The following is a 72,089-nucleotide window of genomic DNA, read 5'->3' as shown; positions in this document are numbered from 1 at the left end:
ATCTACATCAGAAAGTGCTTTGAATGCACAAAGTAGGGGCAAAACAACTGAGAGAGGAAGTAACTCTGGAAATCATGGGAAATCAAGAGGAAAGTCAAAGGGGAAGAGGTCTCAATCAAGAGGACCAAACAACTACTGGTACTGTGGGAAACTAGGGCTCAAAAAGAAAGATTGCTAGAATTGCAAGAAAAATGAAGGAGATAAATCAGATGGAGACAAGGAGGCAAATGTGGTAAGTAAAAAATCTAAAGAGGATGCTTTTCTTTTGTCTTTAGAAAGTGTTGATGATTCATGGGTTTTAGATTCTGGTACTTCATTTCATGTTACACCTCATAGAGGTTATTTCATTGATTATGTCCAAGGAGATTTTGGGCTTGTTTATTTGGGGGATAATAAACCCTGTCAAATTGCTGGAAAGGGAAAAATTAAGATTAAGTTGCAGAATGGGAATCATTGGCTACTACATGAGGTAAGACATGTTCCAAGGCTAAGTAGGAATTTAATTTCAGTGAGGCAACTCAATGATGAGGGTTTTGTAGTTACTTTTAATGATAAAAATTGGAAGGTTTCAAAAGGTAGCAAAAGGTGTGAAAGTAGGCACCTTATATCTTTGTACAGGTCATGTTGTTCCTTCTACTTTGATTGTTTTAGAGAAAAATGAATGTTCAGGAACAGTTGTTGCAGTTGAGCAGGGATAACAAATAGCTGTTGTAGATTTTGATACAGCGTTGTGGCATAATAGACTTGGGCACATGAATGAGAAAGGTATGAAAGTACTTCATTCAAAAAAAGTTTTACCAAGTCTGAAATGTGTTAACATAGATTTTTGTGAAAGTTGTGTGTATGGAAAAAAAAAGAGAGTGAGTTTTGTAAAGACTGGGAAGGGAAAAAAAAAAAAAAGGAGAAATTAGAGCTTGTGCATACAAATGTATGGGGACTAGCTTAGGTATCTTCCTTTGGTGGCTCTCATTATTATGTTACATTGATTGATGACACAACTAGAAAAGTATGGGTTTATTTCCTTAGACAGAAATCTGATGTATTTCAAACTTTTAAGAAATGAAAATGATTGGTTGAAAATGAGACTGGTAAGAAATTAAAATGTCTTAGATCTGATAATGGTGGTGAGTATTGCAGTCATGAATTTGAAGACTATTTCTCCACTAATGGTATTTGTAGACAGAAAACTATTCCAAGGACTCCATAGGAAAATGGAGTGGTTGAACACATGAATAGGACTATAATGGAGTGCGCAAGGAGCATGAGGTTGCATGCTGGGTTGCCCTTACACATGTGGGTGGAGGCTGTCAATACTGCAATATATTTGATTAATAGAGGTCCCTCTACTCCTTTGGGTTGTGGTATTCTAGAGGAGGCATGGACTGGTAAGAAGGTGAGTTATTCTTTTCTCAAGACCTTCGGTTGTGAAGCTTTTGTTCATATAGACTCTGAAAATAGAACCAAGCTAGAAGCTAAATCAAAGAAATGTGTCTTTTTTGGATATGGCATTAATGAATTTGGTTATAGGCTTTGGGATTTTGAAAATCATAAAATTGTTAGAAGCCGGGATGTCATATTCAATGAGAAAGTGTTGTAAAAAGATCTATTGCAACAACATGAGAAGAAAGAAGATGATTATGTAGTGTTGGATGATACTCCAAAAGCTAATGTTCTAGCCATTCCTCATGATGTGCAACAATTGCAACAACAAATACCACACACACCAGTGAATGTTAGATGGTCAACAAGGAAAATTGGACCTCCACAAAGATTTTCTCCCTCTTTGTATTCTATTTTATTTACTGATGTTGGTGAACCTGAAAGTTATGATGAAGCTGTGCAGGTGGATACTTTGATCCAGTGGGAGCCCCATGTGGTAGTGGCATTGCTACAGGATCAGTCTCCAAGTGGGAGATATATTGTTGTTTAGTGTGGAGCCTAATCAGTCCCCAAGTGGGATTGTTGGATTATGGTGACTGATAAGGAAAGTATTGTACATACTTCATAATTAGTGGGGTTTGAGGTTTTGATACTATTCATAGATTTGCCATTCGTAGATTTGCCACTAAAGTTATGGATAATTTATGGCCAACATGTTATAACCCTAGAGTGGTTTAATATTTTTATAAAAGGGCTTAGGGTTAGGGATTGTAATACAGTGTGATGCGAAATTGGTTCTTGCGGCAGTATTGAGCTATAAGGGATTATGGATTGTAATCAAGTTGTAATTACTGGATTGTAATAAGATCGGACTTACTATTTGGTGGATGTAGCCCAAGAATTGGGTGAACCACATTAAATCTTAGTGCCTTGTGTTTATTTTGGTGTGATCTATTATTTTCTATTATTGGTTATATTTGCATGTAGTTTTTATTTATGTCTGTGTTTTTATCCTAACAGTTACTATTTTGAGCATGCAAATAATAAGTACAAAGATAATTGAGAGAAAGCCTCAACCAAGTGAAAAATTTTCTAGCAAAGGAAAATATAAGGAAGAAGACATTAATTTTGATGAGGATATAGTTATCCTAAATTGGGATATCTCTAATCTAAATCCTAATCAAATGCATACAGTAGGTGAGCTTTTGTAGAAAAAAGCTAAACAACAAAGGCTTAGAGAAGAAAAAAATAGAGAGCATCAACTTCTTGAAGATGCAAAGAACATTCTTGCAAAGGCACTTAGCACTGATGTTGACACTTCTCAACATATTTTGGCTCAATTAGAAAAATTGGTCCAAACATTTAATTAAAATTTGAATGGATAAGAGAAATTGTTGCAAAAAGCATAGAAAAAATTTGAAAATAAATTATTGGAGCTAGTTGTACAAAAGGTTGCAATATACCAAGTAAACCTGTCTACTATTCTTAGCTTAATGGAAACCTCTACTAAAAATGTCATTTCTCTATTTGGTAAATTATGTGATATATCTATATTCACATAGGAAATCAAAGGTAAACTCTCCAAGATAGACAAAGATCTAAAGGCAAGTGCACAATAGTTGTCACTTGACCTAAGCTACAATTTTGCTCACTACACATAGATCAAATTTCTAACTGATATGCAAGTAGAATTACTAAGGGAAGACACTAGGATAAGGGCTACACTTGTGAACATACAAGGCATGATTCTTCTAACCATGGATGCATTGTAAAAACATATTGCACATGCTAAAGCTCTCATCCATGATAACAACTTCTCCATAGCTTATCACATGATGGAATTATCAATAGAAGTTTAGATTGCATTGCTTACAAGAAAGGTGTTGCAAGAAAATTGGGACAAGATGATGTCACTAATCCTAAACTTACATTCGAACTTCTTGTCACATTTTGGCATTACCATATAAAATACACCTTTGGCATTTATGTCAAAAAGGGGGAGAGGATGTATATAACATGAAAAGTATATTAAAAAGGGGAGAAGATGTGATATAAAAGGGGAGAATATGAAAAGATGCAATAAAGGGGAGAAAATGAGAACATGTATATAATGTGTAAAGTATATTGAATATATATTTATGGGGGAGCATCATAATATTATACATATACATGTACAAATATTTAGATAAACATCTCTTACAAAATAAATTTTGAGAATTTCAAAAACAAAGTACATTACAAAGTTGAAGATGCAAAATGGAGACTAAAGATTGTTTTGAACTTTTTGAGAATTTAGTTTTGATTGATAAATGTTTTTGTCACTAATGCCAAAGGGGGAGATTGTTGACATTGTAGTCAAAGTTTTTTTATTAGTGACACATACACTTATTTAGATAGTAAGTAAATACCAAGCTTATTGTGTAGTTAATAGTGTTAACCAAGTAAGTCAAGCTCTACTGAGTTCTACAGTTGCTATCAAGTTCAAGGAACAATATTGAGTTCACATCAAGCAACATCTACCAAGTTGGTGATTATCAATGCAAACCAAGCTTCATAGTATCTATCAAGTTTCTTAGTGCAAACTGAGTTCTGCAATGCTTATGGAGGTCAAAGCTTTAGTAATGTGAATCTAGTGTTGACCAAGCTATATAGTGTCAACCAAGTGATTCATTTTATAGTAAGCTCACAGTGATAGTGTTGACTGAGCTATGTAGTGTGAATCAAGTGATTTAGTTTATATGATGAGTTTCATAGTATTCATTGAGTCACCAGTGCAAATCAAGTTTAGACTACTTGGAAGTGATTAGTATGAACCAAGTTTCTACGTCTATCGAGTGCATGATGATGCCAAGCATTGACAATAGTTTCTAAGTGTCAAAACCTCACCGAGTTTGTCTTCAGAACTTGAGTACCTATAATTAAGCTAACTTTGTGTATTTTGGTGAAACTTATATTGTAGCTAACTTTGTTGAATTGTAAATTGGATTGATATATATGTAATGTATTAAATCACATCCAAAGAGATATCATCAAAGTATAAAAGTATAGAAGTGTGAAATAAAAGGGCTAAAATAGTATAAGGAGTAGCAAAGATTTATCTATCACAATAAGGTGATCATTACACTCAAAGGAATCTCATTCAACAAATCAAGGTTGCAAATCAGAGATCAGCCATTAGTTCATCCTCATAGGTGGAATAGTTAAATCATTTCATAAGGTAGACTTAATAGTCTTTAATAAATTTCTTTACTGAGTGCATACTTCACTGTATGTTTGTAAATCCCTTTGCAAGGCGGACCTAGCAGTCCTTATTGCTCCTAATAGGGAAAATCATCACAAGTGATTTTGTAAGCCTTAACAGGTCAACTTTATACTATATTACTAAAGGTTGTGGGTGTCATCCCCACCCCAATTTTACTTTCTATTTGGAAGTTTTTTGTGTCACCATATTGTGTGTCAAATTTTTATGAACATTTTAATGTTTTCATTTTTTCATGCATGCAATTAGATCATAGTACATGTGAAAGATTAATTGATGAATTAACATTAGGTTTTATAGGTTACTAATTCACCCCTCCCCTCTCATTAACTTAGCCTATCTAATTTTTCTAATAGGTGCAATATAATACTTCATATATTTTGTGTGTGATACAATGCCCATGCTAGAAGTATAGTGTGATACTCTATCATTGCTACAAATTGCTCTTTTTTTGCTATGGCTATTTATCAAGAGCATATGCTTGACCTTTCCATTTGCTCTTAATCTATCTACTTGTTTTGCTCAATCTATTAGTAATCCTCTCTCTGTCTCTCTTTATCTGTGTGTGTGTGTGTGTGTGTGTGTGTGTGTGTGTGTGTGTGTGTGTGTGTGTGTGTGTGTGTGTGTGTCTATCCATCTATCTATATACATACATGATTAAAAAATAAATATGCTTTTTAATTTTCTATTGACACATAGTATGTGCTTAAGTATCTACATATATATGTAGTCTTATATAAAGGCCTATGCACATAACAACGATATTGGCTAAATAGCCAAAATGTACACCGCACCAGTGCCCTCTCTTTTAATGGTCATGCATGTCCATCCATGCCTATCTTGTACTACGTTGTCATCTCAAAACTGACACTATTGACATTTTTCTGTATCAATCAAACCCACAACAAATACTACTGATTTGGCTGCTAATTTAATTAAACTTCAAACTATTAGAAATGCCAAAGTAAACTGTATAATATAGTAGAGAGTATGGAAAGGAAAACTAAGTCTCCCCTACTAAAATATGTGTTGTAGCTTGTTGTTTAAACTTTGACAAAATAGAAAATTTCTATCATTTTTTTTTTGAAAATATTTTTTAGAATAGTGAGTAAATAAATTATTTTATATATTTTATTAGAAGAAACATATGAATATGGAGAAAAAATGATGTAATAAAAAAATTAGATAGTTAATATTTTAAAATTAAAATAGTAATTGTAATAATTTTAACAGTAATTATTTAAGTATTTAAATCATAATTTTAAAATAGCTATAATTTGATTTTGATTAAGATGGTCTGACATACACCTGCTTTTTTATTTTTGCCTTAAAAATTTTGTAGTACTGCATTAAAATCCTAAATTTTGACAAATCAAATGATTTTTTTCTCTAGATACGGCCTATTATTTTACAAACTAAATTCAATTTCCTATAGTTATTTTTTCATACAAATTTTTGATATATTGTTAATAACTACTTTAGAATAATGTGCCAAATTGACATAACCTTGACTTCACTTTTTCCTTGACCTTCTTGTGCATACACGATCATCCTTATGATTTAGGGCTTCAACCCTTATTAAATTGACAACTAGACAATGTTCTAGATCATGAACAATGTGTTGGAAATGAGTAGGAATAACTAAGAGGGGAGGGTTAAATCAATTACTACAAAACAAATCCAAGTCCCTTAAAATGTAAACATAACTTTAAACCAAATCCTTACTAATACTCAGTTAACACCAAATTTAGTACTATCACTTAGTTAGTATGGAGATAATTAGATCTTAAGATATTCAATGTGTTTAACCATAAATAACTTAGTTGTAGAAGAATAAAGGAAATAGCAAGAACACAAGAGACACCAATTTTTAACATGGAAAGCCAATTTGGGAAAACCACCAATTGCAACTAGTTACTATTTTTCACTCTTTTGGAGTGAGCCTTGGAACCAACCCTGTTAAATGTTACAAAACACATTATTAGGTGTGACCCTGTTAGAAGATTTAATTCACCTTGTTAGGAGTGGCCTTATTAGAGGTCTCCAAACACTTCAATCTAGAAATGTTGCCTTATTATAGGATTTGCTAAATACTTGCTAGGCTAACTCTATTAGGAGATTTGATTCACTCCAACAATTATTAGAGAGTAACAATGACTTAAATTGAAAGCTAATGCAACTGACTTTGTTGATTCAAAACTCAATTTTGGCTTGATTACTTGATCCTCCTTGATTAGAATGTTCTTTGTATGTTAGTTAACTTGGATAATTTGTCCTCTTACAAATATCCTTCCAAATTCGCTTCCTTGTTCATCTTATTCAATTCCACACTTCAATCCTCAAATTAACCTTTCATTTATATGATTCACCTTGTCAAGTCAGCTTGAATACTCTTTTAATAAAATAATTATCATCCCTTAAGTCATCTTGTATAACCAATAAATTTATCAGACTTCATATATTAACAGTCGGCTAATACAGAATTGAGTACTCAATTAACATAGAAGTTCTAATGTTAACTAACCCAACCTGCTCAATATTGATTTCATGTTGACTTTCCTTTGATAACCAACTAAACTCGGTCAATATAGACTTCACTTCATTAACTAACTGACCTCGGTCAATACTATCTCTGAACTTGGTTAGAATTGAATGCTTAGTATATATAGGAAATTGCCTTCAATGCTCGAGTGAGCTCGGCTATCACTGATTGCTCAATAAAGGCTTGACATTTTGTGTAACATCAAAGACAACATACAATTGAATAATTGGTTTCAACAATCTCCTTCTTTGGCATTGATGGAAATACAACATGTAATAATATTTTTTTAAAATTAAAGAAAAATAGATGTAAGGTTAATGTCCTTAGTTTCATTGTGATTCTCATCCATGAGAACTCCCTCTATCAATGATAATTCCCTCTAACATCAATCTCTCCCTCTGGAATGATTTAATATGACTCCAATATCTCCCTTTGACCTTTTGATCTCTGATATGAACTTGCTAATGCAAAATTTCTCTGATATGATAACAAACTATCCCTCTTTGCCATCTCATGCCAAAGACAACACCCAATGGATTTTCCATGTACTTGGTGTACTGATTCATATGCAATATGTTCTAACAATACTGCATCAACATGGGTGGTCTACAAATACTTGGTTTATGTATAACTAATCTTTTTTTAGTGATATTTAGATAAGGGGATGACTCCTAGCTTACCTCTTAGATACAAAAATGTATTCTTAGGTAATAGCTTGGTGAATATGTATACAATTTGTTCTTTTGTGTTCACATATTCCAATCTTAGCTCTTTTTCTTGCACTAATACTCTCAAAAAATGATATTTTGTTACAATGTACTTTGTCTTGGTATGCATCACTGGATTCTTGGATATATTAATTGCACTGGTGTTATCACAAAAGATAACTACTAGATCCTTGACTTCTACCTTCATACCTAACAATAGTTGTTTGAACCAAATGATGTTAGAACAAATGACTACTGCTACAACATATTTTTCTTCTATTGTAGACTGAAAAATGCAAAAAAAATTCTTCCTTGTCCAAGACACTAGCCTCTTTCCAAAAAAGAATGCTCCACCACTAGTGCTTTTCATTTCATTAATACTTCCTACCCAATCAACATCAATGAAGGCTTTTAATTAAAATTTGACTCCATTCTTATGCCATAAATCATAATCTTTAGTACATTTTAGACACCTCATAATTCTTTTTATTGTCATCATATGATTCTCTTTTGGATTAGCAGAAAATCTTGCCACCATACCAACTACTAATGCAATATTAGGTCTTGTGTGTACGACATACTAAAGTTTTCCATTCATTCATCTATATGTAGACTGATCTACTCATTTTTGGAAACCTTATGTCCAGTAGATATAGGTGTTCCAATTGCTCCAGAATCCTCCATTTCAAATTTCTTCAATATTGCCTTGATGTACTTTGATTGAGTAGTGTAGATGACATCCTTCTTCTGTTGAATTTGCTGGCCAACAAAGAATTTAATCTCTCCAAACATTGAAATTTCAAATCCTTTACTCATTTTTTCATAAAAATATTTGCATAAGTTATCATGTCAAGTGAATAATATATCATCTACAAAAATTTCTACCTACAATATCTTCTTTTATGGTCCTTCCTTGATGTATAGGTTGTTGTCATTTATCCTTTGAAAACTAATTCTTACCAAATCACTATGTAATCTTTCATACTAGGCTCAAGGGGCTTTTTTGAGACCATATAAAGCTTTGTGTAATTAGAAAACCATATCCATTTTGTTCAGATCTACAAAACCTTTAGGTTTCTCAATGTAGACTTCTTCTTCTAGGATTACATGCAAGAAAGCTTACTTTACATCCATTTGATATACTTTGAATTCTTCATGTGTAGCATAAGAAAGTAGTGTTCTAACACCTTCTATTCTTGCAATAGGAGAAAAATTTTCTCCATAATCAGTACCTTCTTCTTGAGCATAACCTTTGCATACTAACCTTGCCTTTTTCCTTTTTCATTCAACTTATTTCTGTATACCCATTTTGTGCCAATTTCATTTTTGTCCTTGGGTCTAGGAACAAGAGTCCAAGTTTTGATTCTTTCAATTTGTTCAATCTCTTCATTCATTCCCTTAATCAACATTTATTATCTAATGCATCATTAATGGTTCTAGGTTCAAACTCGGTAAGAAAACATGTATCTTTTAGTTTGTTCCTTATCACTCTTCCATTTGACTAATCTCTAATTATTTTCTTATGTGCATGATTCCTTTTGACATATACAACAAGTATAGGTTCCTTCTTTCTGGATTTTGGACTTCATTCATCAGTTCACCCTACTCAAAATGATCTTCTAAATCATGCTTGGGTCCTACTATATGTAACTTAGGTTCTTCAGACTATGACTTAGTTTGAACTAGATGACACTTGGGTTATTCTAACTAAGAATTGGGTACTTCAAGCTGTGATTCAGGTTGCACTAGATGCAACTAAGGTTGAACTAGAGATTTACGGGACTCGAGTGGTGAAGACTATTGATTTCTAATTACATTTCTTGAATTTTAGGTAAAGTATTTGGTTCAAAGTAGACAAATTTTTTGTAATTTTCAATTTCTAGATTATACTTTTTTCTTCACTCTTTTCTTCAAGCTCATCAATTTTTATATTTGCACTTTTTATAACCTTGTGAGTAGTAAAATTTAGACATTTATATGCTTATCTTTTGTTGGAGTATCTTAGGAATATGCCTTCATCACTTTTCATGTCAAATTTTTCTTTTTTTGTTTCTTTTAAGATATAATATTTTCTTCCAAATACTTTGAAATAATAGACATTAGGTTTATGGCCATAAAATAATTCATAAGGTGTTTTATCTATATCTTTCTTCACTTGAGCTCAATTTAAGGTATAAATTATTGAACTAATCACTTCCTTCCAGCATTTGATTGCAACATTTTTCTCTATCATTAGTATTCTTACACAATCTATGATGGATCTATTTATTCATTTTGCTATGCTATTCTACAGAGGTGTACCAGGTGCAAATACTGATAGTATGAATGTTGATGATACTACATTGGGAGAGCATCCTAAGCATTGGAGAATATTGACATGTTGCATTCATGACTATGTTTGTCATTGATGTCAACATAACAGTAAGTCTATAAAGACTAGCAGAGTAACAAAGCAAGACCATAATTGTATAGATAAGGTTTTTCTTGCCTTACAATGTGTGTTCATGGACATGTTTAGTGTAGTGTCCTGATGATGTGGTCCAATGTGTAGTATGTAATTCAAAGACATAGAAAGTTGTACCTAATTTGTAGAGAGAAGTTGAGAGATAGAGTACTTGGAAAGTAGTTTCTAATGTTTGTACTATATCTTTCATCTAAGATATAATGAGAAGATGCATGGTCAAATGGTAACAAAGGTTAATTAAATGATGATGTCAGTAGATGGACAAGCCCTAGCATTGCACATGTGAAGTTTTGTATAGATTGTGAGCCGACAATGCTATTGCAATTGTAATTAATTAATAATCTTATTGTAATTAATTGGGAAAGCCTCAAGGCCAACTCAAGGAATTATTTTGAAGATAAAGTATAAAGGAAATATGTTTTCCTTGTTTTTAAAATGTTGTGATCATGGTATGAAGTGTGGAATGTCAAAAGGAGCAGAGTGTTTACTGAATGTGAGTAAGCAATCCAAGGGATTATTAGATGTAGGTTTTGTGATTTGGTTACAAGATCAAAAGGAGCAGAGGTCCAGTTGACAGGACAAAGGAAGGAAGTACTATTCATTTCTATTTTTCTACAAGGAATAATACAAAGATCATTTGAACAGTAGGTTTATTGATCTTTCCTTTGAAGTTGTTTGGGTAGTGGGTCTAGATTTCTTCCACAACTCCTAATAGGGTTGGAATCTCCTAACATAGATTTAAAGTCTCTTAACAGGGACTAATATGTATTGAATATTGTTATAGACTCCTAACAAGTTCCATCCTCTAACAAGGAATATTTATATTAGTACATCATCTTGTGGGTACTATCCCCACTATGGTTTTCCCTCTGATCAAGCATTTGTTAGGATTAAACCATCGACATAAATAACGTAAGGCACCAAGATTTAACGTTATTCACCTAGTCAGTAGGCTATATCCACCAAATAACAAGTCCAATATCATTATGATCCAATGATTACAACCTAATTAAAATCTGTAACCCCTTAAAGCTCAATACAATCACAAGAAATAATTATCGCATAATACATAATGAGAATCCCTAACCCTAAGCACTTTTATACAAGCATCTTTGTCACTTTAGGGTTATAATTAATTACAACATGTCAACCCAAAATTACCAATAAAATAGGACCCAAAACCCCAAAGAATTATAAAGTATGTATAGTACTTCCCTAATCAGTCACCACAAACTAACAATCTCCCATTTAGAGACTAATCAGGCTCCACACTAAACAACAATCTCCCACTTGGAGACTAATTCTATAGAAATATCACTACCACATGGGACTCCTATTGAAATTCTTTAGAATAATTTGGGGGGGGGGGGGGTGGGGGGTGAATCAATTATCCAAGGTCCAGATGTACAAATAAAACTTTTCTCAACTTAATGAACCCATAAAACATTTATCATCATGCATGCATCCATAAGATTATGCAAACACTTAAAAACTTGTAGGTTATCATCAAATCAATTTGCAGAAATGTAAACATGAAACATAACAAATTCAACAACACACTTGACACAATGATTTATGTGGAAATCTAATTTGGGAAAAACCACCAGTAACATGCTACTCTTTCTCACTCTTCTAAAGTGATGCCATGTGAAAGGCCAACCCTATTAAAGGTTACAATGTACACTGTTAAATATGACTCGGTTAAAAGATTTCAATCACCCTATTAGGAGTGAGCCTTGTTAGAGGACTTTAGAACATTCACTTGGAATGTCACTCAGTTAAAGGATTTACAAATGATTGTTAGGTCAACCTTAATGCAAATTATTTACCCTAGACTAATACAATTATTAGATAGTAACATTAAGGCTTGACCTGATAACAATTTACAACTCCATTTTCAGATTAGAGATCTCTATTTTAGTCATCCATTCTACTTGACTTTCACACACTTTAGCTCAGGTAGCTTGTTCACCCTTTAAGCATCCATACTCTTAAGCCTTTTTGCTTAACTTTCCAATAAAGACTCTTCACTTAGGCCACTTAATGCAGCAATACCCTAGACTCCTTGTCTTCCTTAGGTTCTTACACATGACAACCTTTGCTTCTGATCACCTATCCCTATAAATAGAGAAATAAGATATTTTGTCATTTATTTGACATCATCTAATTTAGGGTTAGGATAGATTAGGTAGGACGTAATGAATCTACCCCTCAATCCATTTCATTTCTAAAAACTTCTCCTTCAATCCTCTTTATATTTTCCTCAAAATGGTTTACCATGAATTCTATGCCACCAACTCATCAATCTTTTCTTCCACCTAGTTCACACAATCTAAGAAAAAAAGCTCATCAACTCAGATCCATCAAATTCATGATCTTTCTAATAATATTGACACTCGGTATTAACTTGCTTTTGATGCTCAACACAAACTACTCAACATCCTCTAAAAAATCAGTCGACATGAACTAAAGTTTACTGGTGTTTGGCATCAACTAAACTTTACTCGACATCCTCTAAAAAATCACTCAGCACGAACTAAAGTTTACTGGTGTTTGGCATCAACTAAACTTTACTCGACATCCTCTATTTTACTTAGCATACACTAAAATTGACTTTTACTCAACTCCAACTAATTTTCTACTCGACTTGCACTAACTTTTCTCGACACCTACTATCCATTTAGTCAAGCTTGGTAGACAAACTTTTTTTAACTTGTTCCTCTGAACTTGCTTAGTGTAATCAACCTTTGCAACTTTAAGTAGATTATCAATGTACTATGATATCACTTTCTCAGTTGATTCTTGTACTTATTTTCATATCATAACTCAACCTTTCCTCTAGGTGCTATTATTACATCATTTGATCAAATCCTCTTCATCAATCAAATAAGTGATAGTACTCAAATCATATAAGTGTTTGTCTTACTAGAAAAATAGTAGGTTTGACATCAGTAACAAAACAATGATTGAAACACATGTATCATACTTTTATTAATTTGTTTTCAATTATCTCCCTCTTTGGCATTAATGGAAAACTAAACTGATTAACCAAACTGACTTGGTTTAAACAATAAGACCAACACAATACCAAAAAAAAAAAAATTCCTTGCATTGAAATCTCTCCCTCTATCAACACTTTCATCTTCTAAATAGGTTACAAAAGTATACTCTAATCTGATCAATAGACAATCAACTCATCCTTATGACTCCCTCTAAATTACTTTTTATATCTCCCTCTACATTATCTTCCTCTTACTAGGTAGATGTAATTAGTTGATACAATTTCTTTCTCAATAGTTATAATTTCTCCCTCATACTGTGTTGTAGGATTTCTTCCTCTTTGTTTGGTTCCTTTATGTCTATCTTTAATATCTCTTTTGATTAGTTCCAATCTCCCTTATCATATGTGTGTGTGTGTGTGTGTGTGTGTGTGTGTGTGTGTGTGTGTGTGTGTGTGTGTGTGTGTGTGTGTGTGTCTTATGATCGTTCTAATCTCCCTCTTACACAAAAATGTCAAAGACTTGTCATCTTAATATGAAAATATGATCTTCTTCAGTTTCTCCCTTTGTCACCTTCCTTGTGATTGATTTGTAGTTTCAACACTTTGATTACTTTAGGCAACTCCTAAAGTAAGATCCATTGCATCAATGTGTAACATATGTCAATCAACTTGTTTGATACATGGCACTCCATTTGTTTCTTAGATAGCCTTTGATAGGGGTATAACTCATAGTTTATCTCTTAGACACTCATGAGCATCCTTAGGTAATTCTTTTGTGAACATATCAACAATTTGTTCTTTTGTGTTAACATATTCCATCTTTACCTCTTTATCTTGAACTAATTCTCTCAAGTAACTATACTTGATTGCTAATGTGTTTTGTCTTTGTGTGCATCACATGATTCTTTGATATATTTATAGCACTTGTATTATCACAATAAAGTATCACCAGTTTAGTGATCTCTTCCTTCATACCTTTGAGTAGCTATTTGATCCAAACAATGTTTGTACAATTTATTGCAACACCAATATATTCAACTTTAGCAATAGATTGGGAAGTGTAGTATTATTTCTTGCTAGTCCATGTAACCAACCTCTTGCCTAAGAAAAATTCTCCTCCACTAGTGCTCTATCTATCATTAATGTTTCCAACCCAATTAGCATCAGTATAGGCTCTTAATTCAAATTTCTTATTTTTCTTGTAGTATAGACCATATTCCTCTGTTCCTTTTAGATATCTTATTATTCTCTTTACAGCCATCAAATGATTCTCCCTCAGATTAGCAGAGAATATTGCAACCATCCCTACAGATAATGCAATATCAGGTCTGCTATGTACTACATATTATAATTTTTCAATCATAGACCCATATAATGTTTGATTCACCTCAACTAAATCATCATTCTTTGACAATTTATGTCCTATCACCATAGGTTTACTTATGTAGTGCCTACCCTCGTTCACATCTTTTTTGTACATTGTTATTATCTTCAGACTATGATAGACTAGTTTTATGTTGATGGATTAGTGGTATTGTTTTGACACTATCAAACATTATGGATTCAGTGGTTATATGATGAGATCATTTAGATTTTACATTTCATGCATACATGATGATCATTATACTGTTTTCGATTATTATTGATGATTAGATGGATGGTTTATTATCTTATGTGTTTTATTATGGATACTTACCCCATACTTGCATGTGTATGGTGTGCGTGCTTTCTTATTGTATGGTGTTTTCAATGTGGTTAAGGAAGGGAGTCGTAGTCACCTGCTTAGTCAGGATCTACATGATGCACCACTTTCTGCCATTGTCTGTTTAGCTTAGCATTATATATATATTGTATGTACATGCATGGTTTTTTTGCAGGTTGTAGGTACCGAGTATCGACTTCCCTGAATTGCCAGGATGAGCGTACCCTATTATACTATCTCAATGATAAGAGAAGGGAGATAAATTCTCAAGTCCAAATCTCAAACCTTTAAACCAATTGTCATAGTGAGGTAGGACAAGTATTTGGATATTTTACCCATCGAATGTGTCGGATGACATGATTTGTGATTTTTAACCCCTTAGACTGATTTTGAGTGATTTTCTCTATGATGGGTTTTCATATTTTATCTTGGAGGTCTATGGTGAATTTTCTATTAATTAAGTCTTAATAAATGGATTTAATTAATAAATTAATTATTTGAAAAAATTAATATAAAATATCATGTTATTTGATATTTTGATTGTAATTAATTAAATGTGAATTATTGAGGAAAATGAATTAAATAAAAGAAAATTAGAAATTAAAATTATTAATAATAATAAAATAATAATAAAGTAATAAATAAATAATAATAATAAAGTTATAAAAGTTAAAATGGAAGTTATAAATATTTAAATAAAAATTATATAAAAAGTGAATTGGAGTTATAAGCTTGCATGGGAATTAACGCACTTCTTTATTTCTCAAGTGTCAACAACACGGGGATTAGTGCGTCAATTAAGCACATGGTGTCTACAACCCTAAGGCTCATCTTGAAGGTTGGAAAAGACCCATGCTTAGTTGGTGACACCTTCCAACTGTTTCTAGAAGCATTCTAGAAGTTTCCTGAAAGCTCTTTATATTCAGGCATTCATAGAAGCTTAGACATAGCGTTTGGAGTGCAATTCGAGCATTGGAAGACTCAAGAATTCTGAAGAAGGGAGGAGCTTGCTCTACGGATTTTCTGATGAAGAGCGATTTAGCATCAGAATCCGAGTAGATTCTTGTGATTTTACTTATGCTATTTTCGCATCATGCATTCCTTGTCTTCTTCGTGTCTTCCATATGTCTTCTGAGAAGTTTCATATTTATATGCATTCTTAATGTGGGTAGATTAATTTAATTGGAGAACTTTATATGCATTCTATATTGCAAATATCTTATTCTTAATTGTAGATATAATCTTTGTGGAAAAACAGAAAAAAAAATACATGGTTATATATTCAGATCTGCATACATATACATATATATTTATATATATGCATATGTATACATTTATATAAATATATATTTATATATATATATGCATATGTATACATTTATTATGGATCTATTATAAAATTTGAATATATATATATACATACATACATACATATATATATATATATATATATATATATACACACACATACATATATATATACTGATATATATATATACCTATGTATATTTATATATAATGCACCGAATTGAGCGATTAATAAAATCACAGTGGAAAATTTATTAATTTGTATCCTGATTCATATCGCATGGAACAAAGTTTATATATTATATGTCGTGGGCGCGTTTCGTACCCCGCGCCAGCGGAAGGCAGAGACCTGTCGTTGTAGGTCTGCGGCGACAGGGGTACTACGTACCCATTATCGACGCAGTGCCTGCGACCGCAGGTACTGCATACCACAGCAAGAGTTGGGGGGGGGGGGGGGGGGGGGGGTTTAATTGAAGTTTATGATATGCAAAAAAAAAAAAAAAATGTTTATGTTAAAACGTTTATATAATCGATTTCTCATATGGTGTCAATCGAAATTGTTAATTCGATTTTATGAAAATGTATTAATATATTTACATATGTATGTATATATATATATATATATATATATATATATATATATATATATATGTATATATGTATATATGTATATATGTAAATATGTTATTTATAAATTTTAAGTTACTTTTATTTGATAAATGATTTATATTGAAGGTTTATTTTCATAAGGTAACTCTTTAATAATTTTCAACTATTTCATAATTTAAATGTTTTTAAATTATTAATCGTTGGGTGGGGATGTATCAAACAAATGTTATAAATTGGAAAATGGATTTTTAGTTCTACTAAGGAAAACTTTTATTTATCCAAAAACAATATATGTGTTCCTCCATTCATTCTTCAAATTTGGAAACTTAAACTGAGATCTCTACATTTAAATTCAAGTTGTAAAACCAAAACATGTGTCTACATTGTGTATTCTTTATGCTATTGTTTTGGGTTTTGGGTTGACTAGTGTTGACCAGTATAGGACGTCTACCAGAGGCTTGGGGGTTATGTGATTATGGTGACATGATGATATTTTAATCTCGATCTTTATAAACCCAACCATGGTTATGTGATGGAATGTTCTATGTATTGGTTGTGATTACTGATTGTTATAGTTGAGATTCTTATGTATGAGACACTTGACTTAACCATTATTTTCGGTCATCGATTAGTTATCCTTGGTTATTTTTCTAGTCGCCTTGATGGGACTGTAATGTGGGTTAATTTTTTATGATTTCATGATGTGACATGTTTGACTCAACCATTTTTTGGAGTCTTCGATCAGTATGATTGAGATATATATATATTTTGGTTATTGAGAACCATTGGATATTTGATTATCAGTGATACTTCAGTTGCCAATAGAGAGTTGTTGTGTTCATGATTTTCTATGGATGTTAGCTCATGGAGATTTGATACTTTTATGCATATTTGATGATTTTATTATGGATTATCTTTTGTGATTTTGAGATTTATGAGTCCATGAGCAGGGTAGGATATCTGCATGTAGTGACGGGAAGTGGCTTGCAATGGGGGTCGGGGCCCTAAGAGGCTACCAGGGTAACTCATTGTAAGTTGGATTAATAAGTGATAACATTCACACCTAATACTAACTGAATGAACCTAAAAAGATAAGTGTTTTGTTCTTTCCCATGCCTTGAGTGCTTGTACAAGCTAGGATGGGAGTAGTGAAATGCATGGTTGCGACCTTGCATTCCGTAGTATGCCTGGTCAATATGAGACGATACTAGTGGCCGCATGAAATTAGAATGGACCCATGGAGTTTAGCTAACTGCCAGGATAACTTGTATGTGATAATTGCGATGACACCTTCTCGCTTGCATAGTAGGTTCCTACATGTCATTGTGTGCCTCTGGGATTAGATGTCAGATTTTGTGTTTGGAACCTTTGAGTTAGTATACTTTTAGGATTCCTAGACTTATAGAGATATGTGCTATGTGATTTTGATAGCCTACTTGGGACTTGAGATTATCTCCTTAGCACGGTGGGAGTGGACCACTTAGGTACCACGCGGTCAGGTGGTAGTGTATTTTCCACTCTTATCATTTTGAGATTCATTGAGACATCGTGGCTGATGCGTCCTTCATGATGGTGGATATGTATCCTTTTTCATTGATGATTAGAAAATGTTAGATGATGTTATCTTATGATTTTATTTGCATGTTAGATTACTTCTACATATGATGTTGTATTTATTAGGGGTGACATTCCTATTATGTAATATCGATGATCTCTTCGGTGAATTGGGATGTTACGCACGGAGGGATGGCTAGGATCCACAATGGTCTAATGATGCTATTAGCGGTTGGGAGGAACCATGCACTTAGTTTATTATGTTTGATCTTTATGATGGATGTATATGTTCTCTATGATGTTGTATCATGTGATTATCTCTACTCTGATGTATCATGGATTAGAATAGGATGATGTACCTTATTCTATGTATGTATATTTTTGAGCTTGTCATACCCTGTGACATGTACAGAGGATGAATGAGCATTTGAAATGTAATGTATAAACATTGGACTTATCATTTCATGAGGATATTGTACTAGATGGATTTATGTATGTAATTCTACGTTAAGGGATCTTAAAGAATGTAATTTGTTATTTATGTTATGTTTATTTTCAGATGGACAATGCTATTACTTTCGTTATTGTGCATAAGTTATATGTGATGTTTACTTTCATGTAAAAAAAAAAAATGCTACTAAACTTAGTGGAATTCTAGGTTAATTCTTTGGATCCCTTGGCGGGGCATTACAACTTACTTGTTTGGAATCCTCCAATCCAAAAGTTTTTAGTATCTCCTTAACATATTTTTACTAAGTGATGTATATACCATATTTCATTTGGTGTACTTGCAAACCCACGAAGAACTTGATCTCTCCAAACATAGACATCTCAAATTCTTGTTTCATGTCATTTGCAAAATCCTTACATAAAGCATCTTGACCTCTAAATATGATATCATCAAAAAAAATTTAGATAAAAAAATACTTTTTCCTTTCTCTATCTTCTAGTCTAGATTGTTGTTATCATCGGTCCTCTCAAATCCAATCTTCTCAAGATAATTATGGAGTCTCTCATATCATGCTCTTGGTGCTTAATTCAAACCATATAAAGATTTGTGTAATCTACATACCATGTTTTTATTAATAACATCAACAAATCCTTCTGGCTTCCTCTAACACACCATTCAAAAATATAGATTTAACATCCATTTGATAAAATTTGAAACCTTTTTATGAAGAATATAAGCAAGTAGAGTTCTTACTCCTTCCAATCTATCAATAGGGGTAAATGTTTCTCCATAGTCAATTCCTTCTTTTTGTGCATATCCTTTGAAGACTAATCTTTCCTTGTTCCTTGTGACTTCACCATTTTCATCTAGCTTGTTTCTATGTATCCACTCTATACCAACCACATTTTTGTCTTTTGGTCAAGGATCTAGAGTCCATGTTTTATTTTTCTTAATTTTTGAATTCACCATTTTCATCTAGCTTGTTTCTATATACCCACTCTGTGCTAACCACATTTTTTTCTTCTAGTTGAGAAACTAGAGTCCATGTTTTATTTTTCTCAATTTGTTCAATCTCTTCTTTCATGGCTTTACTCTAGGCCACATCTTCTATGGTATCTTTTACTATTTTGGGTTCTTTCATTCTCAGCAAACATGTATCATTTCTTAACTTGTTCCTTGTCATTGGTCTAGCATCTTTATCTCTAATGATTTGTGCAGTAGGATGATGTCTCTTGACATATTTGGGTAATCTTAGTTTAGCTCTAGTTTCTTCATTTGGTATTTCAACTTCTAAGTCACTACGTACATCTCTGTCAAGTAGTTCATCATCCCTCTCATGTATGCTAATCTCAGAATCAAAATGTGCCTCAACTTTATTCTGTAACTTGGTATCTAAATGTAGCCCAATTCCTCAATGCAACTTGGCATTCATAGTATGTGACTCGGTAGTCATTGAAACTTGTTGTTTGTTTGTAACTCAATTTGTAGCATCTTCTTCAGTAGTCATACCTTCATAAAAGTTTATAAATGATTTGTATTCTTTCGGTTCCTTCATAGATTCAGTATCATATACTTTTGTACATACATCAAATTTCACATTTGCACTTTCAAACTTTGTTAGTGTTAGTATTTAAAGACTTATATGTTTTATTTCTTGTGGAATAAGCTAGGAATATACCTTCTTCACTTTTTACATCTAGTTTACCATTTCTGAAATCTTTGATGATAAAGAATTTGCTTCCAAATACCTTAAAATATTTTACATTGGGTGAGTATCCATACCATAGTTCAAAAGGTGTTGAATGAGTATAGTTGTCTATCCAGTGATTACAACCTAATTACAATTTTTAATCCCTTGCAACTCAATATAGCCATAAGAAACAATTACCGCATTACACATAATGAAAATTCCTAACCCTAAGCACTTTTATACAAGTATTTTTGTCACTTTAGGAATTTAATTAATTACAAAATGTTGACCCAAAATTATTGATAAAATAGGGCCCAAAAGCCCAAAGATGAAGTATGTATAGTACTTCCATGATTAGTCACCACAAACTAACAATCTCCCCCTTGGGGACTAATCAAACTCCACACTAAACAATAATCTCCCACTTGGAGACTAATCCTATAGCAATATTACTACCACATGGGGTGTCCACTAGATCAAACCACTCTAGACTCTTCTATTTGTTGGAAATATTCTTAACTAGGCTAAGTTACTGAGAGGGGAGGGGTGAATTAGTAACTTCTATAACTTTTGCATTTTTAACTCTTAATCCAATAGTCCAATTAGCATTTAATCCTTCACATATAATCTGATCTAATTGTATGCATAAGAAATTAAAAACATGAAGGCATTCATAACACTTTGACATAGATATTTGGTGACCTAAAAACCTTCCAAATAGAAAGTAAAACTTGGGTGAGGATGATACCCACAAGCTTTAGTACTGCAGTCTAAATTTGGCCCATTAAGGATTGTGTTGATCACTTCTAATGATCTACCCTATTAGGAGAGATAAGGACTATTAGGTCCACCTTGTGAAAAGATTTACAAACATACAATGAAGTATGTATTCGGTAAAGAGATTTACAAAAGACTGTTAGGTCTACCTTGTTAAAGGATTTGATTGATCCACCTATTAGGATGAAGCAGTAGCTAATCTTTGATCTGCAACTTGGTTTGATGAATGAAATTCCTTTATGCACTAATCACCTTGCTGTGATAGATATGTCTTTGTTGCTCCTTATATTTTTGTAGCCTTTTTAATTTGCTCTTTTCTACTCTTCTCTTATTATATTCGATTACATTGCATTCATATTTACACTTAGATATGATACAATTAATTACATATATACCAATCCAATTATACAATTGCAAAGTTGGCCACAATACAAGTTTACACCAATATTACAAAGTCAGCTCAAATGTAGACACTCAGGCTCTAAAGACGAACTTGGTGAAGTTTTGATACACAACATCCATTGTCAATGCTCAGCACCATCATGCACTTAGTAGATGTAGAAGCTTGGTCAATATTGATCACTTTCAAGTAGTCTTGAACTCCATCTGCACTGATGACTCAGTAGATACTATGAAACTCATAATATAAATAGAATCACTTGTTTACCTCTACATAGCTCAGTAAACACTATCGCCTCAAGCTCGATATAAACTGAGTCACTTGGTTAACATTGAGTAGCTCAATTAACACTAGACTTACATCACATAAACTATGAACTTGGTAAGCACTGCATAGCTCAGTTTGCATTGGTAAACTAAGCATACACTGAGATGCACGATTTACACTGTTGATTTTCACTATAATTATAATTGCTCAGTAAACACTAGAATTTGTCAAAAGGACTCGGTAGTGTTGGAAATATAAGAGGAGTAATCGAGAGGGGAGGGGTGAATCAGTTACTACAAAAAAAAATCCTAGATCCCTTAGATGTTAGTACAAAATGCAAATAGATAACTAAATATTCTTGAAGCTCAGTAAATACATACAAAATGTTGTAACTTGGTAATAACTAGATTAGCATGGTAAATGATTGAGATATAAACCTTTAGATGTCATTTTTTATTATCATTAATCTAACTTAGTTGCAAATACATAAAAGAAAATAGCATGAACACATTTGACACTAGGATTTAATGTGGAAGCCAAATTTGGGAAAAACCACCAATTACAACTAGTTACTAATTTTCATTCTTCTGAAGTGAGCCCCATTAGGAGCCAACCCTGTTAAAGGTTACAAAACACATTGTTAGGTGTGATCCTATTAAAGGATTTAATCATCCTGTTAGGAGTGGCCTTGTTAGAGGTCTTGAGAACAATTCAATGGAATTGTCACCTTGTTAGAGGATTTGCAAATAGTTGTTAAGCCAACTCTATTAGGAGATTTAGATCACTACTACAATGGTTAGAGAGTAAAAATGAGATGACCTGATTTGAATGCAACTAATTTGATGATTATAGATCATTTTTTTGGCTTGAACTTGATCCTTCCTAATCAAATATATCTTTTTTTCTCCACAAGAATATTCTTCCTATCCTTCCAATTCACTTCCTCTACTCATCATTTAGATCTTCAATCACATCATCATCTCTTACACTTTTACACTTTGAAATCACAACTCGATCTTATACTTATATCTTCCATTTTATAAAGTCAACTCAAATACAACTTAGAATAATCAATATTCATCACCATATTAATCTAGAATCAATAAATCAAGCAATTAAGCTTAATACAACAAAATAAGAAAATCCTTCAATAGTCGACCCAGCTCGGTAGAAACTAACTCAAAAATAATTTCCTTTGTTAACCAACATAAGCTTGGTTAACACTACAAACTTATGAAAATCCTTTGGCAACCAAGTAAGATTGGTTAGCACTGGTTCCATCCAACTTTCCTTCATTACCTAAGTGAGCTTAGTTAACACTCGCTTTCTGCAACTTTTCCTTCAACACCTGAGTGAACTCGATAGACACTACCTTTTGAACTAGGCAAACATAGGAACTCTCAGTAGACACTGAGAACTATCTGCACTACCGAGTGAGCTCGGCATATACTAATTGATAATGATATGACATTTGTGTAACATCAAAGACAACACACAATTAATCAATTGTATCCAACAATCTCCCTCTTTGGCATTGATCGCAACACAACATGTCATAGCATAGTGAAATTTTGGATTTTAGACTTGAGAACTCCCTCTATCAATATGAGCTCTTCCTTTCACTGGATTGTATCTACAACAACTATTACCAAGTTCATTTAGAACATTCTCCCTCTTTCATTAGACTTCTTCTTTGAAAACTTCTCCATCTTTGGTTCTTTACTTTATTTTGGTTCAAAACATTTCTCAGAGATATGGTAGTAAACTTCTCCCTCTTTGACAACACATGCCAAAGACAATAATTCTATAAATACCAATATACTTTAAGTGTTGATTCATTTGCAATATGCCATTGCTAATTCTACACCAACTTATTGATCTTCAACAGGTTCTGGTTGATGCATTCACTAAACTTCAATTAGTGAATTTCTGATAGGAGAATGACCCCTAGCTTACCTCTTAGATATAGAAATGCATCCTTAGGTAATAGCTTGGAGAATATTTCTACAATCTATTCCTTTGTATTCACATATTCTAATCTGACTTCTTTATCTTGCACTAACTCTCTCAAGAAGTGATATTTTATAGCAATATGCTTTGTTTTGGAATGCATTACTGGATTCTTTGATATGTTGATTGCACTAGTGTTATCACAATATATGACAACTAGATCTTTGATCTCTACCTTCATTCCTTCCAACAATTGTTTGAACCAAACAATGTTAGAACAATTGACTGCTACTACTACATATTTTGCCTCTGTTGTGGATTGAGATGTACAATTTTGCTTCTTGCTTGTCCAAGATACTATTCTTTTTCCAAGAAAGAACACTCCACCACTAGTGCTTTTTTTGTCATCAAGAATTCCTACCCAATCATCATCAATAAATACTTTCAAATATAAATTGCCTCCAAGTTTGTACCATAAACCATAGTCTTAAGTACCTTTTAGATACCTCATGATCCTTTTGATTGCCATCATGTGATTTTCCTTGGGAATTGTTGAGAATCTTGCCACTATTCCAACAACTAGAACAATATTAGACCTTGTGTGTACTACATACTACAATTTTCTAATCATTGATCTAAATGTGTTCTTATCTACTACTTTGGAATCATCATTCTTAGAGAGCTTATGTCTAGTAGACATATGGGTTCCAATAGGTTTTGAATCTTTTATTCCAAATTTCTTCAATATCTCCTTGATATATTTGGATTGAGTGATGTAGATACCATCTTTGTTCTATTGTATCTGCAACACAACAAAGAATTTTATTTCACCAAACATGGACATCTCAAATTCTTTACTCATTTCTTCTAAAAATTCTTTGCACAAGTCATCATTTCTTATAAATAGAGTATCATCAACAAATATCTCTACCAACAATATCTTCTTGCCTAGTCCTTCCTTGATATACAGACTACTATTATCATTTGTTCTTTGAAAATCAATATGTACCAACTAATTATGAAGTCTTTCATACCAAGCTCTAGGAGCTTTCTTGAGACCATATAATACTTTGAGTAGTTTGCAAACCATGCCTCTTTTGCTAGGATCCACAAAACCTTCTTGTTGTTCAATGTAAACTTCTTCATCAAAAATTTCATTCAAGAATGCAGATTTGACATCCATTTGATACACTTTAAATCCTTTATGTGTTGCATATGCTAGTAAGGTTCTAACACCTTCTAGTATTGCCACAGGAGAAAAAATTTCACCATAGTCAATACCTTCTTCTTGAGAATAACCTTTGCACACCAATCTTGCTTTGTTTCTTGAACCTTTTCTATCTTCATTCAACTTATTTTTAATTACCCGCTTTGTACCAATTACATTTTTATCCTTGGGTCTAGGAACAAGATTCCAAGTTTTATTATTTCCTATCTGTTTTATTTCTTCATTCATTGCTTCAATCTAGCTTTCATTTTCTAGAGCATCTTTAACACTTCTAGGTTCAAATTCAGCAAGTAAACATGTACCTTTTAATTTGCTTCTTGTCATTGTTCCATCTGATTTGCCTCCAATTATCTGATCAGGTGCATGATGTCTTCTGACATATCTAGCTAACACTGGCTCTTTGGTCTTTGAATGAGTTCCACCATCTTCTTCTTGAATTTTAGTTTCAAGCTCAGGTCCTTCTATCTATGACTCGGGCCCATTAGGCTTGGTTTGAACTAGCTCAATAGCCTCTGATTGTGACTCAAGTCCTTGTAGCTTGAGTTGCATTTTCTAAAACTCAATAACTATAGGATTTTATGGGGAATTGAGAGATGAAGCTTCTTTTCTTTTAGATAGATTTGACAGGGTATCATGTTCACAGTAAACAAATCTTATGTAATCTTTAGGTTCCTTGTTGCTTTCTTCTTCACTCTTTTCTGCAAATTCATCAATTCTGACATGTGCACTTTCTATAATTTTGTGAGTAGACAAATTCAAACATCTATATATTTTACTTCTATAGGAGTATCCTAGAAATATACCTTCATCACCTTTTACATTAAATTTTCCTTTTCTAGATTCTTTCAATATGTAACATTTGCTACCAACTACTTTCAAGTAACTTACATTAGGTTTGTAGCTATACCATAGCTGATAAGGTGTTTTGTTTGAATCTTTCTTCAACTGAACTTTGTTCAAGGTATGAATTGCAGTGCTGATAGCTACCTTCTAGTATTTGAGAGCAACATTCTTTTTAATCATCAAGGTTCTTCCATAATCCATTATAGATCCATTTCTTCTTTTTGCTATACCATTCTGTTGTGGTGTACTAGGGGTTGATACTTGTCTTTTGATTCCTCTTTCAATGTAGAAATTATTGAATTCATGGGAGATGAATTTACCACCTCTATCTGATCTTAAGCATTTTAACCTTTTTCTAGTTTCCTTTTCTACTCTTGCCAAAAACCATCTGAATTTTTGAAAGGCTTCTGATTTATCTTTTAGATACAATAATATCATCATTCTAGAATAGTCATCAACAAAAAGAATGAAAATTTTTTCTCCACTATAGCTTTCTATTCCAATAGGTCCACAGAAAGCTATATGAATAATTTCCTAGACTTCTTCTGACTGATAGTCCTTGCTTTTGAAGCTAGTCTTTCCCATCTTACCAATTTGACAATTCTTGCATAGATCCATGTCAAGTTTCTTCAAACTAGGGATACCTCTTACTCTTCTATGTTTTCTTATCTTGACTAGATTGTCAAAGTTCATGTGACATAGCCATTTGTGCCATAACCATCTTTCCTCTACTTGAGCAATAAAACATGAATAATCACTAAGATCAAGATAAAATAGATTACCTTCTGTTTGCTTACCAGATCCAACCAAATTTCCTTTCCGATCCAGTAGTTTGGCCTATCCATTCATGAATTCTACCTTGAATCCAATGTTATTTAGCTATGCCACACTTAGTAAATTATGCTTTAGTCCTTCAACACAATAAGAATTATCACATACAAGTTCTTTAGTCAACATGATACATCCTTTTCCTTTTATGTTATAAGGTTCATTGTTTCCAAAGCTTACACTACCTCCATCATAATATTCCATATGTTCAAATTTTGTTTTTTCACCAGTCATATGATGTGATCAGCCACTATCAATAATACATATATCATTTTTTATAACATGAGAGATAAGTGTCATTTTATCTCCTTCATCATCATATTCATCTTTCATAGCAATACATACCATTTCATCTTCATTGTTATTAGAATCTTTAGCTATAAAACAAGATTTCTTACCTTTGCCTTTGAAGTTCTTATAGTTCTTGGAGTCCTCCTTGACTTTGTCTTTGTTTCTTTTCTTCTCATCCTTGTTTTCCTTGTTTGGACACCTAGCAGCAATGTGACCAATTCCTTCACAAGAAAAGTAGATCAGAGAAACTTTACCTTTGTACTTTTCTCTACTTTTGGAATACTTCCTTGCAAGAAGGGCCTCAACAACTTCAATATCACTATCTAAACTTTCTTCTAATGTTCCATATTCTTCACTTCTTAATTGACTAGATTTTAAATTTTTCCCTTTTTTTTAAGTGTGAGTTTGGCTTTTAATGTAGATTCAATATTCTTTGAAGTAGGAACATAGTTATCATAGTTATCTAATTCAAAAGTTATCAATCTTCCAACTAGAACATCCAAGCCTACTTTGTTATTTGGATCACATCTCACTTCTTGAATAGTAGATACTCTAATTACATAAATAGGAAGAAGAGTTCTAAATACTTTACTTACAATTGTTTCCTCCTTAATGTCTCCTCCAAATGCTTTGATTGCACTTATACTGGCCTTGATTCTCTCCACATATTTTGTAATGTTTTCATCTTCTCTCATTCTCATTTGATCAAATTGTCCTCTATGGCTTTCTGCTTTGGCTTTTTTTACATTGTCATCTCCTCCATAGATATCTTTTAGTTTGTTCTACATTTAAAAAGTAGTTTTTTAGTCCTTTACCTCATCAAATTTAGCATAATTGAAAGCAGATACAATATCAATCATCATGATATTAGGATTCTTCTTTTCAACAATGTCTTCAATAGATAAAGTTCCAGTGGGAGTTTTGTATTCAGCATCAAGACACTTGCAACTTGAATCACTGATGGTAGCCAACTGTAACCTCATTAATCCTTTCCATGCTACAAAATTATCTTTTTTTAGCTTGGAAATCTCTCTTTTATAAGACATCTTGATATTTAGCTTAGGTCCTTGAAACCTTCTCTGCAAGCACCACAAGCTGTGATACCAATTGTTGGAAATATAAGACGAGTAACTAAGAGGGAAGGGGTGAATCAATTACTACAAAAAAGTAAATCTCAAATCCCTTAGATGTTTGTACAAAATGCAAATAGAATACTACTGAAGCTCGATAAATACACATAGAATGTTGTAACTCGGTAATAACTAGATTAACTTGGTAAATGATTAAAAAATAAACCTTTAGATTTTATCTATGATTATCATTACTTTAACTTAGTTGCAAACACATAAAATAAAATAGCATGAACACATTTGACACCAAGATTTAACATGAAAACCCAATTTGGGAAAAACCACCAATTGCAACTAGTTACTAATTTTCACTCTTCTGAAGTGAGCCCTGTTAGGAGCCAACCTTGTTAAAGGTTACAAAACACACTATTAGGTGTGACCTTATTAAAGGATTGAATCACCCTAGTAGGAGGGGCCTTATTAGAGGTCTTGAGAACAATTCAATGGAATTGTCACCTTGTTAGAGGATTTGCAAATAGCTATTAAGCCAACTCTATTAGGAGAATTAGATCACTACTACAATGGTTAGAGAGTAACAATGAGATAACCTAATTTGAATGCAACTGATTTGCTGATTATAGATCTCTTTTCTAGCTTGAACTTGATCCTTCCTAATTGAATATATCTTTGCTACTCCACAAGGATATTCTTCTTATCCTTCAAATTTTCTTCCTTTGCTCATCATTTAGATCTTCAATCACATCATCATCTCTTAAACCTTTATAGTTTGAAATCACAACTTGATCTTATACTTATATCTTCCACTTTTTCAATTCAACTCAAATACAACTTAGAATAATCAATATTCATCACCATAGTTGACTAGAATCAATAGATAAATCAATTTAGCTTAATACAACTAAATAAGAATATCCTTCGATAGCCAACCCAACTTGTTAGAAACTAACTCAAAAATTATTTCTTTTGTTAAACAACAGAAGATTAGTTAACACTGCAAACTTACAAAAATCCTTTGGCAACCAAGTGAGCTTAGTTAGCACAGGTTACATCCAACTTTCCTTCATTACCTGAGTGAGCTCGGCTAACACTCGCTTTCTGCAACTTTTCCTTCGATGTCTGAGTGAACTCAATAGACATTGCCTTCTAAACTAGGCAAACATAAGAATGCTCAGTAGACATTGAGAACTATCTTTACTTCTCGAATGAGCTTGACATATACTAACTAATAATAATATGACATTTATGTAACATCAAAGATAACACACAATTAATCAATTATATCCAACAAGTAGCAACTATAGAACTCGATGACAATTGAAATGCTTGGGAAAAACTATTAAATGTACAATAATCTCAGTAGATACTTACAATCTAAATAAGTGTATGTCAATAATAATAAAACTGACTGATATTTCAACAATCTCCCCCTTTGGCATTAGTGACAAAAACACTTATCAGCCAAAACTAAATTCAAAAAGTTTCCTACATACCTTTATCCATCAGCTAGTGATTCTTAGCTTGGTAGAGTATACTATTTTTTTGAGATTTTTCAAAATTGGTTTTGTAAGATATATATTTGTACAGGGTAAGGTTCTTTTATATAGTATACTATACATCTTCTTGTTGTATACAACATATGCTTATTGTACATATCTTTCTCCCCCATTGCTTTTACAACTTAGTCCATCTATCTCCTCCTATACATCTTTCTCATATCTTCTTATTCATAGCATATACTCCCCTTATACATATATCTTTCTCCCCATTTTTGACATTAATGCCAAAGATTTATTCTATTTATTTACATATTAATTCCAAAATGAGATAAAAATTCCAAGTTTACCTTTAGTATGATTGCCAAGGTCTTGTCCCAGTCCTCTTAAAGGACCTTACTTTTATGTAGTGCAATTTACACTTCTGCAAACAACTCTATCATATAGTCTGTTATGGAGAAGTTGTTGTCATCGATGAGAGTTTTAGAATGTGCAATATATTTTTGCAGTGCATCCATGTTGGGAAGAATCATATGTTGTATATCTACTAATGTAGATCTAATCCTTGCTTCTTCTCCAAAGCAGTTTTGCTTGCATATCTATTAAAAACATTATCTTCTTGAAGTGTGCAGAACTTGAACTAGGGTCAAGTTGCAACTATTGAGCGCTTCACTTAAGATTTTCATCTATTTTGGACAATTTGTCCTTTATTTCTTTGGTAAAATTAGAAACATCACATAGCGTACCAAAAAGTGATGATACATTTGTACAAGATGTTTCTAGATGATACATTTGTACAAGATGTTTCTAGAGAGCCCAAAATTGTAGAAAGTTCTACTTGATAGATAGCTATTTGTTGAGCAATGTGCTCCAACACTTTATTATCAAACTTTTTGTTTGTCTCCTACACTAGCTTATCTCGCCCATTAATATCTTCATAGAACTTTTGAACTGCATCTGCTAGCTAATAAAAACTTGGTTGTGATGAACCAACCTCAATGCTTATGTCCTTTGCCAAAATTTTCTTTGCATCCTCAATAATTTTGAATTCTTTATCACTTTTCTCTCTTAATCTCTATTGTTTGGCTTTCTTCTAGAGGTGTTCACCAAATGTCTACATTTGGTCTGGAGTGAGCTTGGAAACATCCCAATTTGCGATTACAATTTCCTCATCTAGGTCTATTTCTTCCTCCATCTCTTTTCCTTTACACATAAATTTTGCACTTGATTGAGCCTTGGTCTCAACTATCCTTGCACTTATTGCTTGTGTACCTAAAATAGAAATAATAGTAGACATACTAGGACTAGCTGTAAAATTGATACTGCACTTATTGAAGGAATACTAATAGAAATACCTAAAGAATCCAAAATTAATGTAGCAATCATAGATGTGTTTAAAATTGATGTCGCCAACTTGATAGAAGAGGGAAGAGTCTGCAGCTCGGTAGATGAACTAGAAATCACTTTAGTCAATGATGTGTTGAGCTGAATTAGAGCAAAGAGTGATTGGACATTTGGGTTGTCACTGGTGGTCACAATCAATCCTATTGGGGATGTCTCTACACTTGATGTTGTTTCTAGTTTTCTTGGAGAGTGAGGAAGTGAGGCAATAACTGTTGTAGCTATCTTAACTAGATCAATTTCCTCTTCATCTTGTATTGCTTCCTTGGTAGCCTCTTGCTCTTGTTCCTCTTCATCTTCTATGTTATCAAAATGTGTTGGCTCTTCATCATTTCCTTCTTCATCCTTTTCCTTATCCTCATCACCATCATCATCTTTTACATCAATAGGAAAATCACTTGGTTTATGTTAAAGATAGACATTTTTCCAAGTTTTTGTTGCATTTCTTACAACATGTTTAATATCTTTCATCAAAACCAAGGAAATATTGAACTTTAGAGTCAATTTTTCTTCATTCTTCTTTAGTGACTCTTTTACCTCTTAATTTGATATGCTCAATATAAGTTACCTCAGATTTTTCCCATAGATGTCTTTAATAGTTTTCATGGAAAATTCCCATCTTGGCTTTATTTTCTCCATCAAAATATTAGGAATCTGAGAAGCAAGCTAATTAGGTGAGTACTTCCACTTACCCATTTTGGCCATCACAAGATCTTCTATTTACTTCTTCTCTTCATCAGTCCTAATCTCATATTTTAATGCCTTAAAATTTTTTATATTGGCTCTAGCTTCCAGATCTTTCAATCTATCTTGGAAATTGGGTGGAGGTTTTTTGAATATAATGTCTCCTCCTTCCTTGTCAGCTTTCTTCCTTGACCTCCTAGTAAACACCACAGTGGATGGCTTGATAGGCTTGGTAATAATCACCTTGCCCTTTTTCTTTAATGGTTCCTCTTCCTTTGATTCTTCTTCATCCTCTACCTCTTCATCCTCACCTTTTCCCTCGATCAACAAGAGAGTAGAACTTGTTTTCAGTTTAGCAATTCTTTTCTTTCCATTGTTAACTACCTAAGGGAGCTTTATTTCTACTTCTATCCTAGCTTTTCCTTCATCATATGTGCCAAAATATCCTACCTTAGGATCCACTAGCTCATTAACAAGTGCCTCAACGATATCTTTTGTTTCATCTATATTAACCTCATATCCAAGAGGTTTTACCCATGCTATTCTAGGACTAATTGCCTAAATGTATACTTTGTCATTATCCACTATGAAACATATATCATCTTTGTAATCTTCAACTAACTTCTTGGGAATCCTGAACCTATTGTTAATATTTTCATTGAATGCATCAAATTAGTTGTCCATGATACTATTATAATTCTCACCCATCTCAGCAATATACTCATTGATCTGATAAAGCACTGGCACATCTTTTCTCCACACAATAGTGCCTTTTGAAGGGAAAAATATTTGAACATAAAAAAATAAACAAGTTAACAGGGAGCCAAACTTATATGGGTTATTCTTTGATGTCCTGATGCTTTCCATGTTCTTGTTGAACTATTTCAATAGTAGCTTGGCAAGGTCATAATATAGGTTATTCTTAACTACCTTATATGCAAGGTCAACTGCTTTGCATGATACATTGTTTAATCTACTCGAGAAATAAATCTTATGTGCAATAATATGGATTCCAAATTTAAACTCCATGTTTGTGACACTACTAATCTTCATTCCTCTACCATCCCATTCTACTAGGGTTTTCTTTTCTAGTTTAGCCCAACCTAGGATTCTGGTCATTTTAGCATTGGCTAACATTGAGGAGACTAGTGATTTGATGAATCATCTTCTTTGTGATTAATACTAGTTTCTCTAACCACAACTACCCATTATGCACCCAACTAAGGATAAATCTAATCCATTTTACTTGAAATTCATGAGGCATGTGAGGGATGTGAGTCAACCTTTTAGTTTCTAGGTGTTGATGCTTGGGTTTCAAAACTCCATTTACACAATTTTTCTAGGGCATCATCCATTTCCAAAGTCCCAATCTCTTGTATAATGCATTTAAAATGAGTACGAATATCATTAATCAATAGTACCTTTGGAGGAATTTCATATTGCACTCCACTCGGATCTAAGGTTTTGGCAATTGTAGGAGTGAGCTTGAAGTCTGGTGCCTTCCATTCCACTCCACAAACCAACATATCTCATCCTCACTTTTCCTTGTTGTTGTTGGATGCCATCTTCACTTGGTAGGGTTTGAGAGAATTTGAAATATTTCACTAACAATTCACTCAAATTGCTAGGATTCTCTGAAGACTGCACTTCGCAATAGATCTCAAGAATTTCATGGTAAGAATGACTTCAATTCCATGCCTTTTATCAAAAGTTTTCCATAAATTCATTAGTACAAAAGGTAGATCAATTGACATCATGTTGATAGATTGTCATCCACTTCTTTGCATTGAACACTCAGCAAAGTCTTCATGACTTGGTAACCATATGCATCTTCATTACTCCTGACCTTGCTTGGAAGAGTCTGTGACCCAACCTCAATCAATAAGAAAAGTAACTCAGTAAACACTAGTACTATTTTACTCAATGATCCCTTTGTATCTTAAATTTGGATTTGGATCATTTTTTTCTTTCAATCTAGAACTATTTTGAATGTTTTCTTTGGTAGCATAGTCCCAGTTTCTCCTTTGAGAACTTAAGTAGAAATGGTAGAGTCACCCAATTCTTGAATGACTTGATCACCATTTCTTGGACTTGTATTCTCGGTAGACTTTGGAACCCATTGTTGTCTCATCTATATTCAGATGTTATTAGCCTTTTCCTTCTTTTCATCTTCTATTCTACTAGTATTCATACAGTTCTTGACAAGATGACCAAGTTCTATAGAAGTGAAACATCTTTTAGTGGTATCCCTTTTCCTCATATGATGTTTAACACAATTCATACGAATGTGTCCAAATTCTCCACAATAATGGCATTTGCACTAGGTGTTGTAGCCCCAACCAAATATTGCTTTCACAATTCATTCTACTGGATTCAATGTCTTGGATTTGCATTTTGATAACTTGTGTCCATGTTTCTTACATTTTTGACATTTTCCTTCAAATCTTGGTTTCTCTTTACATTCATTATCCTTATGACCATGTTGATTGCACTTGTAGCACTTTCCATTGAGTTTTGCTTTTCTATTGCTCCAACATTTGTTTAATATATGACCTATCTTACCATAATGATTGAAAGTAGGTTTTTGATTCTTTTGAGCTCCTTTCTTGAATGATTCTCCTTCTTATGTATATCCAATTCTTTCTTTTCCTTTCTGTCTATAGAGATTTTTCTCATTTAATTAATTCATTTCTGCTTGGGATTTCATCATTCTTTCTTTGATTTGTCTTTCAAAGTTTAGATCATTCTTCAATCTTTCACTTTCAAATCTTAGGCTCATGATTTCTTCATTTGCATTGGAGAGCTGACCAATGAAGTCTCCTTGTTGAAGGGATAGGTGTTGAATTTCATTGTTCTTTCCTTCTATCTGTTCTTTTATCTTGTTCTTCTCTTCCATGATGTCACTTAGCCTTAATGATTGAATTTCTTGCTCTCTTCTTAGCTTTCTCACTTCTTCTTTTAGTGAACCATTCTTTTCCAATAGTTCTTTGATTACATCATTTGCTTCATTTGAGCTACTTGAAGGATGAAAGTATTCAATTCTTTCTTCAATGTAGAGATGATCATTCATTTGAATTGCAAGATCTTTTCTTCTTTTCAGGGATTGGGAGAGTTGCTCTTTTGCTTTCTTGAGTTGGGAAATAGCTATTTCTAAATCTAGCTTTTCATTGTCAATGGCTTTGTCAAGTTTGAATATCTCCATGGCTTTGATATTTTCTCAAGCTATTAAACTTTCTTCTAAGAACTACAATGCTCTGATTCCAATTGTTGAAAACATTCTTAACTAGGCTAAGTTACTAAGAGGGGAGGTGTGAATCAATAACTTCCAAAAATTCTACAATTTTAACTCTTAATCCAATAGTCCAATTAGCATTTAATCCTTCACATATAATCTGATCTAATTGTATGCATAAGAAATTGAAAACATGAAAGCATTCATAACACTTTGACACAAAGATTTGGTAACTCGAAAACCTTCCAAATAGAAAGTAAAACTAGGGTGGGGATGATACCAACAAGCTTTAGTACCACAGTCTAAAGTTGGCCTGTTAAGTCTTACATTGATCACTTCTGATGATCTTCCCTATTAGGAGCAATAAGGACTACTAGGTCCACCTTGTGAAAGGATTTACAAACATAAAATGAAGTATGAACTCAATAAAGAGATTTAGAAAAGACTATTAGGTCTACCTTGTTAAAGGATTTGATTGATCCACCTGTTAGGATGAAGTAGTAGCTGATCTCTGATCTACAACTTGGTTTGTTGAATGAGATTCCTTTATGTACTAATCACCTTGCTATGATAGATATGTCTTTGCTACTCCTTATTGCTATAGCCTTTGTAATTCACTCGTTTCTACTCTTCTCTTATTATATTTGATTACATTACATTCATATTTACACTTGGATATGATACAATTCATTACATATATACCAATTCAATTATACAATTAAAAAGTTAGCCACAATACAAGTTTATACAAATATTACAAAGTCAACTCAAATGTAGACACTCGGGCTCTAAAGACTGACTTGGTGAAGTTCTAATACATGAAATCCACTGTCAATGCTTGGTATCATCATGCACTCAGTAGATGTAGAAGTTTAGTCCATATTGATCACTTTCGAGGAGTCTTGAACTCGGCTTGCATTGATGACTCAGTAGATATTGTGAAACTCATCATATAAATTGAATCACTTTTTTACCTCTACATAGCTTGGTAAACACTATCACCTTGAGCCCAGTACAAACTGAGTCACTTGGTTAACACTAAGTAGCTTAGTTAACACTGGACTTACATCACATAAACTATGAACTTGGTAAGCACTGCACATCTCAGTTTGCACTGGTAAACTTGGCATATACTGAGATGCACAGTTTACACTGTTGATTTTCACTATAATTGTAATGCTTGGTAAACACTAAAATTTGTCCAAAGGACTCAGTAGCAACTGTAGAACTTGGTAACTACTGAAATAATTGGCAAACACTATTAACTATACAATAAGCTTGGTAGATACAATCTAAATAAGTGTGTCACTAATAACAAACTTGACTGATATGTCAACACTATTCATTTATTATGTTTCGTCTAGAAGTCCAATTGAAGCTAAAGAGGAGTTCAACTTCTCCCTTGTCACTATCTTGGTAAACATATCTACTAGATTGTAATATGTATGAATCTTGTCCAGCTTTAATTGTCCAACATCCAAAATTGACCAAATGAAATGATACCACAACTGCATGTGTTTTATCTTTGAATGCAGAGCATATTTTTTTGCAAGATGAATGGCACTCTAGTTATTTATAAACAAATAATTATCCCTTTGTGGGTGTCCCAATTCTTCCATGAAGAACTAAAACCATATCATCTCCTTGGTTGCCTCTATAGCAACAACATACTCTACCCCTTTAGTGGATAAAGTACTAACCTTTTGTAATCGAGAAACTCAACTCGCTACTACCCCACCAATAGTAAATACATAACCTATAGTACTCTACCTAGTATCAATATCTCCTACCAAATCTAAGTCAACATAGCCCTATAAATTAGCAGTAGATCCCCCAAATTGTAAACAATTACTTGATGTTCCTCTCAAATATCTAAGAATCCATTTAACCACATTCCAATGCTCAATTCCTAAATGACTCATATACTTGCTAACAACTCCCACTGCATGTGTAATATTTGGCCTTTTATATACCATAAAATACATCAAGCTTCCTATAGCTAAAACATAAGGTACCTTGGAAATTTTATTCTCCTCTTCTTGTGTCTTTGGATAGATCTCCTTAGTCAACTTCAAATGACTAGGTAAAGTTGTGTTGATAGCTTTAGCATTCTCTATAGAGAAACATTACAATACCTTCACAATATAATCAACTTGAGTTAATGCCATTTTTTAATTTTTCCTATCTCTACAAATATTCATAACAAAGATTTTTTTTGCTTCCCCTTAGTCCTTCATAGCAAATGAACGTGCTAACTGTTCTTTTCACCCCTAAATATGATCCATGTTAGACCCAGCTACAAGTAAATTTGATCCATGCTAGACCTAGCTACAAGTATATCATCAACATATAAACATAAAACAATGTAGCTATCATCACCCAACCTCTTCAAATAAACACAATGATCTGAATGACACCTATTATTTCCATGATCATGCATAAAACTATCAAATTTCATATATTGTTGCCTAGACACTTGCTTCAAGCCATATAAACTTTTCTTCAATCTACACATTAAGTTCTCCTTGCCTTTGACCTCAAATCCCTATGTCTATTCCATATACATCTATTCATCCAAATTACCATGAAGGAAGGTTGTTTTAACATAAAGCTACTCCAAATGAAAATCTTCAGTAGTCATAATACTTAAAATAGTACGAATAGAAGTCATTTTAACAAGAGAGAATATCTCATCAAAATCAATGCCCTTTTCTGTGCAAATCCTTTTATAACTATCTTGGCTTTCAATATTTTCTTACCTCCATCCTCTTCTTTCAACCTATAAACCCATTTATTCTTTAAAGCATGTTTACCTATAGGAAACTTGTATAAATCCCAAGTCTTATTTTCCAACAAGGAGTCCATTTCATCTGTCATTGCAAACTCCCACTAAATCTTAATATCCATCTGAACAACTTCAAAAAATTAATGTTTCACCAGCATCTATTAGTAAACTAGAGTACAAAGAATGAGAAAATCTTTCTAGAGGTCTACTTAGCTTTGTTGACCATCTAACATTCACTAGAGTGTGTGGTATTTGTTTTTGTGGTTGTTCTAGATGATGAGGAACAGTTGGAACATCATCTTTTGGAGTATCACCTAGCACTACATAATAATCTCCTTTCTTATCATGTTGATGCAACAGATCTTTGTATGACACTTTCTCATTGAATATGGCATCCCTACTTCTTACAATTTTACAATTTTTAAAATCTTAAAGCCTGTAACCAAATTCATCAATGTCATATCCAACAAATACACATTTCTTTGACTTAGCTTCTAGCTTGGATCTATTTTCAGAATCTATATGAGCAAATGCTTCAAAACCAAAGGTTTTGAGAAAAGAATAACTTAAATTCTTACTAGACCATGCTTCCTCTAGAATACTATAGCCCAAAGGAGTAGAGGGGCCTTTATTAATCAAATATATAATAGTATTGATAGCCTCCACCCATATCTTTAAGGGAAACCTCATGCTTCTTGCATTCTCCATTATATTATTGTTCATGTGTTCAACCACTCCATTTTCTTGTGAAGTCCTTGGAACATTTTTCTATCTATAAATACCATTAGTGGAGCAATAATCTTCAAATTCATGATTGCAATACTCACTACCATTATTAGATCTGAGACATTTTAATTTCTTACCAGTCTCATTTTCAACTAAGCATTTCCATTTCTTACAAGTTTGAAATACATCAATTTTTTTTTAAGGAAATAAATCCATACTTTTTAAGTTGCATCATCAATAAATGTAGCAAAATAATGAGAGCCACCAAGGGAAGATACCTAAGCTGGTCCCTATACATTTATATGCACAAGCTCTAATCTCTCACTTTTCTTTTCCTTCCCACTCTTCATAAAACTCACTCTCTTTTGTTTTCCATACACACAACTTTTATAGAAATCTATATTAACACATTTTAGACCTAGTAATACTTTCTTTGAATGAAGTAATTTCATACTTTTCTCACTCATGTGCCTAAGTTTGTTGTGTCATAACACTGTATCAAAATCTAAAACAACTATTTGTTCTCCCTACTCAACTGTAGCAATTGTTCTTGAACATTCATTTGTCTCTAAAACAATTAAAGTAGAAGGAATAGTATGACATGTATAGAGATATAAGGTGCCTACTTTCACACCTTTTTCTACTATAAGGGAACCTTTTTAAATCTTCCATTTTTATCTTTAAAAGTAACTACACAATGCTCATCACTGAGTTACCCTATTGAAATTAAATCCCTACTCGGCCTTAGAACATCTCTTACCTCATGTAGTAGCCAATGATTCTCATTTTGAAACTTAATCTTAACTTTTCCCTTTCCAACAATTTGACAAGGTTCATTATCCCTCAAATAAACAAGCCCAAAATCCCCTTGTACATAATCAATAAAATAACCTCTATGAGGTGTAGTATGAAATAAAGCCCCAAAATCTAAAACCCAAGAATCATCAACACTTTCTAAAGAAAGAATCAAAGCATCCACTTTGGATTTGTTACTTACTACATTTATGTCCTTGTTACCATCTTTTTTTTCTCTTTCATTGTTCTTTCAAGTCTAGCAAACTTTCTTCTTATGCCCTAGTTTACCACAACACCAACAATCTCTTAGTCCTTTGGAATGAGACCTCTTTCCCTTTGACTTCCCTCTTGATTTCCCATGAATTGTAGAATTATTTGCTCTCTTAATCATTTTGCCTCTACTTTGTGTGTTCAAAGAACTTCTTGGTGTACATCCACCTAAGGTTTTCCTCTGACTTTCTTCAATCAAAATAACACCAATCACATCATCATATTTTAGGTTATACAGAATTACTCACAACCATTACCAAGCTATTCTAGCTTTTAGGCAACGAATACAAAATCAAGAGAGACCTAATTTCTTCATCAAAATTAATACCCACAAAAGATAAATGACTAGTAATAGTATTAAACTCATTTAATGATCCGCGATGGATCCACCTTCTTCCATATTCCTATTAAATAAATGCTTCATGAGAAATACCTTATTTGAAGTGGAGGGCTATTCATACAATTTCACTACAGTTTCCATAAATTCTTCTATCATCTTCACTTTTGTAATGTTAAATGTCACCGATGGTGCCAAGCATATTTGCATGCTTCCAAGTGCCTTTTTGTCTACAATCTCTTAGTCCTCATATATCATAGTTCCCTATTTCTTTGTTTTTCCTTCCAATGGCTTCCATAAGTCCTTTTGATAAAGATAGTCCTCCATTTGCATTTTTCATAATTGAAGGTTCTACCCATTAAACTTATCCACCTTTAGCTTACCCTTGTTTGTCATTGCTCCCACTCAACCATGAGGCTCCCACTCAACTGTGAGACTTTCTTGCAAAGGATAACTAAAATTTGACCTGGCTCTGATACCACTTGTTAGGTCTAAATCATAGATAGAAATAACAATTACATGCAAATATAAATAATTTCATAAAATATTGAATTGCATAGAAGAAAACACAAGACACCAAGATTTAAAATCGTTCACCCAATCCCTGGGCTACATCCACCAAATAGCTAGTCCAGTATTATTATAATCCAGTGATTATAACTTGATTATAATCTATGATCCCTTACAACTCAATACCATCGCAAGAAATAATTATCACATCACACATAATGAAAATCCCTAACCCTAAGCACTTTTATACAAGTATTTTTTCCACTTTAAGGTTATAATTAATGACAACATGTCAGCCCAAAATTCTCAATAAAATAGGGCCCAAAACCCCAAAGAATTATAAAGTATGTACAGTACTTCCCTGATCAATCACCTCAAACTAATAGGGTTTCCCTAGTTAACATATCTAGTGTTATTATGTATGAGTATCTTGTTGTGGTTTTGATTATATTTCTCATGTGGTTAAATTTTAATAAGGTTGAAAATTGTGATATTAGTTGGATAACTGATTCACACCCCCCCTCCCCCTCATCTCAGTTATGTTGGTAGACTATATATTCCAAAAAATAGTATCAAAGCTTCAAGTCCTTGAAGAGAAAGCTTAACAACTTTGAGAGATCAGTAGTGAATCATTTCAAAAAAGATAGTCCTAAGTTTGATGGAGGAAATTGTGACACCCATAAGGTGGAGATTCTTGGTGAGTTGTCAGATATGTGTAAAGATTTGAGCATTGAGCATCCATAATCCTTTGTTTGCATACAAAAGAACAGAGGAAAAAATAGATCATTATGTGAAGAAAACAAGAAGATTGAGAAATGTATTGATCTACTTATGAAAAGAGAGCCAGAAGGTATGGAAATTTTTGTTTGTTGAACATGTAAAGAGTTTGATCATTTTTCATATAGATCTCCTAAGAGAGTAAGAAGATTCAGAAAGAGTTCACTTTTTGATGAAGATGAAGAATTTAAAGCTAGTGTGGAAAGATTCTTGAATGATTGTGATGATAAAGATAATGAGCATGAATTGGTTAAGAAAGAGGAAGTAGTAGAAGAGATAGCTTTGGTAACTATTGTTGATCGAAAGTCTAACCATGAAAATGTGGAAGTTTTCTTTGAGACTAACAATGATCTACATAATGATGTGTTAATTATTGAGAAAAGAGGAGAGTAGAGGTTTGGACCTAGAGATGAGATAAGAGTTGAGATGTCAACTCCTACCCCTAATAAGAAGCTGACAAAGAATCACCCTCCAAAACAAATAATTGGAAGCAAAGACAAAGGTGTAATAACAAGAAATAGAGTTAATGAAGAGATATGTTTGATTTATCAAGTTGAACCTAAGAGTGTAGATGAAGCATATAAAGATGATCATTGGATTCAAGCAATGAAGGAAGAATTAGATAAGCTTTCTAAAGAAATCAAGAATGAGTTTGAAATGAGCATGATAGGAGAAATAAAGTTTTTCTTAGGATTGTAGATTATGCAAAATAGTGATGGTATTTTCATTTCACAAGCTAAGTACTTGAAAGACTTGTTCAAGAGATTTGGATTGGAAAGTTGTAAGCCTATTGGTACACCTATGATAATTGGTCTCAAGTTATCTAGCAAGGATGAGATACCTATAGTTGAGTAGAAGAAATACAGATCCATGATTGGAGGTTTGTAGTATCTGACTCACACTATACCAGATATAAAAAAATGTAGTTGGAATTATACCTATATTTCAATATGATCCTAAGGAGTATCATTATGCAGTAGTAAAGAGGATATCTAGATATTTGAAAACAACATCTAACTATGGAATTTGGTATGATAGATTAAGTGATTTCACTCTATGTGCATATACTAATTCAGATTGGGTAGGTAGTATGGGTGATAGAAAGAGCACTAGTGGTGGAGCATTCTTTCTTGGAGGAATATTGGTTTCTTGGCTTAGCAAGAAACAAGATTGTATTTCTTAGAGTATAGTTGAGGAAAAGTATGGTGTAGTAGAAAATAATTGCAATCAAGTGGTGTGTATGAAATAGATATTGAAGGATATCAAAATTGAGTTTGCAGAACCTGTTATCATATACTATAATAACAAAAGAACAATAAGTATGTCTAAGAATCATGTATTACATTCTAAGACTAGGCATATATTTATTAAGTATCCTATATTGAGAGAAAAAGTATCAGAAAAGGAGATCATATTAGAGTATATAAGTGCTAAAGATTAGATTGAAGATATCTTTATGAAGCCTTTACCTAAAGATACATTTGAGTACTTGAGAGGTATGCTTGAGGTTATGCCCCTGCCTACTTCTAAGTAGATGATGCAGTAAGTGCATTAGTTCAGTGGTATAGAGCACTATTGTTAGACTGGATTGAATGTTGATGTTTCCAATATGGGGAAGTATTTGTGATGAAATGAGTCATTAAGGACTCTTGGTATTTGATCTTGAATAGTGTCTTTAGACAATTAAGGTGGTTGAAGACTTGGAGTAGTAAATTGACATAATAAGGACATTGTCATTGATGTTAATGGGGGAGAGAATATGCATGAAAAACATCACCTAAGTATGAATAGGAGAGATATGTGCATGAATGGGGGAGATATAGTTATTAGGGGGATTTAGAAAGCTTCATGTAAGAAAGGAGTGATATCTATATGGGGGAGATATGTATTGAAAGTTGTTTAGTGTGAACAATTGTTGTCGATCCTAAAGAAGTAGGAGAATAGAGTAGTGTTCCAAAGGATTTTAGATTTGATTAATGAAGAAGATTTGAGAAGATGAGTATAGCAGTAGTAGCAAAGAACTATTTTGGTATTCTTGGAAGATAGATGTTTTTTATCTATGTTGCCATCAATACCAAAAGGGGAGATTTTTAGCATGAATGTTGATGATACTACATTGGGGAAGTATTCTAAGCACTGGAGAATATTGACATGTTGCATTCATGATTGTGTTTGTCATTAATGTCAACATAGTAGTAAGTCTATGAAGACTAATAGAGTAACACAGAGAGATCATAGTTGTATGAAAAAGGTTTTTCTTGTCTAGTGATGTACGGTCATGGACATGTTCAATATAGTGCCCTGATGATATGGTCCAATGTGTATCATGTAAATCGAAGACATACTAAAGTTGTGCCTAATTTATAGCGAGTAGTTCAAAGACAAAGTACTTGGAAAGCAGTTTCTAATGTTTGTATTATATCTTTCATCTAATATGTAATGAGAATATGTGAGGTAAGATAGTGATAGAGGATAGTCGAATTATGATGTTAGCAAATGCACAAGCCCTAGTATTGCATGTGTGAAGTTTTATATAGACTATGAGTCGATAGTGCTATTGTAATTGTAATTAATTAATTATCTTATTATAATTAATTAGGAAAGCCTCAAGGCTAACTCAAGTAATTATTTTGAAGATAAGGTATAAAGAAAAGATTTTTTCCTTGTTTGTAAAATATTATGATCATGGTATGAAGTATGAAGTGTGAAAATGAGAAAAGTGTTTACTAAATGTGAGTAAGTGATCCAAGGGATTACTAGATGTGACTTTTGTGATCTAGTTACAAGATCAGAAGGAGGAGAGGCCCAATTAATATGAAAAAGGAAAGAATTACTATTCATTTCTACTATTCTACAAGGAATAATAGAGAGATCATTTGGACAGTGCATTCATTTATCTTGCCCTTGAAGTTGTTTGGGCAGTGGATCTAGTTGTCTTCCACAACTCCTAACAGGGTAGGACTCTCCTAATAGAATTCAAAGTCTCCTAGCATGGACTTCTATGTATTGGATGTTTTTATAGGCTCCTAACAGGGTCCATCCTCTAACAAGGAATATCTATATTAGTACATCATCTTGTGGGTACCATCCCCACCAGGGCTTTCCCTCTAATCAAGGGTTTCCCTAGTAAACATATCTCGTGTTATTGTGTATGATTATCTTGTTGTGGTTTCTAATTATATTTTTAATAAGGTTGATAATTGTGATATTAGTTGGATAACTGATTCAACACCACCCCCTCTCAGTTATATTGGTGAACTATATATTCTAATAGATACATGTCTTTTGATTCCTCTTTCATTACATAATTTATTAATTTCATTTGAGATGAATTATCCTCCTCTATCTGACCTTAAAAAATTTAGTTTCTTTCCTATTTCTTTCTCCACTCTAGCCAAATACCACTTAAATTTTTGAAAGGTTTTAGATTTATCTTTCAAGTACATCAGTGTCATCATCAAATAATCATCAACAAATAAAATGAAATACTTATCTCCATAGTAGCTTTCTATGCCAATAGGTCCACAAATATTTGTATGAACTAGCTCTAGAACTTCTTCAGAATAATGATTCTTGCTTTCGAAGCTTGTATTTTTAATCTTCCCAATTTGAAAATTTGTGCACATGCCCATATCAAATTTCCTTAAACTTGGAATGCCTCTCACTCTTTTATTCTTTCTTATGTTGACCAGGTTATCAAAATTCACATGAAACAATGTTTTATGCCATAACCAACTTTCCTCTACTTGAGCTAGGAAACATGAACATTCAGTTAGATCTAGATAAAATAGATTACCTTTTGTTGATTTTCAATCCCAACTAGATTTCCTTTCCCATCTAGCAGCTTGGCCTTTCCATTCATGAATTCTACCTTGAATCCAATGTTGTTCAATTATGCCACACTAAGTAGATTGTGTTTTAGTCCTTCAACCTAGTATGTAGTGTCACATATGAGTTAATTAGTCAATTCAATGCAATGTTTTCCTTTTAAATAACAAGGTTCATCATTTCCAAATCTGACACTCCCACCATTATAGTGTTCCAAGTGCTCAATTTATTTTTATCACCAGTCATGTAGTGAGAACAACCACTATCTATGATCCATGTGTAATTCTTGCTAATATGAGAAATGAGGTCCATCTTATCATTTTTATCATCTAATTCATCTTTGATAGTAATGTAAGCCATTTCATCTTCATCACTACTATTAGAGTCTTTATCGATGTAACAATATTTCTTACGTTTATCCTTGTAGTCTTTGTAGCTTTTGAAAATTCTCTTTCCTTTGTACTTGTCATGCTTCTTTTCTTCTTTTCCTTCTTTGTTTGGAAACCTTGCAAGAATGTGACCAACTTCTTTACAAGAAAAATAGATTAGTGGCATTTTACCTTTGTACTTTCATTTGCCTTTAGGGAATCTTCTTGTAAGTAGGGCTTCAATGACTTCAAGGTCATCATCAAAAATATCTTCATCTTCAATGTCTGACCTTTTTCTTTTAGATTTTCCACCTTTCTTTTTCAATGATAGTTTAGCTTGAAATGCAGACTCAATGCTACCAATGTTAGGAACATAGTTATCAAAGTTTTCTAACTCAAAGGTTGTCAACCTATGTCCTAGTGCATCCAAATTTATATCATTTTTGGGATCACATCTCATTTATTGAATAGTTAAAACTTTAATTGTATAAATAGGAAGAAGAGTTATGAGTACCTTGTTGACCACTATCACATCATCAATTTTCCCTCTTGAGGCTCTAATTGTACTCACACTTTCTCTGATTCTTTCACTATATTATGTATGTTTTTGTCTTCTCTCATCTTCATTTGATCAAACTAGCCTCTTAGACTTTCTTCCTTAGGTCTCGCCACATTGTCATCTCCTACATAGATGTCTTTCAACTTGATCCACATTTCATGAGTTGTAGGAAAATCTTTGACTTCATCAACTTCAATAGATTTGAGAGTAGAGGCAATGTCAATCATCATTATGTTGCGATTCTTTTTTTTCCACAATTTGGTCCACAGTTGAAGGTTTAGTAGGTACCACATACATGTTCTCTAGATATTTTAGGCCTCTATCTACAATGGTTGCCAAATGTAGCTTCATGATTTCCTACCATGCTTGGAAGCTATCTCAGTTCAATTTAGGAATTTCCCTTCTATAAGACATCTTGATCTTTAGCTTAGGTCCTTGAAACCTTATTTGCAAGCACCAATTGCTTGGGTACCAATTATTGGAAATGAGAAGGATTAAATGAGAGGGTATGGGTGAATAAAATACTACAAAACAAATCTAAGTCCCTTAATATGTCAACAAAACTTTAAACCAAATCCTTATTGATACTCGGTTAACATTGGATTTCCTATTCTAACTCGATTAACACTAGATTTAATACTGTCACTCAGTTAGCACAAAGATAATTAGATATTAAGATTTTTAATGTGTTTAACCATAAATAACTTAGTTGTAGAAGCATAAAGGAAATAACATGAACACAAGAAACACCAAGATTTAATGTGGAAACCCAATGTGGGAAAACCACCAATTGCAACTAGTTACTAATTTTCACTTTTCTGAAGTGAGCCTTGTTAGGAGCCAACCTTGTTAAAGGTTACAAAACATATTATTAGGTGTGACCCTATTAGATGATTTAATTCACCCTATTAAGAGTGGCCTTTTTAGAAGTCTTTAGACACTTCAATCTAGAAATGTCACCTCGTTAGAAGATTTTCTAAAAACCTATTAGGCTAACTCTATTAGAGATTTGGTTCACTGCTACAATTATTAGAGAGTAACAATGAATTGACCTAAAAGCTTATGCAAATGACTTTGTTGATTTAGATCTTAGTTTTGGATTGATTATTTGATCCTCCTTTATCAAAATGTTCTTTGTATCTTAGTCAACTCAGATACTCTGTCCTCTTAGAGACATCCTTCCAAATTTAGTTCCTTGTTCATCTTATTCAATTCCACACTTCAATCCTCAACTTGACCTTTCATTTATATGATTCACCTTGTCAAGTTGGATTGAATACTCTTCTAATCAAACAATTAAGTCAGCTTGTATTAACCAGTAAATTTATCAGACTTAATATGTTGATAATTAGCTAATACAGAATTGAGTACTTAGTTAACACAAAAGTTCTAATGTTAACTGACCAAACTTGATCAATACTAACTTCATGTTGACTTTCCTCTGATAATTGACTCAACTTGGTCAATATAGGCTTTACTTCATTAACAGACTAAGCTAGGTCAATATTGTCTCTAAGCTTGGTTAAAACTAAATGCTCAACATATACAAGAAACTTCCTTCGATGCCCAAATGAGCTTGGCTATCACTGACTACTTGGGAAAGGCTTGAAATTTTGTGTAAAATCAAAGGCAACATACAATTGAATAATAGTTTTCAACACAATATTCCAAATTTCTCCCTTTTATCTCTTAGTCCTTCTAATTTTCTAATTGGTTACCGTGTCTTCCTAGGGATTTATGTCCTCTAACAAAAAGTGTAATTATCTCCTTATCTATCTCTCTGATCCATAAATGTTGCATAGACATTGGCCAAAATGATTTACATCAGTGTTTGTGCCCTTACAAACTCATGTGTCAAAACTAGTGTTCTCAGTAATTGAACATCTTGATGCTTGGTCATAACTAATATTCATGTTGTCCCTTGACTTTTGTATGCTCAGTAGTAACTAACTCACTTGACATATACTATATATGTTTTTATTGGCTTCCTTATCTTTACTTGGCATATACTATCTCTTCTTTTCTCATATTCCTTATCTTTACTTGGCATATACTACAACTTGATTGGTACTAGAGTACTTGGCAACCTTGGACTTTCTTGGCATGTAATGAAAATATAAAAAACTCCATGAACTTGGCCTGTTTTAGGTAGCTTGGTCATAGTGATGACCAACCAAATCTTCCTAGAAAATGGCTAAGTTTTGGACATTAGTAGGAAACAAGACTTAGAGATCAGCAATTTCCCTCTTTGACATTAGTGACAAAAACACTTTGTCATGACTCAACAATCCATTCAAAATTATAAAATGTGGCACTTCTCCTTAGACTATAATTTTATCTCCAAGAAAAAAATTCACTATATATAGTATATGTCCATGTATCTCCAAAATTAATATTCATACATGCGATCTTTGAATATCTAATATTCCCTTTGCATATCTCATATGTTTCTCTTCTACTAGTTGTGTCATAGTTATTATTCCCCCTTGTTTTTGACACTTATGGCATGGGATTTCTAGGGGTTAATTGGTACTTATCCAAAAATGTTTTATGAATTTGTAAAATCACCTCTAATCCACGATTCCAACTATATCTTACATATTCCATAACTTGAATATGGATTTCTAGCTGAGATGCTAGATCTACTAAACTATTTGTAATAGAGAGATGCATATTTCTCTTAACTAAGTATTTTTTAGTTGACAATGCATTCTTCATAACCTCCAAATAGGGTAGTAGCATGGTTTTAATAGAAATCAATTGTGTTCTAATGTTTCCATCTCTAACCATCAACTTGGCTAACCTACCTTGAGAAAAAATCAATTTATTGAATAGCTGAGAACTTGAAAATGCATCCTTGCTCAAAGAATGTGCACTTGCCTTTACATCTACTTGCAACTGATCAATGGAGCATTAATTCTCCATAATGAAAAACTCAGCATTGCAAAGTTTTATATACAAAGAATGAATGTTCTACAAAATACCTTCTAATATATTTAGAAGGTTTAAAAGCTCAACCTATTTTATTTCAATTTTTGTTAAGACTTTATCCAAATATTTATGTTGAAACTTTTTCTTAGACCATCTCATCAATTTCTCATTGGTCTCTATATCCTCATTATTAACCTTCTTAACTATATGAACTAATTGTTCCAAAACTGGTTCCTTCTCATTTACATTTTGGATCTCAAATGCATCTACAAAATCCTCTTTTATATCATGTAGTATCTATGTTTCCTTAAATTCCCTTTTAAGTTGTTTTTGCTTGGTCTTTCTACTCAGCAATGCTTGTAAGATTTTCATTTTTTTAAGTGTCATTGTGTTAGGGTCATAATTGGGAAGTTTAATGACCTCATCTAATCCCACTAGAGTCTCAAGTGACTCAATCTTCTTCTCAACTAATTGAGACCTTGGGGTGATGACAGTCGACAGTGTAATTTGCAATTATTTCCCTTTAGCACTTGGTCTAGGTGTTTGTTCCCTATGGAAGTACTCTCTTTATTAGTAGGTGTAACTTGTTCAATAGGCATAACATTTGATGCATCGGTATGAATAGGAACAACACTTGGCAATTGTATCAGGGCTTGGATATCCTTTGTCTTCTTTGGCTTCTTGGCCTCCTCGAGCTTAGGTTGACCATCCTCCTTTGTTCCCTCATTATTAGGTCCTGAGTCATCTTGAACACATTCATCTACTTCACCTTTCTTATCTCTTTCATCATTGTAAATAACAAGATTAGCCACAAGAGCGAGATATTTGACCACTATTAAAGCTTTTTCCTACTCCTTGACACTTACATCATTTTTACCCTTATTATCAAATATGGTTGATATAATTTGAAAGTTATCAGTAGAGTTTTCACTATTCATAGTTGATGCACTATCAATCCATGGATAATCCTATATTTGTATTAGTACTAGAATGGTGCAAGGAAGAAGAGTGTTTGAGGTTTGAAGTGCAACACTTTTTAGTTCTTCCTTAGTCAAAATATTTAGATTATGTTGTTTCTCTTTAGGGATATCTTCTATAGTGAAAACATCTTGTTGTTCACTCTCTTCTTCCCCTGTACTAATTGTCTCTACCAAATTATCTGGTGCATCATTATCTTCTTGATTATCTAACTCAATTTCATCTCTACCTTCTTCTTCTTTCTCTTCTCCTATTGTTGAAGTTAACAGCCCAAATTCTTTCTTCCATATCAAAACACTTTCCTATAGCACCTCATCTTCTTTATTCCTCAAAAAATTTCAAGTGTCTGTCTTTGGTACAAAATTCTTAGCAATATCTCTTAGGGAAATGGACATACATGTCTTCCCTAAATCAAGCATTTTCTAGACTAAGGTAGCTTCTATTATTTTCCCTTTTGTGGATAATACCCACTTTCATTTAGCATCTAAATTATTGTATAAATCTTTTAGAATGCCTTTTCCTAGTTTTATAGGCATATATTTGAATTTTTTCATCATATCTATCATGGCCTTTTCAAATTTTTTTGGATCTTCCTTATTCAAAGAATCGTACTTAATATGTTAAAAGCCTCCTAGTCTAGCTAAATTTCTTATGTTCTCACATACTTGGTCAATGTCCATGGGAGTTAGCCTCAAAAAAATCTAAAGTTATCTTAGATCAGTAGACTTGGTTCTCTCTCCATCATCATCCTCATCATTAGGCATGATGACTAGCTTCCTTTTGGGCTTCTTTTGTGGATTCTACTTGGACCCTTTTGTGGTCTTCTTTCTCTTTGGTGAACTTCTCTTCACTGAACTTTTATTTGGTTTAGTAGTTGGTGGTGTTGCTACTTTGGATCCTTTGGTGGTGTTGCCACTATTCTTATTTTAGGCTGAGGGGTAGGAGAGGTAGTAGTTTTCTTCACATTCTTATTCAATCCCTTTTCACTTTGGGATCTACTAAAATAATCTTCATTTGTGTTGTTTCCTTGGGCTCAACAACCACTATTTCTTTTCCCTTAGACTCTTCCTTTGATTCCTCATCTTCTCCCTTTCCTTTTGTTATCTGGAGGGATCCTTTACCAAGTTTTCCCTCAAGATCAGCTACCATCTTTTTCCTCTTTTTGTCCATCTTGGGCACTTTAGTCTACATCATCATTTTGATCTTGGCTAACTCATAATTTTTGAAGGGCTCAACATTCTTGTGAATTTACTTGGATAATAGGGTAGTAACTATTGCAGTGACTTCATCTACATTCACTTCATATTGCAATGGTCTTAACCATGCAACCCTTGGTAATGTTGCTTGTGCATATGTGAAATCAGTGTCCATCATGAAACAAATATCTTCATAATAGTGGTCTATAACCGATTGTGGAATTCTCATTCTATTTTTCATTTTCCCTTTAAATTCTTCAAAGTAACCATCCATAATGGTTTCAAAACTTTCATCTAATTTTTCAATAAAACCATTTATGTTCTCAATCATGGGTTTGGATCTATCCCATACAATAGTGACGACAGTTGGAGATGAATTTTGTACATAGAAAACTATACAAACTAATAGTGATCTAAACTTACACAATGTATTCTTTGCCTTCCTTATTGCTCCAAGATTGTTTGTCTATTGTGTCAATTACAACTTGGAAAGATCATGAATATGATCTTTCTTCATGATCTTATAGCCTAGGTATACTGCAATACATGGAATGTTGTGCTATCACACACACATTGAATTCAAGAACAAGATTCTTGATGCAATCAATTGATGTTCCTCGGCCATTCCACTTGGCCTTCCTATGATATTTAATGACATTCTTTGCTGCACATCTAATTGTCTTCACCCGATCTAGGGTTGGATAACTTGTGACTCGGTGGATTATTACCTTGCTAATCTTTATTGGTCTACCTTCAAACCATAATTTTATGTCATGTACTCTTCTTAGTACAATCTTTAGCTATTTCATTTTCAAAACCTTTGGAAATGCTAGGGCTTGAGTAAGCCCTTTCTCGACAACAATCTTGTTCTCATCTCTTCAAATTCCATTTTCACACAATTTTTCATAGTCATTTTGCAATTCATAGTCTCCAATCTCTCCAACCTTACACATGTAACATGATTAAACATCATTTTCCATTAACACTCAAGGAGGAATTGATGATAGAGAACCTTATGTGTCTTGAGTCATCACGATGTCAGCATATGCCTTAAAATTTGGTGGAGGACATTGATCATTCCTCACAATTTGTGCATTGTTTTCCTTCAACATTTCCTCTCTAGATGCAGATGTGGAAGATGCCATTTAGAAAATAGGGTTTTGAAAGTAATGTCTATAACTTTATAGAATGAATGAACTCAATTCTAACTGTAACTTACCTTATTCTGTTGTTTGTCAACAAGACATTGTAGATTTTCTCAAAAAATTTCTCAAGTTGCTCTCTGATTGCCTTTAATCACTCTGGATGCTTTAAATTTCTTGGTGAATGAAAATAATCTTCAAAAAATTGATATAAACCTTCAATCTATCGAATTAGGTATACAGTAAATGCTTTGTGCTATGTTAGGTACATTATAGTTGTCTCAGCCTTAACATAAAATTGTGATCAAACTACTTTCCTTTCATCATTCAGTCTTTATTGTCATTACATCCTTAGCTCAGTCAACATATCAACTTATCTCTACATGAAAGCTCGACTCTATAGCAATACTCAGTCACTATAGACAACAATACTAATACTCGACATCTATTATACTTATGAATTATTTTGCTTAATTCTTCCTTTGGATCTATCCTAGTGCATCTTAATTCATGCAAATATGGAATTTTAATCATATCTCTTGTTAGGAACTGGTATGTAATTTATTAGTCAAGTGTACAATTCCTTACATACCTTTTTTTCTTAGTTAGAAGTGGTATGATCACCTGATCCATTATATTGGGTGATCTCAGCTTCACTTGATCCACTACTTCCATCTTCTACCTTCTTTCTCTAGATTTGATTCAACTCATTCCTTGTTTGCTCCACATCAATTTTACCTTTTCCTTGATGTCTTCATTTCTTGGTGCTAGTGCTTAGGTCCTATAGTTCTTGCTAACATGTCAAATCTTGTAACAACCAAAGCAAACTAAGCTTTTATTTAACCATTTCTTGTGATTTCCTTTGAAATGTGTCCTAATGCAATTTTCTAGGATGTGATAATATTCTCCACAATAAAGAAAACTATACCATGTGTTGTAATCCTAGTTATAATAATTACAGTGCTTATGTGCATGCTCTTGTTTCTTGGATGTTTAGTCAAATTTTTCCTTAGATCTACATTTTTGAGCTCTATGTCCATATTTCTAATAGTTGTAGCAATGTCCTTCAAATCTAGGTGCAATTGGTTTGTTACTTTCATTTGACCTACATTCATGTGTTTTATGTCTTGGTTTCTTGCAATTAAATTAGTTACCAATAAACTTAGGCTTAGGATTTTTCTTACCATTCTTGCTTCTGCAAAAAAATTTAGTGTGTCTTCAAAGTACCTTATAGATTCACTAAGTTTGTTCATCATTTCCAATAGTTCCTTCTTAGTTGTTAACTCATTCCTCAGCTAGACACTTTGTGATCTCAGATTTACAATCTCTATGTCTTTTTTGTTCAACTCATGATTTGAAACTAGAAATTGTTTCATCATGTCCAGTTGATTGTTTGCAAGCTTTTTCACATCAAATGACCTTTCATCAAGTCTGGTATTCATTTTTATTTTTTCTTCTTCTACCATGAATTTTTCTTCTTCAACTTTCTCTTTTTGTTTACTCACTTCACATAGCCTTATTGATTGGATTTTGTGTTCTCTCTTTAATCCTCTAACTTTTTTTTTTTTAGTCACTTCATAGACTAAATAGTTCCCCCTTAATGTAGAATGTACACCTATGCTAGTGATGTAGGGCACTCCCCTTGATACCATAAACTCATAACAAAAACAAAGAAAAAACAAAAAATGCGATAACAAAATATGCACTTCTTATTTGTGCCACAATGCAAAATTACAAAGTTCATAAATACAATATGCTAACCCATATGGGTGTCTTCAATACAAAAATTTGCAAGACAAGCTGCAAACTATCACCCAGAGCTATCCTAGACAATGTTTGGGTCTTTCTTAAATAGGCAGTTTTATGCTACCAAGAATGTGTTAGATGCTCAAACTTAATACTTCGGGCCGACAGACCCTAAAAAAGCATATAGAGTCAACCAAATACGTCTTTGATATTTATTTTAAAAAAATTTGGTAGCCCAACTTTGGAAGGCCATAACTCACGAACCGTTGCTCTAATTGGCTATTATAACCACTTTTTAGAAATGCCAGCTCCTGATCTACAGGCTCAAAAATGCACTAGTGCCCTTTCATCAAGTTTTTGAACCTCATATGGGCACTCTAAGGCCTCCAATGGTGAGCTAGAAGATTTATCTACAATTTTTTCCACTGAAAATCCATAATAACTTCTCTAATACTTCAACTAGAGCAATGAGATTTTTATGGTAGGCTTATATCTCTAAAATGAATCTTATTGTAGAAAATGAAAACATTCTGAGCTATTATGACAAACTTACTAAAATTATCAAGCTCCCATAAATAGTAACCATCCTATCTACTAGTCATTATTAAAATAGAAAAGATTGAAAATAAAATATTTTGGGTGATGCAAGATTGCCCTTACACCCAAGATGCTCCTGCATGAGACACCTAGAGTAATTTGAGAAGTGATCCGTCACATCTCAAGTGTTTAGAGAAAAACCAAGATAGTTAACCTCCTTCTTTGCTAGCCATGATGAATCCTCAACTAACATTCCTTTCCATTTCACTAGATATTCCTCATAAGTTATGTTTTTGGCACTTTTTCCAACATGACTGTCCAATATCTCCACAATCTCCTTTGTAGCCAAACTAGTTGTTGGAATGCTCCACTATGCTTCTGCAACTTCATCTCCATCACCTCCTTCATAATACTTTATCAAACATGAAATATTAAATACTGGTGAAATATTCAATTTAGTAGGCAACTCCACTTCATACGCATTTCCAGAATCATGCCTTTTCACTATCTTGCACGGTCCAAACTTCTTCATCTTCAATTTATTATATGTACCCACTAGAAAACACTCATTTCTCAAATGAACCATGAATTCATCTCCAATCTAAAATTCCTTATATCTCCTTTTCACCTCTACCTTAGCCTTATACTATGTATTCATCTTTATGATGTGCTTCTTCACCTCTTCATGGATGTTCTTCAAATGTTCAACAAAATTTTCTCCTTCAATGCTACTTATCTCTCCTTTATCCAACTGCCTCAATTCAAAAGCATTTTTGGGACTACTCCCATATGCAATCTAGAATGGTGATTTACCAGTACTCCTATTGATAAAATTATTGTATGCAAATTTTTCCTATGGTAAAATCATACTCCATCCTTTTGGTTTATCTCCAACCATGCATCTTAGCAAGTTTCACAAACTGTGATTCATAGCTTTTGTCTGTCCATTAATCTATGGATGATGTGATGAGCTAAACTTCAAATCTATCTTCAACTTCTTCCACAATGTATGCCAAAAATACCCAACAATTTTGGTATCTCTATCTAAAACTATACTCTTTAGTAGACCATGTAATCTCACCACTTCTCTGAAAAACATCTATGCTACATCAACAACATCACTAGTCTTCTTGCAAAGAATAAAATGTGCTATCTTTGTAAACCTTTCAACCACCGCAAAAATAGAATCATGTCTATGTTGTATCCTCAGTAATCCAAGAACAAAATCCATGCTGACATCTTCCCACAACTTCTTTGGTATAGGTAATGGTTGATACAATCTTGTATTCTCCTTCACTCCTTTCACCATTTGGCATACTTTGCAGCTTTGTAAAAACTTCATGACATCTTACTAAAACTATGGCTAGTAGTAATTTTTAGCAACCAAAGCTATGGTTTTATCTCTAACAAAATGTCCAACCAATCCTTCACTATGCTTCTCCTTGATGAGATTCTCTCTCATTGAACTTCTAGAATGCACAACTAGCTTCCTTTGAACAACATACTATCCTGGATCATAAAATCCAACCACTTTGTCCTATCAAGTGTAACAAGTTTTGTACAAGCCTTCCACACTTCACCAAAATCAAGATCATTTGGATACAAAATATTGATTTCCTTGAACCCAACCACCTTTATCTACATTGTTGTCAGCAAAATTTGTCTTCTACTAAAAGCATCTACAACTTTGTTAGATTTCCCACTCCTATGTTTCAAAACAATTGTATAACTCTACAAAAACTCAACCCACTTTAAATGCCTTTGGTTCAATTTTCTTTGACTATTCAAATATTACAAAGCTTGATGATCAATATACAAAACAAACTCCTTAGGAAGAAGATAGTGTCTCCACTTCTTCAATGCTTGAACTATACATAAAATTCCTAATCATAAACAAAATATTTTCTCTTTGCATCATTCAACTTCTCACTGAAATAAGCAACAATTCTACCTTCTTGGCTCAAAAAAGCTCCTATTGCAGTACCACTAGCATCACAGTCTACTTGAAACACCTTGTTAAAATTGGAAAGTGTTAAAACAGGCTACTTAGTAACTTTCTATTTTAATATATTAAAACTCTTGTCTACTTCTACATTCCACTTAAACTCTTTCTTATCTCTTCTCATTATTTTAGTCAAGGATTCACAAATACTGCTAAAACCTCTTATGAACTTTATGTAAAATGTAGCCAATCAATGAAAAGATCTTACCTCTATCTTACTCCTTGGAGTAGGTCATTCGAGGATAGCCTTCACTTTCTCTGGGTTCATTTTTAGACCTTCTGCTGAGACAAAAAATCCCAGGTAAACCGACTCCTTTAGAAAATTGCACTTCTTTAGGTCTATCAACAACCTTTCTTCCCTCAACTTATCAAACACCTTGCAAATATGAATCAAATGCTCCTCCAATGTCTCACTAAAGATCAATATATCATCTAGTTAAACAATGACAAACTTTCTTAGAAACTCCTTCAATACCTCATTCATCAGCCTCATGAAAGTGTGTGGTGCATTGATTAGCCCAAAAGGCATGACTAACCACTCATACAATCCTTCCCTTGTCTTCAAAGTAGTCTTCCACTCATCACCTTCTCTGATATGAATCTGATGGTACCCACTCTTCAGATCTTAGTGAAATACTTAGCTCCACTCAAACATACTATAATATCATCCATCCTTGGCAATGGAAATCTATACTTTATTGTGATCTTGTTGATAGTGTGAGAATCTATATACATCCTCCATTCTCCATTCTTCTTTGGTGCTAATACTACTTGCACAACACATGGACTCAAACTCTCTCAAATCAACCCCTTCTACAACAACTCATGAACTTTCCTATTTAACTTGTCACTTTCTACTAGTGTTATTCTATGCCTTGCTTCATTTGAAAAACTAGCTTCTAGAACCAAGTCCATCTGGTGACTGATCTTTCTCATTAGGGGCATCCATTAGGTGCATTATCTAATACAATATTAGAAAACTCTCCCAACATATTAGCAACTTCTACAAGTACTTCCTCTACTTCTTCTTTAATATCTTTAGGAATTATAGAAAAACACATATGCTCACACTTCATACCTTTAAGAAATGCGTTTCCATCAACAAAACATATTGTGGTAGCACTATGTACCTTTTCTTCTTTATCCTTAAATGGCTTCAACTTATGTTTCACTCCATCCTTAGTTAGAGTGTAGGTGTTTGCTCACCCATTGTGTACAACACGCCTATGAAACTACCACGACCTACCCAATAATATATGGCATATGTCTATAGGTATGATAATACATAGTACCTCATCCTAGTAGCTTCCAATCTTGAACTTCATTGAGCACTGCTCATTGACCATGACCTTGTGGTCATCTTGCACCCAAGCAATATGATATGGACATGGGTGTTTCTACCTCTTCAGCTTCAACTTGGTGACCATCATTTTTGACACCATATTTTCAATACTTCCACCATCAATGATCACATCACAACACTTATCTTCACATCTAAACCTTGTGTGAAACAAGCTCCTTCTTATCTTAGGTTCATTCTCACCACTCAACAGGACTCTTTAGTTGACTAGGACTTCTCCTCTTTCAGCATCTTCAGAATGCAAGGATCTAACATCTTCATCAACACGTGCAACTCTAGCCTGGCCTTTTGTTCTTCAATTTTTCCTTCCTTGGCACTAGGTACATACAAATGCTCTATGCCCTTCTTCTCTGTAGTGAAAACATTTCCTATAGAAGCCTCCTCTTCCAAATCCTTGTCATCTACCTCTTCCTCTCTGATCTCTATTATTTTGATCATGGAATCGATTGGAATTATTTCCCCTCTGGTTCTAACCATAATTTCCAACCTCATACTACTTATTCTTTTCATCATCATTATGACCACCATAAGAGCATCCACCAGATCTTCCACCATGACCTCTTCTACTGATCTTATTATCAAACTTTTTGCCCAGTTTCTCCCCAACTCTTAGGGAAAACTAGTATGACTCCTCAATACTACTCATTAAAACTAGACACAACTCATCCTAAATGCTTAGCCTTAACCCATTAAGATAATGGGTTACTTTCTCCTTATCAGCTTTTGCATGGTCAATTCTAATGAGAACTCAGTAGAACTCTTTAGTATACTCTTGAACAAATTTTCTCACTTGTTTCAACCCTTGCATTTTCTTCAATAGATCAAACTCATAATCCATAGGAATCAATTGTCACTTCAATTTAGTTACCATTCATTCCCATCGAGCGATTTTTTCCCTTCCCTTTCTATTTCACTCCAACTGAACCTCTTGCCACCAAATCTTTGCATGTCCCTTCAGTTTTTCCTTCACAAAGTTGACCCTATCGAGATCTTTAATATCTTCATATTCAAAGTACTCCTCTAGTTCATTTATCCAATCGATTAGCTCCTCTAGATTAAGATTTCTCAAAAATGTGGGAACTTCAAACTTAGGTCTCTTTCCAATCTTGGAGATGGCCCTAAAAAGCCTCTCTTCCTCAAGGTTTAGAACTGTCTCTGCTTTGGCATTTTCTTCTACTTTGTCCTCATCCTTACTTTCATCTCTTATAGGAAGATTTATTCCTTTGTTCATTTTTTCTTCCAATTCTTGCATCTTCCTTTGGAGGGCTCTAAAACCCTCAAGTGTAACACCTATAGCTCTTCCACCATGCTCTCTTCGTGGAGGCATTTTTCACACTTCTGCTAAAACCCTAGTGCAAATTTCCTCATAATCAATGATCTACCTATGTGCTCAGTCCAAACCATAGTCCTGGTGCAAACTGCTTCACAGTCAGTGATTTGTACACACACTCAAGAAATCTAGCTCTAATACCACTTGATGCAAAGCGCTCCCCTTAGTACCATAAACTCATAACAGAAATAAAGAAACAAAAACAAATGCAAGAAAAAAATATGGACTTGATTGGCTATTATAACCACTTTTTTGTAATGCTAGCTTCTAATATATAGGTTGAAAACTATGCTAGCACCCTTTCATCAAGTTTTTGAACCTCATACGAGCACTCTAAGGCCTCCAATGATGAGCCTAGAGATTTTTCTACAAATTTTTCCACCAAAAATCTGCAATAACTTCTTCAATACTTAAGATGGAGCAATGAGATTTTTATGGTAGGCTTATATCTCTAAAATGAACCTTCTTGTAGAAAAAGAGAACATTTCAAGCTCATATGAAAAACTTACTAAAAATAGCAAGTTCCCATTAATAGTAACCACCCTATCTACTAGTCCTTATTAAAATAGAAAAGACTAAAAATAAAATATTTTGGGTGATGCAAGATTGCCCTTACACCCAGGATGCTCCTGCATCAGGTAAATGTTCCAAGCTCGATGTAGAAACTTAGCCATGAGTGTAGAACAAAATTCCTTCTCTTCAGAAGAAACAAAATGAAAGGTGTACCAATGAATCCTCCCCCATCTATAGGACGAAACCTCAAAATGTATGGAATGTCTAAAACCTACTCAAGTGTCCCCATGTCAATACTAAAAAGTGCCTCCTCCAAATCATGTGTACTATGCCACTCTTCTAAAAAATTCAAGTCAAGATCAACTAAGGATGAATGTAGAACATGTATCAAAGACACAAGTATCTCCTTTGAAGAAAAATTGACCTCCTCCAACTGCTATATCAAAGTATCCACCATCATGCCAACCTTGAAAGAATGATCAAGTAGAGAATAAAGATAAGGGTTAGAATTTTCCCTTGCAACAAATAAAGAAGGATCATCTTCACCAAAGAGAAGATGAATTTCATCAATAATATCTCCCAAATCTGCATTATAGGACTCCACAAACAAACCTTCAATATCGATCAAGTAGTCATCCCATGGAATTGAGTTTGGAAGACAATGAATATCCTCAGACACTGAATCGCCTGAATCCATGGTTCACAATAATTATTAGGAGCAATAATAGATGCAATAAGAGTGGGATAAATGGAAGGCTCAAGAACTTTATCATATGTGAGAATACCCAATTTCAAGTAGCCAAAGTTCTCCTCAAAATCTGAATCATTATTGGAAATGTGATCAAAATATTTTGAAAAATCACTGTCATCATCATCACCAAAGTTTGAGAAGTAGTATAGCTGAGTTTCATGATCAACCACCCCTATATAAATGATTTGTCTAGGCTCCAAGTCTTTGATAAAAACTAAATCAGGTGTGAATTTCAAAGTCCTTGTATCTCCATAAGTGAGCTGATGGATGGAAAGAAGATTATGACTTAGCTGAGGTACACAAAACACATCTTTGAAGTATCCCTCCCTTTTATCAATAGTATGTTTCCTAATAAAAATTATGTAAATATGATTTTCCATCAAGATAGGTGGAGTATGAAAAGGATCAAGTGATGAAAACATAGACTGTGAAGCTGTCATGTGATGAGAAGCCCTTGAATCTAGAAGTAATCTCTGTTAATCATGACTTGAAGTAGCAACTAACAACTAATCTTTTCCCATGTGATCCCTTCCTTTATTTAAAATATAAATGTGGTAGAGTAATTTGATTCTTCTTAATAAGATTCTTGAGTTCATATATATCCTTCTTATAACAATGATGTTCTTCATGTTTATTCTTCTTGCAATATATATAAGTAAGAAACTCCTTCTTGGATGATTTCCCCTTATTTTTGGAGTTGTATTTTGGTGAGGAGGTTGAATGTTATTTTTCTTATTGTAAAAAAATTTTCCATGATTTCTTCTTCTTGTTAGACACTTTTCCTTGATTCCCTTCACTAGCCATCAATGGTTTAGACTTTGAAGATTTGAGAATCTCCATGCTGATCAAGTTTGATTGTTCTACCATCAACATCCCTATGAAGGCATTAAATTAAGACATGGTGTAGAAATAACCTAAGGTCAACTTATGAGTGTTGAAGTTAGAAACAAATGGTGCATTCTCTAGAGGAGGTTTTCTCATCAAATTATGGATCAATTTTTCATCCTCTATGGCAATTCCACAATCCTTAACCATTGACCTTAGCTCATGTGCCCTTGTGATATAGTCTTTAATTATGTCTAACTCCTTAGGATCTAATGACATGATATTTTAATCAAGTTCAAAACTTGTAGCTTTGTCTACTTTTATGTACAAGCTAGAAAACTTATCCCTTGTTTCCTTTATAGTTTTACAATTGTCTATATGGAAGATAAGATAATCATGTACATACTTCCTCAAAGTAACAATAAAAACCTTATTGTTATGATTCCACTCATTTAGTTTATCAGGATTAGATGGTGCAACCATGGTTCCATCAATTAAAACTTTTTCCATCATTTTACTCTGTGATGTAATTTTCCATGTAGCATAATTATGTAGAGTTAAAATTGGAAATCTAGGAGAACCCATGATGCAAAATGAAAGAATACGAGAGAAAGAGAAGCACAAACACTGAAGACACCCCTCCAAATGACTTAATCAAAGAACCCCCTCCCCCACCCCAAATGGATGATTTGGACACTTTATACTTAGTGTGTGTACAATTGCCACTTGTCAGAATGAACCAAAGTGGATTTTTTATTTTGACATTTACAACAACAAATCTAAAGCTATAGCAGACTCAACGAGATAAGACACAAGATCTCTCGAGGATCTAATTAATTACAAGTGCCAAAATAGGCAAAAAAATGACTAAATGTTGAAAGTACTATGTTCACTTAAAATTCCTCCAAACTGATACTAGATCTAGAAAGTAGACAAAAAATTATGCACTTTCAAAAAATTAACACCTGAATATGTGTCCACATGAGCTCAATCGAAGCCTTTGAAGTTACAAAAATCAAGATTTGTGATTTTCAAAAAAGTTCAGGAATAGAGATTACAAACAACCTGCAACAATGTGTAGATCATGAAATTCTATAAAGAACAAAAAAGAAGAGATTTTCTCAAAAAAAGGAGTCTAGATGAGTGAGATATCATTGTTTGAAAATTGCCTCTATAATTACTTTTTTTAATAATCATCACCACACCTCCAAAAATAAAATGACTCTAGATTTTGCCTCTTATGTCCAATTTGGATGAAACAAGAGTCAACTTAGGGGTTGTTGGACCTTTTGAATGTGATACCAACATCTAATTTACACCAACAAGCTCCAATCTTGACCTATAACAAAAAAATTCTCTCCAATGGCTATGAAATGAAACTCCTATGGATCTGATACCATGTAAGAATATGACTCAAGTTTTCATACCATGTAAGAATTTTCTTAAGGAAAAGAATGAAATTTCCAAGATCAAGAAGATCAATTGATAGCACAAGAGAGATAAATGATATGATCAAATAAATGATTCAAGATTTGATCAAATGATAATATATTTTGGATTAAATGAATACATCATAGAAGTCCCTTGTACATAAAGGCAATCAAGTTGACTAGGATTCATGCAAGTGATAACCATCACAACAAAGCACATGTCTAATGCATGAAAGTGCATGAAACAATGAGAGGATAAGAATGCAAAGGTGTGTCTCACAAAGAGATGTAGTAGGAAACATGTGCTCCATTGGAGTGCAAATTATTGTGTTGTCTACATGAAAAATCATATCAATATGCAAACTCCTAGGTGTCTACATGACAACTTATATTAAAATACATTAACTTAAATAAACTTAAGAAAAGTGTAAATAGTAAATACTTATTTATACCAACATGTGTGAAGAGAAAAGTAGTAGAGAAAAAGTTAAAATATTGGTGAAGTGTGATTGATTGAAGGGTTTCCAAGTAGATAAGAGATGGAGATGTTAATGAAGTCCAATCAATAAACCAATAAATGAGTCAAGTAGAGATATGAATTTGCAAAATGATCTATATCTAAACAGATCAAACCTAGATGTTACTTTATAACCATTTTAGTAGTCAAAATTCTTTAATCAAGGTTGACCTAAGAGTCATTTTTTAAATCCTTTAACTAAGGTAGCATTCTAATGGAATGATCCAAAGTCCTCTAACTAGGCCACTCTTAATAGGGTGATTAAATCCTTTAACAAGGTTACACCTAATAGTGTGTTTTGTAACCTTTAATAGGGTTGGCTCTTAATTGAGCTCACTTCAGAAGAGTGAAAAGTGGTAGCATGTTACTTGATGGTTTTTTTCCAAATTGAGTTTCCACGTTAAATCTTGGTGATATATATGTGTGTGTGAATATTTTTTTATAAAAGAAACAATAAGAGGGTGTTGTCTCATGGTACAGATAGAGAACAAGCCAAAATGTTGTCACTAGTAACCATTAATAACACATTAACAATGAGTTAATATCAAATTAATCAATAACTAGTGACTAAAGACTAGGGCAAAAGTACCCACAACTACCTTTGTCAAAAGCAAAGGTCTAGAAGTCAAACCACCAGACATGGCCAACATTGCAAAAGACCAATATGGGACAAGACCCCACTAAAGCTACAAGATTAAACCAAAAATAAAAACTATGAATGAGAGTGTACCCTTTAATACTACTAGTAATCACCTGATCAAGGGAGAACATAAACTGAAAGATAGATGCACTTTCAACATAGAAGGAAGAGAGGCAAATGACAATACATTGATCATCACCCAAACTAAAGAGCTCAAAGAAGAACATATTGTACATAATAGCAATGCCCTTGACATAAATTTGAGCACCTATTGTAATCTTCCTTCTCCCCTTAATAGAAAAGGGTTCAACTTTAATAGGAGCAACAAGTCGAATGAACAACACCAAGAAGAAGTCATTAGACCTCTAACCAATAACATGATCAAAGTAGTAAGCCCATAAAATCTCCACTTCAATAGAAGATCGATCAATTTGAAAATATAAAACCTCCCTCATCATAACACAAATAAGAACTTAAACTATGGGGAGCTGGTAAAATGCAAAAAAAAACCCACAAAGAGGACCAACACCAAATTCATAAGCCCAAGAGAGTATGCCCAAAAAGTCTTCACCTCAATAGGAGAATACATCATCACCAACTCCACAAGAGTTGTCACCACCTCAATAAGGGACTCATCAACCCCTATATGAGCTATGAAAGAGCAGATTTCCCAATTGAACTGAGCCCACCACCAATAAAACAAAGCTTTAAAAAAACCAAAGTACTAGGAGAAGCCCCCAAACTAGTTGTAAGCCTTGACCAAAGATACCATCCTATAATGATCTCATGAAGACTAACAACCTTCATATTAGTCTCCTAGAAAAACCCAACAGATAGACCTAGCTAACATAAATAGGAAGCATCCCCCCTCACATAGGGAGCACTAAGACCCGAGGGTTCAAAACAAGGGGACTACCATTTCCTCCACACAAGAATGTTCATCAAAACACCATATCTGATCTAAGAAAATATCCCTTCATAAGTTTGAGCCTTATCTCTTCTAAATAAAGTATGCAACCAATGGGAGAGCCAAACTGGGGGGCATGTAGACCATAGTATGTAGCTAGGGTGAGGATAACAATCAGACAACCAAGGTCAATCTAAGAAAAGCCTTCCCTCCTCCAGATGCTACCAAAACTGAAAAATATAGCAAAGAATAGACACACACCAGGCCTCACATGCATCAAAACAAGAAGGGATCAAGGCAAGCAAAACCTCACCCCAACATCGATGCTAGTAAGAACAACTACATAGATGGCAAAAAAACCACATAAATGCACAAGCGAAAGTTTCTTCTTAAAGAGCACACAACCATAGATACAACAAGTGACATTTAAGGGAGGAACATATTTCCCCAAACCAATAGTGATATCAAAAAATAGAGACCAAGGGGAAAGAAACCCCATACTAAATTTTTCAAAACTGTTACCAAACATAGCATAAAGCCAAGCAACCACAAACTGCCTTCAGTCACACAAATCATCATTAGCATCAACATTTTCCCCATCCTTGCATGATTCAAATTTTCTTTCTCACTCCTCTTCCTTCTTACACTATTTATCATGATTATCTCTATGAATGCCATATGTGTGATGCATTCTTTTTACTATTATTTATTTATTTTTAGTTAGCATAGACTAGACAAAGAGTTAGCTGATGAATGAACATGTTAAGTTGTTGATGAGTTGCTATATGGATTGAGTGGTTTTATGAGTTTTAATAAGTTGTTTGAATTTAGTAAAAGTTGAATTGGTACATCTAGACCTAAGGATAAATTATTCACCCTACCCCCCTCTCTTAGTTATTCTATCATTCTAACAATTGGTATCAGTGCATTTGGTAATTGTAAGGAAAGTTTGAAGGACTTAAGCTAAAGATCAAGATGTGCAAGAGAGAGATACCTAAGTTGAACAAGGAGAACTTCCCAACATGAAAATGATTGATGAAATTGCATCTATCTGGTGTTGGATATTTTTCATTGCACTTCTTGGAAAAATAATACATTAAAGTTCCTAGACCCATGATAATTGAACAAATGAAGGAGAAGTAGGAGCATCATCAAATGATGATAGATCAGACATCTTCCCTAAATTGTGTTGAGTTCAATAATGTAAAGGGATTTACTACTACAAAGAAAATGTGGGAAAATTTGGGGAGACAAAAATGTGGTAAGGGATAAAGTAGAAAGTTTGAGAGGTAAATTTGATGACATGAGAATGAAAGAAGGAGAAAAATTTGCACAATATTGTGGTCAAACCAAGGAGGTTGTAAATACTATTAGAGGTTTTGGAGGAATCATATTTGATGATACTGTGATAAGTAAGATATTAAGTACTTTATTTCATATATATGCAATTAGAGTATCTACAATTCAATAACTAATATGTACATCTGGTAATGATTTGATCTTGGAGAGTCTAATTGGTAGACTCATTGCATTTGAATTGTCAAATTTTGATAACTATACACCATCTAGTGTTGACTATGCTTTCAAGTCTCAACTAACCCTTGATGGATCTAAAATAATGAAGCAAAGTAAGCATGTAGATAGTGATAGTGAATTTGATGATGATCTTAAAGCATTATTAGCAAGAAGGATACCAAGAGGAAAAGACCAATACAAAGGTAAACTCCCTGTTATATATTTTAAATATAACAAAGTTGGTCATATTATTACAAGATGTCTTGATAGAGATGAGAAGGAAGAAAGCAAGGAAAACAAATATTGTGGAAGGAGACATAATAAAGAGCATTGAGGTAACAAAGACTACAAGGGAAAATGTAAGAAATCTTGTTACATTGTTGAAGAAGATGGTTTTGATAGTGATTCTAATGAAAATGATGAAGAATTTGCTTATGTTGAACAGAAATATGAATTTGATGAAGATGAGAAAATTGCATTGATTTTTTATGTGAACAAGAATGATAGATGGATAATTGATAGTGGTTGTTCACATCACATGACTAGTGTTACAAGTAAGTTTGAAAAGATAAAACATTATAATGGAAGTAGTGTAACTTTGGAAATGATGCACCATATTATGTGAAAGGTAAATTATCAAATATAATAAATGATAAGATCATATGTGATAATGCATATTGTGTTGATGGTTTGAAATATAACTTGTTGAGTGTGGCATAGTTGAACAATTTAGACTACTAGGTTGAGTTCCAAAATAGGAAGGCAAAGATTTTTTTATGTTACTAGTGAACTAATTAGAAGTGGTGGTCAAACAAGAGGTAACTTGTTCTATCTAGACCTATTTAAAGATACATATCTATTTTTACAATTGAAGACATTTGGTTATGGAATATGAGGCTATGTCATGTTAACTTTGATAATTTGGTAAGAATTAGTAAGATGAAAAGAGTGATGGGATTACCAAGATTGAGAAAACCTAACAAGGTGATGTGAAAACAAAGTCAAATGGGAAAATGATAGTCTAGTTTCAAGAGCAAGACTTATTGTTCTAATGATATTCTGGATTTGGTTCATACTGATTTATGTGGTCCTATTGCAGTGCAAAGTTATTATGGTGAAAAATATTTTATTCTATTTGTTGATGATTCTCTAGAATGATGATTGTGTTTTTACTTAAGAAAAAATATGATGCATTTCATATGTTTAAGTGATATTTTGTTAGAGCTAAAAAGAAAACATGAAAGAGTCTGAAGTCCTAGAGATCAGATAGAGGAGGTGAATTCAATATATTCTGCAATGACAAAGGAATCAAGAGACAAATAAGTGCACCAAGGACTCCACCATAGAATGTGATAGTTGAAAGAAGGAATAGATCAATCATGGATTATGCAAGGACACTGATGATGGAGAATAATTTTTCACAAAAGTAAGTTAAAGAGAAGCTATAAGTACTATAGTCTATACTCTAAACTAAGTTTGAGTTAAGAAAGATACAAACAAAATCCGTTTTGAACTTTGGTATGGCTATGCACCTAATATCAATTCTTTTGAAGTTTGTGGAAGAAAGCGTTACATATTGAAAGATGCAATGAAGGAAAAAATTGATGCAAAAGTGATGAAGGTATATTCTTAGGATATTCCACTAAGAGCAAGGCATATATGTTTTTGAGTTCTAACACTAACAAAATTGTGGAAAGTGCAAATGTTAGAGTTGATGAATTTATAGAAAAGAATGAAGAGGAATACAAGAAATAACCTAAAGATTATAGAAAATTTCTCTACATTTATGAAGGAGAACCTAATACATTACCTGAACCAGAGAAAGAGGTTGTTGAGCATTAGCAACCAAACACTGCCAAGGTTCAACAAAAATCCTTTGTCAAGCATCAGGTTGTAGGAGTTGAGTCATAAAGTAAAGAAGTTGAACATCAGAGAGATGAAACTAAACACTAGATAGATGGTGGTGAGTTGCATCCCAAGATACCTAAAGGATATGATCATGCATAACCAAGTGAAATACCTGAAAGAAAGAAGACATGAACCTATCTTAGCAAAATATGTAAGGAGGAACCATACACCTGATCAAATCATTGGAAGAAAAGATTCAATAGTCAGAACAAGAAGTAATTTAAAGAATGATACATGTTTATTATGTGAGTTTGAACCTAAATCATTTAAAGATGCACTAGAGAATGAAGATTGGATTAAGGAAATGAATGAGCAAATTGATCAAATAGAGAAGAACAAGACATGGACATTGGCACTCAAGCCAAAGGACAAGAATGTGATTGGAATGAAGTGGGTATTCAGAAATAAGATGAAAGAGAAAGGTGAAGTCACAAGGAATAAGGCAAGACTAATTTGTAAGGGATATGCACAAGAAAAAGGAATTGACTATGGAGAGACATTTTTTCTAGTTGCAAGGTTAGAAAGTGTGAGAAGTTTTCTTGCATATATTACTTACAAATGATTCAAGGTGTACTAAATGGATGTCAACTCTACATTTTGAATGAAATCTTAGAAGAAGAATCTACATTGATCATCCTGAATGATTTTTTGATCCTAGAAAGAAGAATATGGTATGCAAACTATACAAAGCATTATATGGTTTGAAACAAGCCCTTAGAGCATGGTATGAAAGGTTATGCAATGATTGGTAAAAATTGGTTTCGCAAGAACTAATGGCAATAGAAATTTGTACTTTAAAAGTGAATATGATAATAAGATAGTGCTAGCTGAAATTTGTGTTGATGATATCATATTTGGAGGATGCAATATGTTGCGTAAATCATTTTATAAGAAGATGAAGAAATAATTTGAGATGTCAATGTTTGGAGAGATTAAGTTCTTTGTTAGTTTGCAAGTTTATTAGGAGAAGAAAGGTATATACATTACACAATCAAAGTATATCAAGGAGATATTGAAGACCTTTGGAATGGAAGAATCAGACTAGTTGGAACACCTATGGTTCATGGTCACAAAATTTCAAAGAATGATGATTTTGCTAAAGTGAATCAAACCTTGTACAAGTCAATGATTTGAAGAACTGCAATATGTTGTACATAGAAGATATGACATTGCATTAGTACTTGCAATTTTTGCTAGATTTTTTGCTAATCTTAGAGAAAATCACATGATGGCTATGAAAAGAATATTGAGATATCTAAAAGGAACAAAAGATTATGGATTAAGGTACAAGAAGAGTGATAATTTTGAGCTAAAAGTTTATGCAGATGTTGGTTAGGCATGAAACATTGATGACAGAAAGAGTACAAGTGGAGGCACTTTGTTTCTAGGAAGGATATTGATTTCATGGATAACAAAGAAAGAAAACTATTATTTTCAATCCACAAAAGAGGTTGAGTTGCAATAGTTAATTGTTCTAACATTGTGTAGATCAAGCAATTGTTGAAAGGTATGAAGGAAGATATTATTGAACTTGTTGTGATATATTGTGATAACAAAAGTGTTATAAACATATCAAATAATCATGTGATGCATACAAAGACCAAACACATTGCTATCAAATACCATTACTTGAGAGAATTGGTACAAGACAAAGAAGTGAGACAAGAGTATGTGAACAAAAAGGAGAAAATAGATGATATATTCACTTAGGCATTACCTAAGGATGCTTTTGAGTATCTAAGAGGTAAGTTAGTTGTCATTCCCCTATCTAAAGCAAGCTGATGAGAGATGCAACATTGCATCAAATTTTATGATTATAATATCTTTCACATTGATGCAGAAGGTCACACTTTGGGAGCTAGCTAAAGTTGTGAAAGATGGACTGAAGCATGAGAAGATGAGACCACAAGGAGTCAACCTAAAAATGATAGTAGGAGTGATCTTGAAATATTAGTTAGACTATGACATAGAGAGAATGTTGTGAATGGATGATGTCTTTGGCATTCTTTTCAAAGAGGGAGAAAGTGTTCAAGTTACCATACAAGCTACATATAAAAAGAGGGGGAATATCACAATTATCATCCATCTAGTGATAGGGGGAGAGTCTAAATTGCAAGAAGAAATTTCAAAGAGGGACTCAATATAATTGGTGTCAACACTGAATCATATACAATTGGTATCATAGAGGGAGAAGTGTAAGTGAGTGCAAGATGAAAATCATAATGAAACTATGGATGATAATTAGAATAAACCTAAGGATATTAATGAAGATATGATACAAATCATAGAGGAAGCTGATAATGATAAATCAAGCAAAGCCTTTTGCATTTGCATGGTAACTAAAAGTGTTGCCATCAATGCTAAAAATGGAGATTGTTGGAAACTACAATCAGAACAATTGTTATGGTGTCATTAAAGTCAAACCTTACTGGCAAGACATCTACTAATAGTGTAGAGTTCCATAGCACTTGATTAATGAAGAGGATTTGAAAAGAGAGCTAACTAGATGAACTAGTGAAGTTTTTAAGTAAAGAGGAGCAAGTATGTTAGAATTACAATGGGCACTTGATTAGTTAGTCTTTGACAAGATAATGTGCTGTTTAATCATTATATAAAGTGAAGAAGACAATTGAACTTATGTTTAGAAGAGAAAACAAAATATTTAGTAAACTAAGTAAAGCCTAGTAAACTGTAGTCGGTTAATGAAGGCTAATGAAGAAGAAGATTAATGAACTTAAAAGTTAGCTAAGTAAATAATATTAGCTGAGTGTTAGTTATAGTTGAGGAAGATGGAGAAGAAAATGTAGTAGTGACCAAGCATAGTGAAGACTGAGTGAGCTAGTGAAAGTTGAGCAAGACAAAATAGTAGAGATAGAGCTACATAGTGTTGACCAAGAAAAAGAACATATTGATAACTGACTATCAGCAAAATAATAGTTTGTTAAGAGTCAAATTTGAGGCCAACATAGTTGAATTTTTGGATTAGTCAAAATGGGTGGATGTTAAGGATAGATGAGCTTGGAGGATTTGAGCAATATGCAATACAAATCCACAAAGCCCGAAGAATAATTGCATGTAAAAACCTATCTCAGAGAAGAAAAAGATAAGAAGAGGCAAGGATTTGCTTTGAAAATATGCAAATTGTATTCTCAAAAATGAAAAACATAAAAGATAATTATAAAAGATCAATCCTTATAGAAGGAGATCAAAACTCAAAAAAGGGTAACTTAAAAGGTAAAATCCATTTAATAATTACTAATTAATTATTGAATGTGAATGCATAAGTGCATAAAGTGAAATCTTAAGAAGGGAGAAAAGGTAATTTAATAAATGAAATTGAACTAACCTTTTTCTCTAACACTCCCTCTTAAGATGAGACACAATGCAACTACAAATAATGCAAGGAAACTATAATTTTGAAAGCAAACATGGGTCCTGACAAAGGCCTAATAAGGTACCCAATCACAACCAAATCTCTATGAGGTGGAGAAATAGATAAAACCCAGTACAAAAAACTCTACTTCAAAAAAAGATAGAAAAATGATGCACAAATGAAACCTCTCAGGAGAATCTCTCAAGACCATAAGTATAATGAAAGCCTCCATGATAGAAGCTTGAGACTCCATATCCCCCCCAAAATGGTAGAACTCTTGTGTCAATGAACATACCAATATGGCTCCAATCTAAAGGAAACAAAGGTAGTGGACAAGGATGATAAAACCCATGTATGTAAGGTGTGGTTCAAAGTCTTAGT

The sequence above is a fragment of the Cupressus sempervirens genome, chromosome 4, assembly GCF_028749045.1.
Source record: "Cupressus sempervirens isolate cs-2001-9-10 chromosome 4, ASM2874904v1, whole genome shotgun sequence".
Lineage (NCBI taxonomy): Eukaryota > Viridiplantae > Streptophyta > Pinopsida > Cupressales > Cupressaceae > Cupressus > Cupressus sempervirens.
The sequence above is the reverse complement of the archived record's forward strand: the minus strand, read 5'-3'. Positions refer to the sequence as shown.